At 30.4% G+C, this 55,480-nt stretch overlaps 5 protein-coding genes and 1 long non-coding RNA gene across 9 annotated transcripts; 2 read left to right on the forward strand and 4 right to left on the reverse strand.

Annotated features, from left to right (window-relative positions):
* The first annotated feature begins 3,829 nt into the window (after nt 1–3,829).
* Nucleotides 3,830–16,769, forward strand: LOC126845642 (protein ELYS-like). Of its 2 annotated transcripts, XM_050584425.1 has the most exons (26): nt 3,830–3,990; nt 4,130–4,356; nt 4,431–4,574; nt 4,649–4,796; nt 4,868–5,002; nt 5,096–5,246; nt 5,324–5,516; nt 5,616–5,730; nt 6,139–6,435; nt 6,496–6,689; nt 6,860–7,040; nt 7,477–7,608; nt 7,714–7,879; nt 7,949–8,185; nt 8,602–8,719; nt 8,809–8,981; nt 9,068–9,177; nt 9,256–9,400; nt 9,474–9,646; nt 9,735–9,843; nt 9,911–10,148; nt 10,709–10,830; nt 11,017–13,745; nt 14,037–16,114; nt 16,198–16,310; nt 16,416–16,769. In XM_050584425.1, the coding sequence occupies exons 2-26, from the start codon at nt 4,141–4,143 to the stop codon at nt 16,489–16,491; spliced, it is 8,493 nt and encodes a 2,830-aa protein (XP_050440382.1). In that variant the 5' UTR covers nt 3,830–3,990; nt 4,130–4,140; the 3' UTR covers nt 16,492–16,769. The 2 variants fall into 2 exon arrangements, with proteins under 2 accessions (XP_050440382.1, XP_050440381.1); XM_050584424.1 differs by having other exon boundaries at nt 11,017–16,114.
* A 715-nt stretch (nt 16,770–17,484) lies between these two features.
* Nucleotides 17,485–20,736, reverse strand: LOC126845716 (uncharacterized). Its single transcript, XM_050584560.1, has 5 exons — nt 20,452–20,736; nt 20,247–20,370; nt 19,973–20,165; nt 18,813–18,918; nt 17,485–18,387 (listed from the first exon to the last, which is right to left on the reverse strand). The coding sequence occupies exons 1-5, from the start codon at nt 20,505–20,507 to the stop codon at nt 18,246–18,248; spliced, it is 621 nt and encodes a 206-aa protein (XP_050440517.1). The 5' UTR covers nt 20,508–20,736; the 3' UTR covers nt 17,485–18,245.
* Nucleotides 20,737–23,052: 2,316 nt separating this feature from the next.
* Nucleotides 23,053–25,192, reverse strand: LOC126845857 (uncharacterized). The gene is made up of 3 exons (XR_007686834.1): nt 25,040–25,192; nt 24,540–24,690; nt 23,053–23,093 (listed from the first exon to the last, which is right to left on the reverse strand). It is a non-coding gene; the product is annotated as an uncharacterized LOC126845857 (long non-coding RNA).
* An 11,575-nt stretch (nt 25,193–36,767) lies between these two features.
* LOC126845653 (copine-8-like) lies at nt 36,768–39,765 on the reverse strand. The gene is made up of 8 exons (XM_050584445.1): nt 39,540–39,765; nt 39,097–39,382; nt 38,809–39,021; nt 38,532–38,741; nt 38,332–38,464; nt 37,642–37,872; nt 37,393–37,571; nt 36,768–37,304 (listed from the first exon to the last, which is right to left on the reverse strand). The coding sequence occupies exons 1-8, from the start codon at nt 39,602–39,604 to the stop codon at nt 36,984–36,986; spliced, it is 1,638 nt and encodes a 545-aa protein (XP_050440402.1). The 5' UTR covers nt 39,605–39,765; the 3' UTR covers nt 36,768–36,983.
* A 2,243-nt stretch (nt 39,766–42,008) lies between these two features.
* On the reverse strand, nt 42,009–45,336 carry LOC126845585 (26S proteasome regulatory subunit 7). Its single transcript, XM_050584310.1, has 8 exons — nt 45,097–45,336; nt 44,157–44,194; nt 43,756–43,929; nt 43,376–43,515; nt 43,133–43,301; nt 42,896–43,060; nt 42,399–42,786; nt 42,009–42,324 (listed from the first exon to the last, which is right to left on the reverse strand). Exons 1-8 carry the CDS (start codon nt 45,173–45,175, stop codon nt 42,167–42,169), a joined length of 1,311 nt encoding a protein of 436 aa, XP_050440267.1. The 5' UTR covers nt 45,176–45,336; the 3' UTR covers nt 42,009–42,166.
* Nucleotides 45,337–45,619: 283 nt separating this feature from the next.
* LOC126845771 (band 4.1-like protein 5) lies at nt 45,620–55,134 on the forward strand. 3 transcript variants are annotated; one of them, XM_050584654.1, is made up of 16 exons: nt 45,620–45,916; nt 46,112–46,308; nt 46,925–47,029; nt 47,374–47,416; nt 47,492–47,668; nt 47,746–47,954; nt 48,036–48,124; nt 48,215–48,454; nt 49,110–49,229; nt 49,880–50,022; nt 50,144–50,263; nt 50,338–50,460; nt 51,704–51,803; nt 51,880–51,937; nt 52,092–52,571; nt 53,315–55,133. In XM_050584654.1, the coding sequence occupies exons 2-16, from the start codon at nt 46,156–46,158 to the stop codon at nt 53,435–53,437; spliced, it is 2,283 nt and encodes a 760-aa protein (XP_050440611.1). In that variant the 5' UTR covers nt 45,620–45,916; nt 46,112–46,155; the 3' UTR covers nt 53,438–55,133. The 3 variants fall into 3 exon arrangements, with proteins under 3 accessions (XP_050440611.1, XP_050440613.1, XP_050440612.1); XM_050584656.1 differs by having other exon boundaries at nt 45,622–45,916; nt 53,318–55,132; XM_050584655.1 differs by lacking the exon at nt 45,620–45,916 and adding an exon at nt 45,923–46,033 and having other exon boundaries at nt 53,315–55,134.
* Nucleotides 55,135–55,480: the final 346 nt, after the last annotated feature.

Consider the following 55,480-nt stretch of genomic DNA (forward strand, 5'->3'; position numbering starts at 1 on the left):
TGACAAATTATCTGAAGCGGTAATAGTTACGAGTTTACCTAGTAAAAATATGAATTCAATAATATTAATATTCGTGTGTATTTTAAAATAAAATGTTTATGATTTCAGCACCTCAAAACAATTTATCTTAAGGCTAAATGGTATGATACATTCAAAGGGGGTGATGGCATAGCTACTCAGACTACAATACGAAAATACATGATAGATCGTTATCGGGGAAAGTTAACAAAAGAACAGGTCAATGAAATGACAAGCAATTTGCTAGGTACGTTGAATAATAACAATTCAGTAGCTATTGTAAAATATACTTGTGCAAATTACAATTATTGTACCATTGGTAATGTTTTTTTTTACAACATATCTATAGATCATAATTATTAGTTAAGGCTCGTATTATGTAAAAAATTGTACAAAACAATAATTTTGTCATAATACCCCGATGGTGGATTAATGTAAATTGGAATTATTAACTTTATGACTGTCCCCCTAAAAATTGTTTAAACGTGATTTCAAATTAATTAAAAACTGAATAAGAGGAAAAATAAAAGTAATGTTATGAGTTAGTTTTTTTGAATAATTCACTCCATGATCAAATATTGTACATAAAAACGAATAATACTTGCAACAGTCAAATTATATTAACTAAACCATATAAGATTGGTAAACTTTAATGTGAACGCTTTTCTGATGGTTTATAGGTATAGATATGCGAGAACATGCATTTATATCGCTTATGCAAACGCCCAATCCAACCACCTATGCAAAACTTGAAGAAGATAAAAAAACTATCTAAAAAATAAAATATGCTACATTCTCGTCTAAGAAATTATTTTTAAAATATTGTAAAAAATTTAAATAAAATTATTTATGCAGAAAATGAATACAGTAATATAAACAGTATAATCTTAATACTCATTTTTGAAATATGTGCGGTTATATTTTTTTTAGTTGTGTAAATATATAATTTTAGGACGAATGAGAAGATGGCGGCCTCCATCCGAAAATCCTTGTTTACACTCATCTCTGATTAGTTACACGTTTTTTTATTATTTTTAGACGCCAATCTAAAGACAGATTTAGCCTTTATCTATAACGTAAAAAAAAAAAAATACCGTTTTAACCAGTACGGATCAGATCAGAACAGTAGTTGAATCAAGTTAGCAATAATTGTAAAATCTGAATGTGATTTCGAACGCTTGGATGCGAATCCACAAATAACAAGAATCGAACCCAACGACCGTTCCAAACGATATCTAGGCCTGAGCTTCGATACACCGCTCTCTTGGTGGATTACGGCTATTTTCTACACCTAGCGAGCACGCCCCCTCGAGGCCAACCGCAAACGACGATAGGCCGCCGCCGCGACACCCTGAGGCAGTCGGGGACGACAAACCCATCAACGCCACCGACCGGGGCGACCGCCGGGGTTACTAACGGTCGGGGCTCCCCGGCCGCCCGAGGTACCGGATACTAATTCTCCGGTCGGAATCTCGGCCTAAGCGTACCCTTTTTAAAGGCCTCTCCCGGGGACAAGCCCGAAGGGGCCGTCGACCATCAGCTGGACCGACTCGGTCATCGACCATGCACCGCTCTGCCGAACATCGTCCCGACTTAAGCCGGGCCGATCCACTGAGACGCCTGACGTCCCAGCCCTGGGGCTGCACTCTTAATTCCAACCCCACCCGCCTGAGGACGGTTACACTCAGACGAGACCCCCCGACTGAATACGGCAGCTAAACAGTCGAGCAGGATTTTGACCTAGCGACTCTTAGCCTGAGGACCAGGAACGGTTGCGACCCACCAGAGACCTAAAGGTCTAAGGTGACTCAGAGAGCCGGCACCCAGTGCCTCAGTACCCATCTTTCGCTACGAGGAGGCGGCCACTTCGGGTTTCCAAAAGATACACTTGTTAGACAATACTTACCTCATTAGGAATAACACATTAGGTATAAAGTACCAATAAACGCCATATCAATGATCTGCTCCAAATTGAATATGATTGCTAGTAAACTTGAAATTTAAAATTGAATTAATACCCAATAAGTCAATTTTAATTAAAAAAAAAAAAATTATTAGTTAATGCTAACATTTCAAGTCATGTTTGATTTTATAAAAAAAATATATATATATGTATATTTCTATATGTTACTCGCGACTAATAAAAAGATTTTAATATACGTTAATAGCTTTATTCGTACATTTTTTAACAAAATATACAAGAACAATTTCTTTTTTTTTTTTTTCAATAAAAGAGAATTCTAAAACATCCATTCTACATATTGTCTTGACTTCAGAGTAAAATCGCTATACCTAGGGGTACGATCTAAAAGAAACTAACGTTTACTTTTATTTTGTTCTTTGACAGCACAAAGGGTTTTTATGAACTCAAGTTCTTAACATAAAACGTTATCAGTTCCTCGAGTAATTCAAGTGCTTCGTCTTAGAAGTGTTCAATAAGAAATTATTTTCATTTATTACTTGGGTGGAACAAAATAATTGACGATTGTGTCTTGTGGTAAACATCCAACACAGAGACTGTGTGGGATATTAAAAGGCTTTTAATAAATAAAAAAAAGATTTGTAAGATTAATATTTGATTTCTTGTCAAAAACAATATTACAATTGTATAAACATCCGTGGAAATGTTAATTTAATTAAAACGTTTTTTTCGAATGAAATAGTTTTTTAATAAATTAGTTATGTGTTGGGTGATTTGTATATTACCGTCCACCGAAGCCTTGTTTCAATACAAATTATTACTATGACGATTGACAAAATTATAATAATTATTCTCAACCCCTTCAAATATCCATTAATTCCCGTTCCGTCCCCATCATTATATGCATCATAGACGCTGGCCTTGTCATTTAATTAAGAATTGTATTAATTTATTATGTGTAAATCATGTATGTTGAAGTATTTAGTTTAATCGTATTGAACTATATTTAATTGTTGAACCGTAATGGTTTATTTAATAAAAAAAAAATAGCTAAAATAGCGTTTTTTGTGAAAATCCGGATTTTTAAATTCCCAATTACTGCGTGTACATTTTGTTTTCACACTGCACTCTATGAAATACATTTAGGTAGTGGTTATGTCAAAGTTATTGTAATTTTTCAATATTTACCTAAGTAGGTAGATACTTTTTTTTAAGCCAATATTAAAAAATACAGACTAAATAGTTGTATTCGATGGCTAAAATTGATAGGTTCAGTTGTAAATTGCTGGTGTCATAAAGAAAAATAATATTTTTAGAAATAACAAAACTTCAGAATTTCGTGATATTCTATTACACATGGATACCTGTATATGCATCAAGTATTTTAATTAAAACTATGGTAAAAAATTATTCAACATTAACGGTTTGAGGATAGTTTATTGCAGGGTCGGATTGGGCCACTATGCTCTAGGTATTTGGATGAACAGACAGGTACAAAATGTTTAACTTGGTGTTATTGTTCTGTTGGTGTTACATACAAAACGTTTTGTGTACACCTACCTACGAGTAGCTGGTATAGCTCTGATACTTCACCGATAATTGACAAATAATAATTACTGTAATTGTATTAAATATTATTATAATTTGGCAATATATTATAACCTTCAAAACATCTCCATATCAATCTTCGTATGCCATTTTGCGGTTATCACAAGCAACTGTTGCCGGTACGCATACCTTATCATAGATAACGCGATACAGTGCACACACTGCAGCTGCAGAAATTCAACTCCACCTGTTATCGCATGTAAATCACAACTGTCGTCAATCTGATCATTTTTGAGGTTATGTTTTCATGTTGGAATTTTACCGTTTTCTGATAATGTCGAAAATGAACAAATAAATAACGACGGTCGTTTCACGTTAAATAAACACTACGGTTTTTTTTTCGGCGAGTTATTAAAGCGTAAATTTATTGATCTTCTGCGTAACACTTGAAATTTGGATATCGGTTTATGTTTTCCGTTGGAATATGTCATACAATTTTTAAGGTAAGTCTATTGATTTTTATTATTTTGAATTATAGATTCTCGCGGTCATAATGCGAGTGTGCACTATTAGTAATAGTAAAACGGATTGTACATTGCGAAGGTTTTGATATCAAAATGAAATATTTTATTTACTTTTCAGCCGAATCCGCCATGTCTTCATTGAATCAAGTTATGCAAGTAATCGATTCGCACCAGTTGCCTACCCAGTTGTACGAAACAGATTGTGAAAGACTGGGCGGTTTAATTGCCGATGGGCTCTATGCATGGTTTGCTTCTGAGACAAACATTGTTTTATATTCGAAACAACTTGGATCGATCGTATCGTCCAGGCTATTTGGAGATAACCTTAAAGATAAATCATTAACGGTAGGTACCTAGGTTTTTCTCTGTACTACAATGCAAAGCAATCGAGATGATTTGATAAATCCTTTATTTTCTAGATTACTTATGTAAAAGAATTAAGTTATGGCAAAGGGAAATTACATTTCCTATTGGTGGGATGTTCGTTTAAAACTTCAGGACTCCTCTATGTGTGTCAGTTACCAACGTTGACTACAGTTCGCTGTATCGAGCTACCGAACCCGGTATGCTATATACTTTATTTTAGTTATTATTTTTTTTTTTATATATAAGCTTGTTTATTATTTTACTTGCGCAGGTGTCGTATATAACAACTATTAAAAATGAATTAATTGACGACAACCAACTTTGTGATGAGTTTAAAATCATGTCTACTGTACTTCTGGTTGGTATGGCTACAGGAGAAGTTTATGCGATCGATCTACGACACAGTCATATAGAACATCGTAAGACGTTTTGTACTGGGAAATATTCCGTCATAAACGTTAATAAAATAACTAATTTTTTTTTATTTTAGAATTAAAAAATAACGAAATTGTTGTTAACGAATCAAGACCTAGTAAATTGTTTAAAATTGGAAAGAATGAAGATTGTCAAGAAGTCAAAGAGATGAGTGACGATAGCGATTGCCATTTAGCGATGTTCATTAACGGTATGTTTGAAATTGAACTCAAATGTTCTGAAACAAGTTTGTGCCTATCGTCATTGATTATTTTGATTATAAACGTGTGCATTTTTTTTATAGAAAATTTCTATGCCTATTGCAAAAAACAGTACAGTGGAAAACTGCATATAAGCGTTTCCAGCATATTATACATTGAAGAAATCAATACTGTTGCGATCGGTTATTCCACTGGTCATTTCCAGCTGCGCGATTGTAAAAGTATGCGTACCATGTACGTATAACAAACTTTTTTATTGTGTACTCATCTAAAGTATTAGTAGGTACTAACTAACTGTTTGAATTTATCAGATATCTTTTGAAAGAGCCAAAGTGCATTGTGCCTGTAACTCACATCGGCTTTCTCGAACCGTCTGACGACCCAAACAACTTGTGCTACCTTTGGGTAATTCAGTCGGATAATCTTAGACTTCCGCACGCCACAATGATTGCCTTAACCTATGAACAACGTATTGTAATGCCCAACGGAAGCTTAGCATATCGCGTAAGTTAAACAATGAAATAAACAAAACGGTGTATGTTTTTTTTTTATTATTAATTATATTATTAGTTATAACACATATTTGGACATGTATATTTTTAGGTTTATCAAGGTAACGGTGTAAAATTGGAAATGTCATTAAAAAGAGAAACGGGATTTGGCCGGTGTATATCCGCTTTATCTGTATGTAATGTAAATATGGCCAAAAACGAAACAGGTAATTAAAAAAATATTCTTTCATAACAAATTCATTTAAAAATTTGTATTTGAAGAAAACAATAGCTTGTTGTTAAACTTTTTAAAAAAAAATTTTAATTATTTCGGTTATTCTGAAAGTACTTAAAAAATGATTTTTAAGTTGTATTTTTGTATTCTTTTTTTTTCCCCACATTGCCTCCTATTGCAGTTCTCCAAATTTCTTTTATTTTATGATTAGACCTAAACGATTTTCTAAAGATCTACCTTATATTTTATCACCAAAAAATTTGTTTGAATTTGTTTTACACAATAATTGATAATACATTTCTAATAACTATTCAAGTATGTTTACAGTAGAAATTGTCGTATAATTTGAGTTTGATATAGTTATTTAAAATTATAAGATATATTCGTTTTTATTTTTTAGATATGGACGAAGACTGTGAAATAAGACTTTTTGCAATGTTGATGGAAATTCGACAAAGTTCCGATGCTCATCCAGAATCGTTTATGTTTTTATTCGATATCAATCAGTGGTATAAAGCACAAATGCCGTCATCCATCAGTCATTTTAAAGTTTCTAACTCGTATGCAAGATTTGTACCATTGCCGCATAACGTCAACTACGTGGATTTTAATATTTCTCATAAAACATTACGACCATTCGGTAGCAATTTTAGGAACAACGTTGAAGAGTTATACTATCCGTCTTCAATTTACTTTGGTAATTACCAGCTTTAATAACAAAAAATAATAATAATTTTTTATAATCGTTTTTGTGCAGAGTGTGATTGCTTAATGGATACTGAGCTCGTTCGATTAAAACATGCTGGAGTGCAACAAGAAATTTTGGACCAATTGGTTGAAAAAAACTGGAAAATGTTGATCAATCCAAATTTAGTGTTTAATCAATGTTTGCAAGCAAACCTCAGACCTTTTTTTTGGGATAAATCTGATGACTATATTAATTACAGTTTGGTAAGAATCTTGAAAAGTTTAGAAGAACGCCCTATTTTTTTTATTATATTGTATTTGTTATTTATGATTTTCCAAAATGTTATTACTAAATAATACCAACCATTTTCGGGATTGGATTGTTTCTGATAAAGTATTCAAAATAAACTTTTTTTTTTTTTTGCAAACATTAGCCGGATCAAAGAAGTTTTGTAGTGTCCATATTAGTGGAAAATAAAATGATGTCTGTGTTGAGCGCTTGTGCCGAGGAATGGAAAAATGGAACTTACGTGTCAAGTGAAGCTACTATCTTACATTTAGTGCAATGTCTTTGGAAACATGTTATGGTTGTTAAACAGTTTGCTGATAAATTATGTAAGTAGTCTGTTGATTAAAATAAAATAATAAAATGTACTTAATATATTAAATACATGTACCATCTTGCATAATAATGTGCACAATTTATACTTTATTTAAATAACAAAAAATGATTTTCCAACAATTAGACAGTAATTTTAAATATATTTTTATTTATTAAGAAATTAATATTATCAGTATAAATTTATTTCATTTAATTATAAAATAATTTTAATAAGTATTTAAATAATTTTTTATTTATTTAAATTCGCTTAAATTACAATTTATTTCGGTGTTTGTTCAAAAAAAAATAACATTTTTTGTTAAATATGTGAGTGGTTGTGTAAAATCTAAAATTACTATTTTTTATGTTATCATCCATCTAAATTTGAATCGCGAGTTATGGTTTTTTGAAATTAACTGATTGTTTTTAATGTTATTCCATTTTTTTTAGGTGTTCCACTGTTTGACTATTCTGGAACTCACTTGGATAAAAAAAATAAACGTATACTTAACCACTGTTTGTCCCAAATGCAATGTGTTAAACATTTTTTGGAAGATCTACATAATAAATATGGCGTTCACGGTAAATATTGAAAGACATAACTGAATTAGTTAATTTGTTACTAGCTCTCTATTTCTTTTTGTCTTTGCCCACGATAATATTTTAACCCGAAATTTTGTGTTGTAGTCGACTATTCACACCGCGTCTATACTTTAAACCTAGTCACTCAGTACTTCAAAGCGGTGACGTGTTTCCTCAATTACGGTCTTCTTCCGGAATCCCTTGACAAAATTCCAGACCAACAGACTGTACAATGTGATTTTACATCATTAATAGAATACGCAAATAAAAGGTGAGAAAGTGAAAATTTGTGTACGTATATCATTTAACCAAATTGTTAATTAATTGTAAAATTTCAAAGGCGAATGGAACTTGGAAATTCTCAGTTGTATTTAATAGACGCCGTAGTAAACCACGAACACAAAGGATTCAAGCTGATTGAACAGTGGCAACACGAGGGCGGTGAAGCGACAAAGGGAATGTATCCGCCAGCCAATGTTCAATGTTTACTGAGAATTTATTTAAATGCCGCTCTCACAGACCAAGTGAAAAATTATATCACTGTTTATTTTTTAATCGACGTTTGTTCCACCCAAGAGTAAGCACAACGATTCTATTGAACGTTTCTCTTTTTAATTCGCAATCGTTATATTTAATTGATAAAAAAATTATCTATATTATTTTAGGTCCTTTTAAACAAAAAAACTTTATGGAAAAATGTAAATTCCCAATTATTTTGACATTTTAAAACATAAAATCCAAACTGTAGAAAGTATATTTTTTAAAAAATCACTTTGCAAAATTACAGTTTGTTTCTCTTTGTGAGAAAGAACGACAAACAAATTAACGTTAATCGTTTATGTTCGTAAAATAAAAAACTAAACTTGTTTTTCTCAACATTTCTCCAAACACTGACTAAGTAGTATAATATAGGGGAAAATACTTCTTTTTAAATAAGCAGTACAGTTGTCAAAGCTTATTATTTATTGATAGTTTTCATTTTTTTACTTTTAGTCTTAATGTGACCATCGCAAATCGTATGTGTAATTATGCAATTGAATTTGATGTCGAAAACAAAATATTGAACACGCTTTGTCGCGCCAGCTGGCTTTTAGATCACGACATGTTCGAGGTAAATTCATACTATTGTAATATTACAGAATTTTTTCCTAAAAAAAAAAAATTACACTTCTAAATTTTTTGTTGTTTTATCTATTACAGGAAGCGATGGAAATATTATCAGGCGATAAAGATTGGGCAATAACTAAAGATGAGTCATGGGATTGGTTTCATTGGACCGTTATGAAATTGCTAGTTTTCAAAAAAGAATATTTTTGGGCTAGATTCTATATGAAGCTCATCAATATCAGCATAACCAATATCGACGACCATAAGTAAATAACATAATTTATATATATTAAATGAGTATTGTATTCATTATATTTGATCACTGTATTGATTATTATTACAAAATAATTAGGTTTTATATAAATCTTCAAATTATGAACAACCAGTGTTTCGAAGCATTACATTACATTAGGACACGATCGGTTGAAGAAAAACCAATTTTATTTAGATACTTTTTCGACAGTCAGTAAAATTACATTATTAATATCGAATAAACTAATTATTATTTATTTTAATGTAATCCACTCGATTTTTTTTTAGGATGTAAGGAAATTAACAAATTAAGATGCTTATTAGAACATCCGTGGGATTCGGACGAAGAAGACTTATTTTATACTTACTTGAAAACTTTAAAAGATCCTGAAACGTTGTCAATAAAAATATTCTTTTTATTACAAAGAGGAAGGTAATTTCTAAAACTAAATTAGGATTTTTGGTGAGCCCTTCAATACCAATTTGTTGTATAAATTGTGTTTCAGGTATTCGGAAGCTATTGAATTGAATAAGTCTTTAGAAACGGTTAATAAATGCAAATATGACGATGACTTGACAATTACTAGTTTATTGGTCCGGGGATTCTATAATAGTGTACCGAAAATCACGAGTAGATGTCTCGATGGGTTTACTGCACAAAATGTGTACAAAAAGACTGGTTAGTGTATTTAAAATTAATTGGTTTTGGTTTAATTTTAATGTCTACCGAAGTGATCAAAGTATTAATTTAGATTATAATATTCTAGATATAGTTTTAAAACGTGTCAACTGCGACACTAAATCGTTTAATATTATGGATAAAATTAAAGAAAATACTATCAAACTAAATTCTCCTCGCACTTTATCCAAACCCAAGTAAGAATTAACGGTTTTGTTTTTTTTTTTTACCTGTTACAAAATAAATAATTTATTTAAATTTTAGAATTACGGGCAGCTTACAGTCTGCGAAAATTGCACGTAAGAGATCGCCAATTGCCGATAGCACCGAGATAATCAACGAAAAACGTAGAAAAATTGAAGATTGCTTGTTGAGTCCACCAAATGTTAAAACTACTGATGTACGTGCAATCGGTAAACAAGTTTTGGAAATACTGAATACTCCGCTAGTCAGTAAAACGGTAGCGTCGCCTCCTGTGTTGGGCTATTCGTCGATCCTCAAGGTATTTGATTTTATTTAGTTAAATTGACGATAAGATATAAATCACTAATAGCTGTTATCATACTTTGGCCATCCTGAAAGGTTTAAAAATTAAGTGTACCTAGATTAACGAAACTGAAATTATACTTAAATTTGTTTTGTCAAACGAACAAGAATGACCATAAGCTCTTTATAATATTATTTAAAGTGTCTACAATAACTTAACTTAATAAGAGTGAAAAGTAAATTTAAAAGGTTAATTTAATTGTCATTAAAAAATTGTACGACTGTCTTTAATTAAGTATTTATTTGATACAAATGAACGACAGTTGTCAGGCTGTTCTTTGTTTAAGAATTTTAATATGTAATTGAACCAAATTAAAAAAAAAAGTGATAAGAAAATATTTATAATTAATTTAAATTTTAAATCATGGGGAAAAAAAATTTGAGTTTTATTACATTTTTCAAGAATTTGTTTGGTTGACAATTTTGATTCCACTTAGGCCAATCAGTTTTTGTCGTCGTACATAAGTTAACTTTTTTTTACAAGTATGATAAACATAAGTTTTAATTTTTTTCCAGACTGGAGGATCTTCAAAAAAACACAAACGTGTTTTGTCTATTGTAGGAAGTGAAACGCCTATATCAAAAATGACTTTGAGATTTAGTCTTCCCAACGAAAATGACTCCGGCAAGGAACAACGGTATGTATTTTATTTTAAACATTTTATTTTTATGTATAGTTTGTTCTAGCGTTTTATATAGAATCGTCCATGTAGTATGATGTTCGATTTATATTAACTCCAACTCTAGAACCTTCTATGGAAAAATTGATTTAAAAACAATTACACTATATTAAAATAACATAATTCTTAACTCATTTATTACAGGCGTTCTACTGTAGAATGTGTGGACCTAATGAAAGACGATAATCCAGAAAATGAGAGTTTCTATAGTGCCGCCAGCAGTAACGAGACTAGTCGTAATGTTATCGATGAGCAGCAAATGGAAACTAACAATATTACGCAAACGAACGACGGTTATGCGTATGAAGTTGACCAAACCATTCCATCATTAGAAGAAGCTAATGATGTCGATCATGAACAAATGGATGTTACTGAAAATTACTCCATTCACGCGGAGCAACAATCTAATGTTGATTATACATTGAATACAACAGAAATTCCGATTCTGTCAAAACCCAATGTAATCGAATTAGTAGACCTTTCTGAGGAGGAAGAAGAACAACAACTTGATGAAGCTTACAATGATGAGGCCTTAGGAAAGTCTTATAATCAAAATGTGCTATTCGATTCTGAGTTAAACAAACCATATGTAAAATCAGACGTGCATTCTACTGGTGTTGATACGCCTTTAATGGAGATATCTATTGGTCAAGCGTACAGCTTATCGAATCGGCGTGAAGAATTAAGCCTGTGCGCGGAATCAAATCAGTTTGCAACCGAACTTGTTCAGTCGGATAACTTTGATGACAATGTCTACAAACTTGTAACGGTTCCACCTAATAATGACGTAGCGCAAGAGCAAAAAAGTTTGAATGTGTCGTCGTTTGAACAAAAGCCGTACCATACAGAACCGGAAAGTAAAAACACATACAACGACGATGACGTGGTTTATTTGGACACGGAAGATGAAGATGACGTTGATGTTAACTCATCTACTTCATCCAGTGAACAATCATTGGACGAAACTAGTGTCACTGATGATGAAAGCGAGTTAGAAAAGACCAGATATGGTAGATTTAAATCTCAGGGCAGTACAATTAACAAACCGTTTGACGAGAAAGAAAAATATGAAGATTCTGACATCGAAGAAGTAGATATTTACTCTAGAGGAGAAGAAGAAAACGAGATAGAAATTGAAGCAGAAGAAGAAATCGAGATAGAAATTGAAGCTGAAGAGGAAGAAGAAGAAGAAGACGATGACATAGTAGCGATCGAAAGGAATCAATCCAATGAAAAACCGTATAGCTTAGAATCTGACGAAGAGAGATTTAATTATCCCCCTGAAGTTGAAGAGGAGGAGGAGGAGGAGGAAAGTGTTGAGTCTGTAGACACGAGATCAGATTCTTTTGAAAAGAACACGGACGAATCGAACAATACACACGTTTCACAAGGAAATCTAGATAGTACCTCTAAAAATCAAGAAGATAAATCCAACGACTCTAGCATAATCGAATGTGAAAGCATACATAGTGAATCAAACCCTATCAGTGTTGCTAATGATGAATCAAATTTTGAACACCACAATGACGACAACAACGACTATGAATATCAACAAGATAATTTAGTCGAGCAATGCGACGTCGCAAATCCATCAGAAAACGAAATTGATCTTAGTACGGTTGAAGTCGATAATAATGATCTGATTAACATACAAAGTGAAATAGATCTTTCCCAACCTGCCGATATTGACGTTAATGAGCCAAATACATTTTTATTCGGTCAACAAGACACGTCCGACAACAAACCTGTGCTTCTTTTCGGTCAGGTATATTCGTTGCAAAATGAGACACCCGCAGTAAGTACTAGTGAAAGTGAAACAAAAGCCTATACGTTGCTTCAAAACAGCAATACAGAAATAAACCCGAATATGGAATGCGAAGAAACAGAAGTTGTCGAAGATATGAAAGATATTCTTGAACTTGAATCTTTACCAGACAGCAATCCAGACGACCATATGGAAACGCACAGTCTACGTTCGAGATCAACTAGCTTGCAGCCAGAAAGTTTAGATCCTATAATTGAGAATGTACCCACATTGGAATATCCTAGTTTACAACCTCAATCTGAATGTACACGCGGTATAGAATCGAGTGAAACGTTTGTCGTTGATAAACAGAATATTGTTTATGGCAATATTAATCAACCATATGTGTTGCTCGACAAGTGCGACAGTCTGAACGTTGCTGTTCAAATGCAAAATGATAACAACAAAACCTTAACCATAGACGTCGATACTTATAGTCTAATTTCTTCAGTTGACGATCGTAGTACTATAAAATCATGTTCATCGTCGGCATCCATTGAGGTTATAGCTGTGAAAAAAACCAGGCGAAGCGTACGTGCTGCGAGTGAAGATAAAACGATGAGAAACACTGTTGTTACGCCTCGATCAAAACGTGCTAAATCTGTAACAGTTTTCTCGATGGCAAATCGTTCAAAAATTGAAACTATTGCCGAAAGCGGTTCAAAGACACCTTCCCAGAGTCTTGTATGTGAAAATATAATTACCGAAGAAATCGCTGCAACTGACAATATTGTCCAACACTCGTTGGTTAAGACTCCGACCAAAACATCAGATCCACAACCTTCTGATGAAGTAACACCTTTGAAGAAAACTAGACGGAGTATACGTGCCGCCAGTGAAGACAAGACGATGAAAATTACAACGACACCCCGTTCGAAACGCGCTAAGTCTGTTACCGTTTTCCCGCCGGCAAATCAATCAATTTTGGAATCTCATCCTGAAATTAGTTCACCGACCACTTTTGTTTTGGAAGGTGTACCTTCGCAAAGTGCTGAAGAAACTGAAATTGTTGTTCCAGTTACGACTGCGACCAAAACATCAGATCCACAACCGTCCGATGAAGTAACGCCTTTGAAGAAAACTAGACGGAGTATACGTGCTGCCAGTGAAGACAAGACGATGAAAATTACAACGACACCTCGTTCGAAACGCGCTAAATCTGTTACCGTTTTCCCACCTGCAAATCGTTCAATTTTGGAATCTCAACCTGAAATCAGCTCACCGACCACTTTTGTTTCAGAAGGTGCACCTTCTCAAAGTGCCTTGCATCAAAATGTAATTGCTGAAGAAACTGAAACTGTTGCTCCAGTTACGACTCCGACCAAAACATCAGATCCACAACCGTCCGATGAAGTAACACCTTTGAAAAAAACTAGACGAAGTATACGTGGTGGGAGTGAAGACAAGGCAATGAAAATTGCAACGACACCGCGTTCGAAACGCGCTAAATCCATAGCTGTTGTTTGTCCACCTGCAATCGAGCCTATTCCTGAAACGAGTTCACAAACCGATGAAAACAAACCACTTACTCATGTTGATGTATGTCAAAATATAATAACAGAAGAAGCTGAAATAGGTGTGACAGAAAATATTGCACAAAAGTCATTGATCGACACTCTGATCAAAACATCATCGGGTACAGAACCATCTGATGACACAACGCTGCCTTTGAGAAAACCTCGACGAAGTGTCCGTGCTGCAAGTGAAGACAAGACAACAAGAATCACTATTACACCTCGCTCGAAGCGTGCCAGATCAGTGACGTTTCATGAATCTACAACTAAACCTGATGACAAAACCCATTCACAAACCATCGTCGGTTTAAAAGGTGCCCCTGCTTCAAGTGTTACAAGTGATGATGACGTTACACAACAACCTACATTGGTTAAGACGTCGACCAAAAAAACAGATGTACAACCATCTAGCGATGGAATAGTGGCAAAAAATACCAGACGTAGCATACGTGTTACGAGCGAAGATAAACCGACCAATAGTTCAATCGTGCATCGCCTTGAACATACAGAATCCACGACAGAGAGCCCGCCACCACCAGTAAAGCCTTCAGTTGTTGAACATGAGGTTACCAAAAAACCGAGTGCTCTGAAAAAAGGTACGCCGTCCAAAAGTACCAAAGGCAAATCTGATAGTCTGGTTCAACATGATACGTTGGACAAAGAAATTGAAAAAAGATCAGGAGGCGATACAAGTCTGATGGGTCATCAGCCGTGCACGTCAAAAATGGACTACGCAGCTGTTGGCGATGAAAGCAACACACAAGCAGAAAGCGATTTTGTAATAAAGACCAGATCTAAAGGTAAACCCGATCGGAAAACAATTCAGTTAGAAGACAATAATTCGTTTAATCCCTTCCGGTCGTCCGGAATGGTCGAAGACAGTAGCCGACAAAAGAGAGTTTCATTGTCGAAGAACAAATCGAAAAGTCATGAGAACCTCGCGCAGCCAAAACGCAGAAGTGTACGTTCCAAGTCGTTAACGCCCGTAGAAGAACCGAAACCCGGCAGGAAAACTGTGTTCGGCTTAGAGCAAATACCCGAAGAAGAATCGTGCAATTCTGAGAAGAACGCCGTTGCCAAACCGGAGCGCGGTGTAGGGCCCAAGAAGTCTAAATTTAATTTCGGTCCTACAAAATTGAAAAAACATTCAGAACTTGTCGATTCCAACGTTGTCGAATCTACCCACCAAGAAATTCAAGATGAAACAACGCCGCCAAAAAGATCGAAATCGATGCAGCCCGCCGGCCCCGCTCTGACGTTTTCGGCGGTGAAAAATAAAATGAAAAGAAGTTCTAGTAGTGTAAACTTGAAAGTGTCGGACGATAAGAGTCCCAGTAAAAACGATGACTTTTTACCGGCGTTGAAAAAAGCGCTGGTGTCCCCGAAAAAAACAACTAAAAAACGATCAATGCCCGAGTCGGCTAATCTGAAGAAGAAGCGTAAGTTAACAGCCGATTCGCATCCCAAGATCCCGGACCCCGTATCCGAGTCCAGCCCAGATCGGAGCGATGCATCATCGTTACTGTTGGGAAAACTGTCACCGATCACCGGAGATGCCGCCCCTCGACACATGATGTTGTATACACCTGCAAAAAAGTCCAGAAAGCTCGAAGCCGAACTGGAGTCTGAAAGCGATGAATTGCCGTTGAGTTCCGATGAATCTACAAGCTCCAAGCAAATCATGACTCGATCGATGAGCAGAAATGTCAGTTTTGCAGAATCCGATATAAATGAATCGATGGTGAAAAACAAAAGAAGCCCGTCTGTGAGTGATTCTGTTTCTACTATGTCGCCAATCAGAGCGGGCGGTAAGCAAACGAGAAAGTCTACGAGCAGTAAAAAAGTTACGACCGAAGTAAGAATATCTTCCGATACTGACGCAAGTACTTCTGCAAAATCTGTACCCAAAAGCACAAAATCCAAGGTCAGTTAAATTTATTAATTTTGTTTTTAAATTGTTCATCATCGTTGTTTATTTTAACGTATGGCAATTTTTTTTTAAAAAAGGTATCGACCACTCGATATTCACCCGAACCAGAAGTTCCGACCAACGAAAGACGCATGACTCGTTTACAACAGTCGGTTATAGAAAGAGCATCTCAATCCATGTCCGTTATCGAGTAAGAAACTGATTGACAAGCTTTTAATGATAAAATCAATTTACGCAAACTTTGGTAACAATCAGAATATTGTTTTACATCAGCATGTTTATAATGTTTTTACAGACACGAACACACTACCGTTAACCAGCCGACCACTATCGGGCAAAAAGTAAAGAAACAAAGCAAAAAGAAGTCTTAATAAATTAATTTATACATTTTTGTTTTTAATGTTTAACTATTCATTCGTATGGAAATTATATAAAATTAAATGATATTGATAATATATATAAAATAATAATATTTAACTGCCTGTGGCGAACAGCAGGGCTAAAGGGGCCGAAAGGCCTTTTCGGGGCCTCTTGGGCCCATCAGATCAATTATTATTTTAACCGAGGAGGACTGGTTTTTATGTAATTAGCGGGCTAAATTTTGTAAACCTTTTTATTTTCCTTGTTCACTGTATAAAACATATGTTAATATTTTTTTAGTATTTATTATTCATTTAATAAATCGTAAAACATTAGAATGTCGCATTGTTAAAGTAAAATTAGATAAATAATATATTGTAATAAGACTTATGACTAATCAAAGTGGACCTCCTTGTGATCCAATCCGGATTTTTCTTTTTGTTCGCAGCTATCCGACAAAGGTGAACAGATTTTGACGTTTAGGCTCTTGTTTGACTCACCTTGGCGTGTAGAAGTGCATTGGAGAGTTTCAGAACTTAAAGTAAAAAAAAAAAATAATTCTAGGAAACATAAAAATAAAATAAATATAATTTAGAACACATAGACCTGTTTATGGTGATTTGCTTTTCGTACAAACGTATCGAACCAAAATAAATATCTACCGTTTGTAATTCATGATCAGTCAATGTGTTCGTATATTAAGCCATTGTATAGGTACCATTAGCATCTATGATGTAGAAGACCTTGATTCAGATATACCTGTGCATTCTAGGTCTAAGGTGAAAATAATATTATTTATTAATTTTCAATCTAAATTTTAAGGCTCATATTAATTTTTTTTTTTTTACTTGCCATCAGTCGTGTAGTTTATTTAAAAAAAATTGAGTCACATCAAAACAGTGCTTTAATTATTTTTGTAAAAAGGATTCAAAACATTTCATAAAAATAGTTACTTTATTTATTTACATAATTATTCGAATAACATTTTCACAGTTTATTTACATAAAAAAAAAAAAATAGGTTATCACACTATTCTTTTATTGGACATTTGGCATGTCCAAAGTTGGATGACCAACTTGAGAAATATTTACCCGAAACACCGATTTTGTTTGGTAGGTTATTTGCAATTGGTTATATAAATGCAGAAAAAAAATGTATACATTCAACTAAAATTATTTTCACTTTGGATGAGAACAGAATGGTAGTTTTAATAAATTATTTGTTATTAATATAATTCAACTGCTTGTTTAAATTTTTTCTAGAAGTTTTACAAGCTACACACAGACAACAATAATTATAATTTAAATAATAGTACTCGATGAATTCATTCTAACATGAACGAAAGATTCTTCTTTATATATATATATTATCAAGAACAACGAATCGGTAATGTACTTGGTCATCAATAATAAGTGTCGACATTATTTAAATTTATTACAAATTATTATGGGTAAACTTATTTATTAAGATAAACAAAAAGGAAAAAAAAACAATAAAGTTGACGAGTATCGAGAGTTTTCATAAATACTTTTTAAATGTCATTCTTAATATCTAATGTCTAATATTTATATACGGATGAAATTATAATACAAAATAATGTTTTCCTTAACTTAACGAGTCATTACAATTTTCAAAAATAAAGTTTACAAATACATAATTTTCACGTGAATAACAAACAACATGCAGTTTTGTATTACAAGTATGAGATTTACTCAAAACTAAACAACAAAAAAAAAATAGTATCTTCAAAATAAAGTCAATATTGTTACAACATATTATTCTGTTTCTTATTTATTACTCTACTCAGTTCTTCGTCCCTTTTTTGTTTAGTGTGCGACATAAATTGATCTAGTTGTTTGTCTAAATCTTCTTTGGAAACCGGATGTTCTTTTCTTGGAAATGCATCTCTGTGGACATTTTAAACAATGACACTATTAATTTAATTACATACGACAACAATTATACTTGCATAAAAAACACATCCTATTTAAACGTTAAAATATAGAAGTTGACTGCTTTATTTAAAATTTAGATTCAAAAAAACTATACACAATGTAAATATTATATGTATGATAAGTATACATATTTTTTGATTTATTTACTGTTCATCAAATCTAAGAATTAGAAAAGTCTGACAATTTTATATGTTTCCACGTTAAAATTATTTAAAAACTCAATTCGGCCAATACTACGACAATAATCTGAAGACAAATAACGTTAAAAAACAACAGATATTTAAACGAATGACAATATTTTTTTTTAATTAATTTTTTTACATTAACATAATATAAAATGTTTTAATTATTAATAAGTCAGTATCACACAATCATACCTTTGTTTCGATGTCCGGTTTTTATTTTTTGGTTTGTTAATTTCGGTCGGATTCGAATCACTTTTTAAAGCTTTTACAGATCCTCTTGACTTTGCTTTGGTACCTCCTATAATAAACAAATTCACAATATTTCTTAAAATTTCAAGTGTTTACACGCTTAAATAGGGTTTTTTCTAGCAACAACTTTTATGAAAAAAAATTATATATACATTTTAAACTTTCAAAGTAACTATCCAAAACTGATTAGTGATTACAGACCAGTTGACATTTTCAACAATTTATTCTTAATTTTTAAAAGTTCATAAAATACACCTATGTGTTACCATTTAAAAAACCTAAGCTCATCATAAACATTTAACACGTAATGGGATGTTATATTTTTGAAAAATTAATCAAAACTAGGTCAACTGTTAACTATGAAAGTATAAAAAAGAATAATATTATTAAAAGTCCAATATCTTTTGAGATGTGTGCCTTGCACATGTTGCAAATAAAAAATTAAAAAATTAATAGTAAGTTTACACAATCAGTTATACTTGGCCTGAACGGAATGAACAACCTAATTATAAGGGTAAACTAAAACCAAAAAGTAAAAAAACTGTGTTGTCAAAAATGTTTATTTAGGCAACACTTAAAAACAAATTGAGCAAACAAACTGCATGAAAAAGTTGGCATAACTTAACTAACCATATTTGTATATATATCTTCAAAACAGAAACAAGTGTGATACAACACTAATTTAAATAAAATTTGTACAAATCTGTAGAAAAATTACCTAAATAAAATATTTTAAGAAACAAACTCTTTTAAACAACACTTCACTTCAGACATTGACAGTAACTTGCAAGTTATTATCTACAATAATATTTCATATTAATCCCGTACGAGTTACATCCATATCAATAGTTTGTTGTAGTTGACGCATTTGAGTAAACTCAATTGCACTCACTCCATTTACATTACGATTATTATGATTGTAGAAAATATATAGTCTATAGAGCAACATTTTTTTAAACAAATATATAAACAAATTATTGCTAACGACGTCACTAAGCTTCTAACAATTGATACATTGCAGATTTCTATTACCTACCTAAACCCACGTTCACGGCACTCTAGGGGAAAACACTAATTAAATTATTTCAATATGTTTAATTTACTTCTTCTTCTAGACCTTCTAGAAGACCTTTCTTCGACTAAGGGAACTCTGTTCAATGCCAGTCGTTCGTGAACGGGTATGTTCACTCTTTCGACCGGCCTCATTATGTCGCGCATGATTCCACTGAACATACAATCGTCGGCTCTCGCAAGGATCGGCGGCGGCACACGCAGACATTCTCTACTCGGGTATTCCTGTGGGAACAAAAATGTCGGTTGTTTTATTTTATTTAAAACGTAAGTAAACGTCAAACAACCGAAAACGCGTCATCATACCTGGTTCATGAACAGTGTGGACGGCAATTCGGGCCTGCGTTCCATGTTCAACGATAGCCGATGTCTTTTTCTGATAAGATCTTCTTCGCCGACACTTTTTGCTTTTTGCTGTATTTGTGTGAATCTAAAAGAAAAAAAAACATTGTACATACATTGTGTTGGCCGTTCGGTTTGCAGTGCAGACGGCAAAACGTTTCCAATGTACCTGTCGTGAAGGCTCATGCTTGTGTTTTTCACTAACAAATTGCTCTTCCTGGACATTGTGCGAAAGTACAAAAGTGGTCTTGGTCGTTTGAGCGGAACGTATTTGATCTTCGACAGCGGTATCCAATTAATAATAACCGTGCAGAAAATCTATCAAACGACAAAACACTGTCGACAAAAAAACCGTCAACGGCAAAATCAAAATTTAACAAATAACAAGTCACTAGTTACTACACAAAAGCAGCTGCAGCTATCGAGAGGTTTTCGAGAGTAGCAACTAAGCAACACTAAGATGACTATTATTGTTTTTTTTTTTAACAATGATAACACCACATAGATTTGTTTTTCCATGATTTTCTAGAGATAAAAAAAACATTGATATCGACACGGAATAACCGGAAGGGAAACTACAGATATATATTCGCATAGACCTATAAAGATATGTATATTTGTATAGGTCAGTGTAGTAGGCTGAGGCTCAGCCTACTATACCGACCAATTTTGAATACGCTGGCAACTTGTCCGATGCGGGATACCGCCATTTTTTTGTAACATCCAATAACAAGGAGTTGTACAGGGGCTTCCGTTTTTAGCCGTAACTTAAAGATCTTTAAGTTGAAAATTTCTCAGTAGTTAAAACTCATATGTAACCATAAAATATTAAACGAAGAAAAAATTCGGCACTACAGTTTTTATTTAATTGCCGGAAAACAGTGCTTTTTGCAGATTTCGTATATTTTAACATATACACCTTACATCTTAAAAAAATGTATCAAATCATTACGAGATTTTTATGTACATCTATTCAGAATGATACTATTTAGGTTTTATATATAATTTATTGTATACGCGGAGAGTATATAATTTTTTATGATTAAGGGTTTTAATTATTATTTTATTATATATAACCATAAGTTGCTAAAGATTTTTCTAGTGAATACTATTGTTACGGACCCACCCTTATGTTCATATTTAGCAATATTTAACAATGAGAAGTTATATAATATAATATATAGATATATGTAGTATATGTTAGTCCTGATAAGTTGTACAATGTAATATATATATATATATATATATGTATCTATTAGCCCTGAAAAGGGTGGGTCCGTAACACTATTGATTAATGCACGAAAATTCTAATCTAATATTACGGTCTAATATATTGTTTATCATTTTCGGGCTTAGAAATAGAATTATGTGCTATTGAGTTGTATAAAAATTAATTTTCGATAATTCCAAAGTAAGTTTAATTACATTTTTACTGGTTACCTCAAAACTAATTGTTGTATTGAATTATTTGAGTTAAAACTTACCTTTGAAAAACGGTTAGAATTTTGTTTCCCCTGTCTTACAATATGACCTCATATTTTAAAGTATTTATACAAATATATTGATTTCCCTTTTTGTTAAATATAGAGGCTGTTTAGGATAGTAAGTACGGATAGATTAAAAGATTTGTTTTAACTATATCTCGTCTTGTTTTTGTCATTTGAAACTGTTGTTTATAAACATGTATATTTTCATATATGTATATTATGCAAAAAAAATTTTGCATTCATTTACAATTTTTTTTATTTTTTTCATATCTTCTTAAAAAAAAGTTGTTATTTTAGAAGACGAGTTTTTATGAAGTAATAAAATAAGTACTAACGAAATGTAAGAGCAAAATTATTTATTAATCAATCAAGACTACATTTTTGTATGTGACATACTACATAGTACATACATGTATTACCTAATTTAATAACAGTTAATAATATAATCAAAAATTTAAATTATTAACAATGACCTCAATGATTTTAGATACTTTCCAATGAGAAAACTCGAAATCTGAAAGTACAAAGTATTATACATTTCTTAATTAAACGAATCAGGCCAATTAAACAACAAATATATTGAGAAAAATTATGTTTTCCACTTGCAAAAGATTATTATTATTTCAAATATTCGTAATTGAAGAATAATAATGTAAAATAACATAATACATTTAATTTTTTTATAAAAAATTATATTATACATAGTTGTGCAATGAATAATAGACTTTATTAATAAAATGTCTTTTCAATAGTTTTTGAACATTTTTCTCAACATATTTATTAAATATTTTCTATTGTGTATTACTTAACATATCCGCTTTGAGTTGGGCAGTTACATCAACGGGTGTAGCAATACCCTTTGCCAATTTTACATATTGCATGATATTGGCAAATGTCACAAAGTTTACGGTACCATTAGCTTGAAGTTGGTTGAATATACCTCTTGCCACTTCCTATTGTTATCAAAATAAGAATGGACATTAATTTGTGTATTAAAATTTACAGTTAAAACATTTTAATGGATACGTTAAAACATAAGATTAATTTTCTAAAACAATAATTCACATTTTGCGTATATCAGCAAAAACCTCAGAATATTCATAATCATAAATATTATGTACTTGTTATACTTACAAGAATAAATTAAACCAATTTTACATAGAATAATTGAAAGCTTGAGTACATTCAAATATCCCCACAAAAAAAACAACTAACCAACCTTAAAAGTGTAATATAGTAATTTTAGTTTTTTTTACCGTTACATTATTTTTACGTATAATATATCGGGCGGCGGTTTCAACTTCATCTCTCGTAAATAAACTGTCTGACAGAAAAAAATATTAAACACATTTTTTAAAAATCACATTAAGCAAATTTAACAACAAAGGAATTGAGAGTAATATTGTGTTAAAATTGCAAATGAATACAAATAAATCAAAAATTTTATCTAGTTGGCACATGGGGGGGGAGGTAAAATAAAAAAAAGTTTAGTTTTTCACAGTTGAAATTTGAAAAAGCTTTAAAAAAACTTCTAGTTCTCTAGGCTAAAATCACTTTCAAATAAACGCTTTGATGCTAATTTTTAAACACCGAACCTCACTTTAATTCTTTCTTACTAATAAGTAATATATGTAAGCATAATTTATTGTTTTTTCCTACACAGTATAAGATTTACTTTTAATTTCAATGTTGGAGACTCAATTTTTTTTTAGAACACTACAAGAAATATATAATATACAATTTAAGGATCTATGTAAAGGTTTTTTTAGATGCGTTTTGTTTTATACATAGTCAATCTAGTAAAACAGAAGTATAAAGAGTTAGTGTGAGATTGTTGTAATGGAAGTATATAATACATAAATATTATTTTTATTGAGTATAAGCGATTAGAATTTAAATTATGGAGTACAAACGGCTGAAATCACTGACCATTCAAACTAATTTTAACAAGAAATTGATTATGGGTTATTTGGGCCACGTTGTTTTTGCAAAAACATTATGTTTTTATAGGTATAGTGAGGACGGAAAGGTTACAGGGATTATTTCAACTGAAATTGATAAAATCATTTATGAATAAATGCTACGATGCGAACCGGTAGTTAACATTTTCAAACCAGTAAAGTCCAAGACAAGCACAGTGTAAACCAGCATAGTAAAAAAGAATTAAAGTGAGGTGTAGTGTTTAAAAAATAGCATCAAAGAGTTTATTTGAAAGTGATTAAATCCGAGAGGACTAGTACAGTAGGGTCGAGGTATAATGGAATCTACAGGAATTATTATCAATAAAAGTCATAAAATCACTTTTAATTTGTAAACACTGCACCTCGCTTTAATTCTTATTTACTATGCCGGTTTATACTGTGCTTGGTTTGAACTTTACTGGTTAGAAAATACTACTGATTCGCATCGAAGATTTATTCGTTTATTCGTATATTTCGAATAAACACTTCGATGCGAATATTCGAAAGTGATTTTATCAATTTCAATTGAAATAATTTCTACAAACCTATGACTTTCCCATACTCACTATGCCCCGATCCCACTATGTTGGTTTTTTTAAAATCTGATCGTGCATCTCATATTTTGCTAAATTTGTTGTGTGCATTATTAAAAATAAGTGACATCTTTTTTCAATTATTTAATTAGTTCATAATTTATGACTACAATTTACAGTTTTACAAATGATAGACTTGATTATTAAAATATCTTTTCAATAGATTTGTACATTTTACTCGTCACATTTGTTGAATATTATCCTATTATTTATTACTTTCTACTAGCGTTAAAAAATCATCAAGGCTGGGAAGATCTCCAGTATTTGCGTTCGTTTCATGTTTTACTTGGTAAAATATACTTGATAACTTTTCGTAGTTCAGTTCATTCGGCTGGAAATGTTGATAAACTATTCTTAAAATCGTTTCCTATTGTTATAAGAATAAAAATTAATCATTTAATTATATATTACAATTTGCAAGTTAAATTGATCCTTCTTTAAAAAAATAAATATGCCTAACTACCAGACATATTATATGGCTTGCAAATTTGTTCAGCATAATAACATAAATTTCATATTAGTTAACGTTTTTTTGTTATTGTTATCAAAATATGGTTATAAGTGAAAATATTACTTAATAAACTCTTCGGTGCGAAAATGGAGGTTGTTTAAACATTAAAGTATTTTTCTAAACTATATATAACATTTTGTACACTGTTAAGCAACAATCTTAGGTATTTTATTATTAATAATTAATAAGTACTCGTTATGCTTACAAGTTGATTTTGACTAGGACCAGAACCTTGACATTTCGAAAAATACAATGCCACGCAAAAAAACAGTATAATGGTTTTTGAAAACATTTTAAATATTCGAACAATAAACTTGGATTTAGAGTATTTAACTATTGAACCGTGCAATTTGCTTTAAGCAACAGATACTTAAGAACGTTGTTATTTGGGTTGTATGGCATTTATAGTAAACGCAATCCCTAACTGTAATTTTTTTATGTACTTACCACATTTTAAAACTGTTTAGTTATGTGCAAAATATATGCATATATTTTCAACGATTATGGATAGTGCCACATCTAAAGAACATATTTAGAATAATCTAGAATGAGACAATAGTCAATAACAAAAACAAACAATTTTCTTAAAAATCTGTTGCTAACCTTTTGTTTAAGAAAAACTGTGAAAAATAAACCTAATACCTAAAAAGTGGGGTCACATATTTTTCCTTTTGGATCGATTTACTCGAGTATCATCTCTATATATCCGAAATAGTTTGCGATTATTGGTACTTTGGGGGACCGTAAGAAGAAAAATCGACTTCTTCGCCCCCATAAGCTAACATCGTCGAAAACAAATTTGCCGATTTTTAGATTTCGAACTTTAACTCACTAGATCTTAGTGAAAAACGGTCGGATCGAAGCGCAATTTTTATAGCACATTTATAAGGCATGTGTCTATCCCCAAATAGCCACATTTTTTTCAGCACAATAACATAAATTGCATAGTAGTTAAAGTTTTTTTTTTATTAATCATAAATAATAAGTACTTGTTGTGCTGCATTAGGGCCAACACATACACATTGCAAAAAAGACATTGTCACGAAAAAAAACAGTATCATGGTTTTTGAAAACATTTTAAATATTCGAACAATAAACTTGGATTTAGAATATTTAGTTATTTATTTTAAAAGTAAAAACTGTTTTTAAAGTATTCGATAATAGTTTCTATGACGTTTTTATAATGTTATGGGAGTATAGTATTACTGCTTGATGACTGTGATTCAAACAGGGGATTTCCGAACAACCGCAGTACTTACTATAAAGGAATACACTTGAGAAATGAAAACAGTACCATGTTTGTAACTGTTGATCCGTGCGATTTTTTTTAAACAACAGATACTTAAGAACGTTTTTATTTGCGTTGTATGGCATTCATAATACACTCGCTCCCTTAATGTTCTTTTTTTACGTACTTACCTCATTTTAAAACTGTTTACTTATGTGCAAAATATATGCATATATTGTAAACGTTTACGGTAGTACTCCATCTTAAGAACATTTCTAGAATGATCTAGAATTGGACAAAAACACAAATGACCAATTTTCTTAGAAATCTATTGTTAACCTTTTTTTTTTTACGAAAAACTATGGAAAATAAAACTAAAACCTAAAAAGAGGGCTCACATATATTTTTTCTTTAGACCGATTTACTTGAGTATCATCTCTATACATCCGAAATGGTTTGCGATTGGTACTTTGGCGAGTTAGAAGTAGAAAAATCAACTCCTTCACCCACAAAAACCAACAAAAATCGAGAATTTGCCAGTTTTTAGACTTTGACCTTAAACCCATTAGAACTTAGCGGAAAACGGTCGGATCGAAACGCAATTTTTATAGAACATTTATTAGGCATGTCTCTATCGCAAAATAGCCTCAAAATTGTAAAAAAAAAAGGAAAACTACAAAATTATAATTTTTCTTAAGACATATTACAGGATGGCCCACAATGATTTGGCAAATGAAATAACTATAAATAATGAAATAATAAATTTTGTTCTAGGGAATATTTCAGAGATTTATTTTGTTTTTAATAATTTGTAATTATTTGCGCTATAAAAACCGTGGTGCTTGTAGTGCAAATGAGTATAAATTATTTTTAAAAAATATTCACTAGAACAAGTGAAAAAGTAAAAAGTAGTTACATTGTGGGCCACCCTATGCAAGAGATACAAATGTTAAATGGATTACCCTGTACCTATATTATATATGAAAAGTATACATATACATATACTTATGCAATTTACATTAAAATATTATAAACCACAGAACATTATATAATCATGCAATGGAGATCAGGCAGTCAAGACACAAGTAAAAACGTTGAGTAATATTCTATTTAAGAGGCATGGCGTGATGCAGTGGACACCTAAGCTGCTTGAAGCATTACAGCATTACATGTACAGGAGTACAAAATTGACCAAAAATTATGTCCGTTAAGTGTTGATCACTAGAGGCACATTCTCAATAGAATGTGTTTCTAAGTAATCGCTTCGATGCAAATCAGTGGGTACTAAGTTTAAACGAGTACAGTCGCCAAACCAAGCAAAGTATAAACCAGCACAGAAGGAACGCGTTAAAGTGAGGTTCGGTGTCCGCACAAGTGACAAGTTCACTTTAAAATAAACATTTCAACGCTAACCTGTGTACGATATAAATCATACAAATATCAATAAAAGCATTGCAATGAGCACGAAGCCCTTAAAAATATATTTTAGCTTCAATGTGGTTTTACAATGATGTGGCCTTTTTTTTGCCTGTATACACTATAATTTTTTTAATACTGGACCAATTCCTTCGTGTAGCCACTTTATAAATCATAAATTTCATACAGTTGGTTCTTTGAGGGGGGAGGGGGGTAAAAGTGGAAAAAACTCACACTTAAAATTTAAATAAAAATAAAAAAAATAGCCAGCTGTAAATGTTTTTAAAAAGGAAAACTAATAGTTATTATTAGTAATTATTACTAGTAATTATTACTAGTAATTATTTTAGGAAAAATGTGTCTTATCCTTAATGAACTATCTGTATATGTCATAAAACATTTATTTGAAATATCTATACCATTGATTTGTATACCACCGCCGTACACAGAAAAAGGGTATAGTTGGTTTAAACTCTGACTTAAACAATGTTTAATATAGGGTTACATATATTTCTAGGTGGAATAAATAAATAATTAGTTGGCCCAATTAAATGTTAGCTGGAACAAATTTTTATTTAGTTCTTTCAAAAAGAAATGTATTATGCCCTTATAGTTACCGTAGTTGGACCAACTTCGTATTTTTGAGAGTAACTTATACACCTTAATTTATAGGTCAAATAATATAATTAACATTATGACTTGGGTATATTTTTTGAATATTTGTCAAATAAATATTCAAATGAATATAATATACATTACTTAACAAATGTTATTCAAACTATATAAAACCGGTGTTAATAAAGTATGACGCAAATGGCAATGTTATTGGAAAATAACAGAACGTTCGTATTTCTAAAAAAACACGTAAGGCTGATAAACTATATCGTTAGCAATAAACAATTTTGGTTAGCATTTTTTTCGAAAAATATCAAGAATATTTGAAATATTGGACAATTACTTCATGCAACGCTAACCTAAATTGTTAATTGTTAACGAAATGTTTACATGAAATTAGAATTATTTTAGAAAAAGAAGTGTCTTATTCTTTTTGAGTCATCTGAATTCAACATAAAACACATATTTGATATATCTTTACTATTGATTTGTATACTACCCTCTTACCCTCTCACATTTTAATTAGTCAGCCCAGCTAGAAATGTATTGTGCCCTCATATTAACCATAATTTTAGTTGGACCAATATTGTTTTTTGTAGAAAGTAACTTATTCACCTTAATTTATAGGTTAAATTATATATCTAACATTTCGACTATTTCTGTTCGAAAAATATTGAATATTTGATATTTTTAACAATATTTGCATGCATAGCTAACCACAATTGTTTACTGCTAACGAAATAATTTATTCGGCCCAAGTGTTTTTTTTAGAAACGTGTTATTATGTACTGATATTTTGCAAATAATATTGCCATTTGCGTCATACTTTAAAAAATCAGTGTCTATAAAGTTAGAATAACATTTGTTAAATGTTATATTATATCATGTATATTATATTCAACTGAATATTTTTTTGACATATAAGTTTAAAATATTTAGTAACTGTAATTGTTTTTAAAAAGGAAAATTAAAATTTAGAATTATTTTAGAGAAAAGTGTCCTATCCTTAATGTATTATTTGTATTCAGGATTTAAACATATATTTTTTATATCTTTATCATTGATTTGTATACTACCTTCTTACAGAAAAAAATATATAGTTAATCCTATTTTAACTATATTAATGTAGAGACAAGATTAATTTTTAGATTGCCCAATTCAATGTTTTGTTAGAACAACTTGTTAATTCGTTTTTTGAACTAGAAATGTATTGGGCCTCTATGATATGCGTACTTTAAGTGGGATCAAATTTTTAATTAGTCAGCCCAGCTAGAAATGTATTGTGCCCTCATATTAACCATAATTTTAGTTGGACCAATATTGTTTTTTGTAGAAAGTAACTTATTCACCTTAATTTATAGGTTAAATTATATATCTAACATTTCGACTTATTTTTTTCAAAAAATATCAGAAATATTTAAAATATTCCACAATTATTTCATGCAACGATAACCAAAATTGTTTATTGCTAATGAAATGTTATTTCAGCTTTCCATATTTTTTAAAATAATGATATCATGTACTGTTATCCTGCATACAATACTATACTCCATTTGCGTCATATTTTAAAAAGTTTGCTTCTACAAATTTGAATAACGTTTGTTAAATAATTTATATTATATTGATTTGTGTACTACCCTCTTACACAGAAAAAATACATAGTTGGTCCAATTTTAACTATATTAATGTAGAGACACGATTATTTTATAGTTGGCTAACTTATTCATCTTAATTTATGGGTTAAATTATATATCTAACATTTCGACTTTTTCTGTTCGAAAAATATTGAATATTTAATATTTTTAACAATATTTTCATGCATAGCTAACCAAAATTGTTTACGGCTAACGAAATAATTTATTCGGCCCAAGTGTTTTTTTTAGAAACGTGTTATTATGTACTGATATTTTGCAAATAATATTGCCATTTGCGTCATACTTTAAAAAATCAGTGTCTATAAAGTTAGAATAACATTTGTTAAATAATGTATATTACATACATTTGAATATTTTTTTGGCACATGAGTTGGCTATTTTAGTAATTGTAAATGTTTTTAAAAAGGAAAACTAAAAATTAAAATTATTTTAGAAAAAAAGTGTCTTATCCTTAATGTATTATGTGTATTCAACATCAAACATATATTTGATATTTCTATACCATTCATTTGTATACCGTCCTTCTAGAGAAAAACAAATATAGTTGGTCCGACTTAAACTATGTTTAATATAGGGTCACGCTTAATTTATAGTTAGCCCAATTAGAACAATTTGTTATTTAGTTATTTGAACTCATAATAACCAAAGTTTTAGTTGGACCAACTTTGTATTTTTAAGAGGGTAGCCTAATCACCTTAACTTTTAGTTTAAATTATACTTCTAACATATTGGACTTATTGTGTTCGAAAAATATGGAATATTTGAAATATTTAACAATAATTTCATGCATAGCTAACCAAAATTGTTTACTGCTAACGATATAGTTTATCAGCCTTATGTGTTTTTTTAGAAATACGAACGTTCTGTTATTTTCCAATAACATTGCCATTTGCGTCATACTTTATTAACACCGGTTTTATATAGTTTAAATAATATTTGTTGTATAATGTATATTATATTCATTTGAATATTTTTTGACACATATTTTTATAAAATAATTAATTATAAATGTTTTTAAAAAGGAAAACTAGAAAGCCAGTACAATGCGGTCGGGGCTTAGTAGAGACGGTGCAAAGTGGGCAATAATAACCCTTTTATCCATTAAAACTCACTCGTTTTCTGTGCACTAAGATTATAGTTAGCAACTATATGTCACCGTGATATAGTAATGGTATAAATAATTAATAATTAAAATTGAGCTCAACTAATGCGATAAGATTCTTCAACAAAATTTTAAAAGTAAATCTCAGATTTTAATATTACCTTTTTGACCGTAAAATACAGCAACATTTTGCTATGTGGGATTACATCGATAATAGTTTTCCTAATTTTGACTGACAAAGTACTTTCCTATGTCATCCATTTTCATGGATATTATGATCATGGAAATCAGCCTAGTTATTTCAAAGTTCAGTGGTCGAATTTGTGAGGCGGGGGGTTGACTGAGTGTCCAAAATGGGGGTTCAGAAACTGTAGTGTAACCCAACAAGTTTTTAAAAGTGATGGTTTTTTAATGGAAAAAAAATGCTGGGTACGCTCTTTGAAAACGTCCAACTACTTTTATTCCGGAAACGTCATCAAAATTGTCCACACAGGGTGTCGAAGCGACGTAAACGTGGTCGATACCGAAATAACAACCATGGGCAAATATTTCATCCAAGTATACAATCAAAACGTAGTTACCCAGCCTATGCACTTCAGCATTGTCTATACCTTGTAAATATTGACTGTATACCAAATACTGGCTTATGATCAAATGAGCGGTATCAGTTGATCAATTGACAATAAACTTCTGCTATGCTCGGTGCTAATTTATTATCATTCATAGCACAAGACGTGAAGTGTGAACCAAGTCCATCACAAATGATTTCCAGTAATTGGCTCTTTAATTGTTTTTCGCAATATCTACTCTTGTGGTACAATACATGTTGTGTTTTTCGCAGGTGTCTGTGTCATTCCTCGGACGTCTGATGAGTCGCGCTTACACACAAACATATATTATATTTTGCAGGAATGTGTATTTAAAGTCCTATATTATCAATAATATAGAAAAATAGTGATGTTTAACAAATGTAGGCACACATTGAAAATGGGCGGTTGTGAGTGTTAAGGAACCATCCTAACCAAGAACGAATTTATTTGATTTAGTTTTCAAACCAACAAAATTTAAAAGCTTCAATTTAAAATTATCGATTCACTCATGCAGAGCAACCTTGAAATTAACTACGGTCAAAGTGTGATAACCCTCTTTTTTTGGGGGGGGGGGGTGTCCTTAATAAAAAAAAAAAGTTCACCTACACAGTTATGAAAACTTGAGTAAGGAATTGCCCCATTCTAGATCTATCTGAAAGTATTGAATTCCATTGATTCGTACTTTCTTTTTTAGGTTTTTAGTTTTCTTCAAATACACTGATAAAGGTCGTAGTGTCAAATCAGTTCACCAACAGTGTTTGCAAATTTCATAAGCCATACAACACAAAATGCTTTTAGAAAATGTTCCATGAAATACTTAAGTTAAAACATATCAATGTTGGATCGGGTATTAATACTTGAAGTAATAAAATAAATATCAACGAAATATAAGAGCAAAATGATTTATTAGTCAATCAAAACTACATTTGTAGGTGACATACTCCATACATGCATTCACATAATAACAATTAATAATATTATAAATATTAGAAATGCTCAATGATGTAGTCAATGATAGCAGCTTTGTCATAATTAGGAACCATGATTCCTGAAAGTACAAAGTATTATACATTTTTTAATCGGGCCAATTCAACAGAAAAATATTTTGAGAAAAATTATGTTTTCAACTAGCAAAAGATTATTATTTCAAATCATTGAAGAATTATAATGTAAAATTGCATTACACATTATAAGTAAAATTTATAAATTTTATTTTTTTTTTTTTAAACTGATAATGTAATTGATAATGTTTAATAGTCTTTTTAATAGTTTTTGAAAATATTTTGCAACATATTTATTGAATATTTTTCTATTGTATATATTACTTATCAAGTCCGCTTTCATTTGAGCAAATTTATTAGTGGATGTATCCATACCCTTTGCAAATCTTACACCATGCATGAGTAAGCATAAACAAAAAAAGTTTATATAATCTTTATATCCATTATTTTCGAATAAATCTAATACCAATCCCTATTGTTATTAGAATAAAAATAGACATTAAAATTTACAAATAAAAATTGTTTTAGCAAAATAATGTGAACGTTAAAAACATTTTTCAGATTCATTTTTTAAAACAATAATTCACATTTTGCAAAGATAGGAAAACCTTAGAATATTTATAATCATAAATATAAATATGATGTACTTGTTGTACTTACAAGAATAAATTAAACCAATGTTACATAAAATAATTGAAAGTTTGAATACATAGCCGCAAAAAACCACCTAACCAACCTTTAAACTATATTATAGTAATTTTAGTTTTTTAGTTACCTTCATCTCATTGTCACCTACAATACCTCGGGCGATGTCTACAACTTCGTCTTTCGAAAATGTAAGGCCTAAAAGAACAACATTTTAAATATATTTTTTAAAAGTCCCATTTGGATTAGAAGGTAATAAATAATAGGATAATATTCAACAAATGTGTTTAACGCACGTTTTTTAATGGTGCACACAAAAAATTTAGCAAAATATGAGATGCATGATCAGATTTGTGCTTGATTTGGACTGTACTGGTTTGAAAATACTAACTACTAATTTGCATCGAAGCGTTTATTCGAAAGTGATTTTATCACTTTCAGTTGTAATAATTACAGTAAACCTATGACCTCTCCGACCACCGAGCCACTGTACTGGCTTTTTTTAAATCTGATCATGCATCTCATATTTTGCTAAATTTTTTGTGTGCACCATTATAAAATGTTTGATAAACACATTTGTTCAATATTATCCTATTGTTTATTACGTTCTAATGCCTCTTCTAAATCAGCACGGCCCTCGAGGATTCCATCTGCGCCTGTTTCCTGATTTACTTCTCCAAATATTCCTAATAACTCTTCGTAGGTTATTCCATTTGGATTGTAACGGTCTTTGACTATTCTTGTTATTTTTTCCTATTGTTATAAGAATAAAAATGACTCATTTAATTGTATGTTACAAATAGCAAGTTAAACTGATCCATCTTTAATGAAATAAAAATGCCTAACTACCACGCTTATTAGTCGTTAAAGTCTTTTTTTGTTATAAAAAATTGGTTATAAGTGAAAATATTACTTTAAAAACGTTTCAATGCGTAAACGTAGAAAGTTTGATTATAAATACATTTTCTAATCAATACATTAAATTTGTACATTTTTAAGTAACAATCTCAGCACTTTTTATTAATCATAAATAATAAGTACTCGTTATCCTTACAATTTGGTCTTGATTAGGGCCAGCACCTTGACATTGCCAATAGTACAATGCCACGCAAAAGAACAGTATCATGGTTTTATAAAACATTTAAAATATTCAAACAATAAACTTAGATTCGGAATAGTTAATTTTTAGTAGTAAAAATTGTTTTGAAAATATGACCTATGACGATTTTATATAATGTTATGGGAATATTGTATTATGGCTTGAAGCTTATGAATGAAATAGTGTTTTAGCGAATTGCCTCAGTACTGACTATAAAGGAATATACTTGAGAAATGAAAACAGTACCATGTTTGTAACTGTTGATCCGTGCGATTTTTTTTAAACAACAGATACTTAAGAACGTTTTTATTTGCGTTGTATGGCATTCATAATACACTCGCTCCCTTAATGTTCTTTTTTTACGTACTTACCTCATTTTAAAACTGTTTACTCATGTACAAAATATATGCATATATTGTCAACGTTTATCGATAGTGCCCCATCTAAAGAACATAATATCTAGAATGATCTAGAATGGGACAATAACATAAACAAACATTTTCCTTAAAAATCTGTTGTTAACCTTTTTTTGAAGAAAAACTGTGGAAAATAAACCTAATATCTAAAAATAGAGGTCACATATTTCTTTCCTTTGGACCGATTTACTTGAGTATCCGACATATCCGAATGGTTCTTCACCAAAAAAACCAACAAAAATCGAGAATTTGCCGTATTTTAGACTTTGACCTTTAACCCACTAGAACTTAGCGGAAAACAGTCGGATCGAAACGCAATTTTTATAGAACATTTATTAGGCATGCCTCTATCGCAAAATAGCCTCAAAATTGTAAAAAAAAAAAAGGAAAACTACAAAATTATAATTTTTCTTAAGACATATACAGGGTGGCCCACAATGATTTGACAAATGAAATAACTATAAATAATGAAATAATAAATTTTGTTCTAGTGAATATTTCTGAGATTTTTTTTTTTTAATCATTTGTAATCATTTGCGTTATAAAAACCGTGGTGCTTGTAACGCAAATGAGTATAAATTATTTTTTTAAAAAACCTCACACAAGTGACAAAACCACTTTAAAATAAACATTTCAATGCTAACCCGTGTACGGTATAAATCATACAAATATCTATAAAAGCATTGCAATGAGCACGAGTCACTTAAAATCATATTTTAGCTTCGATTTGGAGCAAAGATGTTGTTGGTTTTACAATGATGTGGGCTTTTTTTTTTGTCTGTATACACTATAATTTTTTTAATACTGGACCAATTCCTTCGTGTAGCAACTGTATAAATCATAAATTTCATACAGTTGGTTCTTTGAGGGGGGGGGGGGTAAAAGTTGAAAAAACTCACACTTAAAATTAAAAAAAAATAGCCAGTACAGTGGGGTCGGAGCTTAGTGGGGACAGATCATGGTGGTGTCGGAGAATAGTGGAGACGGGGAGATCACAGGTTAACAGTAATTTTTAAATCTGAAAGTGATAAAATCTGTACTTGGTATGGACTGTACGGCCTGAAAATTTTTTATTTCAAATTTTAACTGTGAAAAACTAAACTTTTTTATCTTTTACCTCCCCCCCCCCTCAGTACCAGCTAGGTAAAATTTGTGACTTACAGAGTTGCTATAATAATTAAAAATAAAAATATTGTCACAATATTACTCTCGATTCCCTTGTTGTTAAATTTGCCGAGAGGACTAGTACAGTAGGGTCGAGGTATAATGGAATCTACAGGAATTATTATTAATATAAGTCATAAAATCACTTTAAATTTGTAAACACTGCACCTTACTTTAATTCTTATTTACTATGCCGGTTTATGCTGTGCTTGGTTTGGACTTTACTCGTTTGAAAATACTAACTACTAATTCGCATCGAAGCGTTTATTCGAAAGTGATTTTATCACTTTCATGTTTAAAAATTCCTGTAAACATGTGACCTCCCCGGCCCTAATATGCCCCGACCGCATTATATTGGCTTTTTAGTTTTCCTTTTTAAAAAACATTTATAATTAATTATTTTGGAAAAATATGTGTTAAAAAAATATTCAAATGAATATAATATACATTTTATATAACAAATATTATTCAAACTATATAGAAACAGTGTTGTTAACGTACGACACAAATGGCAATGTTATTCGGAAAATAACAGAACGTTCATGTTTCTAATTTTTCAGGCCAATGAGATGTGAAGAGTGTTCGACCTTTGAAATGATCTATAACAAAAATAAAACAATTTGTCTTATTACTAGAGAAGCTATTTTTATAGTAATAGTTCTGTACATTTTTTTTGTATTTTCAGGTTACTTAATAGAAAAATAACACCTTATATAAAAACCTAAAAAACCTTAAATAATTGATAAAATCAATTGTAAAAGTAATTATTACAAATATTTTGAAATAAACAAATATTTATTTCATTTATAATAATTCATAATAATTATTGTAAGAACAATGATTAATCGTAACACCGCTTTAAACATAAATTAATATATTTATCAAGAACGAAAACGTATAAATAAAACATATTTATTAGAGCATAATAAAAGCAAAGAAAAGTATTTATTTAGTATAAATATTGGATATTAAACGTAAAAAAAAATATAAAACAATTTGTTATTTGTATAACATAAATATATATATATATATCTATATATAATATAAAAATAGCATGTAATAAATAATTTGAAGTAACACTATCTACTTGTAGAACAAAGTAAAATTTTAAAAAATTTTTAAAATTATTAATCAAGTACTTCAACCTTGTATCCATATTTCATTGAATTTGTTGTTATAAATAAATAATTATTAATTAGCTTAAATTTTGGCAAAATATTAGATTTTTAGATTTTCTATGTCCAGTGTTTTTGATTCTCGCTTTTTCGGTATTATACCACTGACTTTCATGTACTCCATAAACTGTTTAGGCACTTCGGCCAACACGTCCTTAGCTAAAAGTAGGTTGGCCGTATTTGGATCGTTACTTAGGTACTGGTTAAATGGTACAAACTGGACTATATCTCTGGCGGCCCTAACACCGTTGGCCGTTTTCAATCCGCTCTTATCCGAATCCAATTCTTCCATTGCGTCAAACTCTGCGTTGCCGATACCCACAATGATAATTGAGATCGGCAATAACGATGCCTTGACTATGGCCTGGAAATTATAAAAAAAAAGGTAATTTACACACTTCAAATCCAGCACACTTTTTACTGTAACACAATAATGTAGCCAATAAAATTACTTCAACTGTTTGCTCCATATCGGTTATGGCGCCATCGGTGAGTATGAGCAAAATAAAATATCCATCCCCGGCTTGGTTGTTTTGGGCTATCCCAGCCACATGATTAACAATTGGTGCAAAATTTGTCGGCCCGTATAACTGCACTTGTTTAATACAGTTGCGATACGCATCCAATACGCCTGTTAACGGCAGGCACGTGTATGACTTGTGTTAAAACCAATTGACAAACAATAATGATTTTGTTATTACCTCTCACTCCGAAACAATGTGGGTTATCGACGCTCATATTCACGAAAAATTCGTGAGACACTTGTCCGTGTGGCGGAATTTTAGCGCCAAATCCCAAGACCGGAAACTGTTTGTCGCTGTCGTAGTCTTCGATTATCGAAACTACACTCCATATGGCTTGTTCGTATAAGTTCATGGACGCCGCGTTAACGTAATGTAAAGAAGACGGGTCCGACGGGTTTCCGTTGGATCCTGATTAAATATGAAAAATATTTAATGGTTACCAGTCAATACATCCGGTTATAGAATATACAGTTTAATCAACTAAAATTAATAGCAGCCGTAGAGCCGGATTAAAGGAGGGACTAAAAAGGTTAACCTAACCGCTCCAACCCCCCTTTAAGAAAAAGGGCCCCCTTACAAATTTGGTAATTTTGGATTGACCATTGTTGGAGAAAAAAATTTCAAGTTAATACTTTCTCTGTTTTAATAGACAAATTGACACAATACATATATAAATGCTTGTAATCTGTTTTGTTATTAATTTTAATTTTTGGTAAACATTAAAACTGACACCTATGTACTTACAAAAAGTTTGTAATATATTATAATATTATTATAACGAATACATTTTTTTTACATACAACATTTAGACTTCCTTTCAAATCATTTCAATACACCTTTTATAAAATAATATTTTACATAAATTACCAGTGAAATCGATAGCCACTGTACAAAAAATTTCAGTTCCGCCTTGAATATAGTCCAAAAATGAATACAATGCGTTTATTTTTATGTTTACGACAGATATTTCCCCGGAATCTTTGTAATCCTTTTTCTTTTGCTGTAAAAGACAAACAATGTTTGCTATTTAAGTCAAATTTAAATATTTCTCGAGAATGTCAATATACCTTTTTTTTTTCGTTGATACATTTAAAAGTAGCGTTGGGCTCTAAAAGACCTTTGAGAGTTGTGTAAAATTCTCCAATGAGACTGTGATCGCCGCTAGAGTTCCAGTCGAAACAAATTACTTTCAAATTGCGGTCATAATCTCCATTACACAATAATCGAACTGGCATACTGAAACTCTTCCAATGAGGTGAAAGCGTATCTTTTATAACCTAAAACATGGTTTTTGTTTTTAGAAAATTAATTAATAAGAATTACTTTTTGGGAATATCAACACACGTCAGTTTTGTAGACCAACGTGTAATTTCCAGTATCTGTGAGCTTGTAAAATTCTAAAAACGGGTCTGATTTTCCAAAAAAATCTTTTTTGTCCAATTTTTGGCCTTTTAATTCTAATATAACCTCGTTGTTATCATTGGTTAACTCTTCTGCAGTTACAATTAAGTAGCTACCTTTTAAAGCGCCTTCGCGATTTGTCAACTGCAACTTATTCTGAAATAATAAATGCGTTTAATGAGTACAATCGTTTAATCATGCATGACTCAATTATATCAGAGATTTTCTTACACGTTTATTGGCAACAAGTTGTCCAAGAGTAATAGTGATTGTGCCGAGAAAATCGTGTGCAGACAAGTCTTTGTCTTTCGAGTCTGAATCATAAATTTCAAACAATATCGGCTGTTGCTCTTCGAACCTGTAGCCGATCAAGACTTTGGAAACAAAATTTGGATCCTGATTATTTTTCACCGTTTCTGTACGATGATATTCCACCCATTTACGTTGGCCAAATGGTTGTACATACGTGACACACATCGGATCAGATTTGGATAACGTGTCAGTACCAGATAAACCTCTGAAAATAATTTAACTGTTTTTTTAAGGGTCAAAATAATAAATTGGAGATTTATAGGCCACATTTTTAAAAATGTGTTGAAAAAAAAACCAACAAGACAAAGCGGCTAAAATTTATAATAATTTATTTAATATAATAATTGTTTTTAGAAAATTACCGGCACGCTAATGAAAGTTCTATGTCAACCGAAGGACTGACTGCAGTTCCGGGTGTAAATGCCATATTTTTTTTTTATTACTAAAAAATACTAAGTAAGATAAAGTCAAAAATTCGTTTTAACAAATAACAAAAACAACACTTAGAACGAATAAACGTCAAACAATAATTTATTTATTATTTTCATTTATAAAAATAATTAATTATAATATCAAATACTATCATTTATATTATTATTTATTTGATAATATTGACTTGACTCTCAAGCGCGATGCAGAGAAGATAAGGTGACGTCACTCAACTTCTTATCGGTAAGCATCTTAATGACAATTTAATATTTATGCTTCAGGCATTTTGGGTAGTTCAGCTTAACAGTAAAGGCAAGGCCCCACCAAAATTATCTGGTAAATTTAAAAAATAGTAAAATATTTAACAGTTTAGACCGTTTTGATAATTTTATTTTGTTTTTTTCCCACGCTGCATATTTGACATCACATAAAATAAAATATAGTTATTAATTTTGTTAGCTAGGGGATGTTTTTGAAAACTTATTTTTTTTTTTTATTAAATGCTCATTGGAAATATTCTTTAGACCTTCAATAACTATAAACTCAAATTCAATAAAACTTATCTGGTGCCTAAAATTCGTTATAGGAGAGGGAGGAGTGCTGGTCGAGGGAGATTTTTTTCTTGTACCTACTTATATATTAGGGTTGTATTATAATGATTGTCATAGGTCGATCAAAAACGTCATTTGTGGGCTAGGAATTGGGATAAATAAAACTAAGCTATCTAAGTGACAAAAAAATTGTACTACCAAAGTAATTTCCAGCACCACTGTTTTGGTCGAAGTGGCATCACCTTATTTTCTCTAGATCTTGCACTCAAGTCACTGTTATCAACTGTCAAATTACCTACATTCATTGATAACAGAAAATGTGATAAAAATCATACGAGTAAAATTAGTTATTCAAAATAAGTGAATTACCGACAAAAGACCTTAAAAACAAAATGCACCATAACGTACGATATTATTATTACTATTATTTATTCTTATCAGTGTTTGGAAAATTCTTTTTAAAAAATAACGCATTCCCAATTTCTCAACTCACCGTTCCTTTATTTTCATAATGAAAGCATTCCATGTGCAATGAAAAAAGAGTCATGTATAATATTTACTGTTGCGCTAAATGGGTATTAAAATAATTTGATTTATTGTAAAATATACAAACGGAGTAGCTGTAGGTGAACCTTATACCATTATTTTGTAATATAAACGAAGCCACTCAAATTGTGGCTCGACCATGACTTAAAATTTTGTTTTTAAAAGTTTTAAAATCGTAGAATTGGTGTATAAATAAAATACCTGATATGTAATTGAATTGATATATCTAATACCTGGGTATAATATTAATAATAATAAACAAATTCCTGGCTCGAAAAATACCATAATCAATACTGGCTAAACTATTCATTTTTGTCACTGGCTCAGGGCCATAATTCTCATTAGGCAAGAAAGGCATATATTATGGACCACAAATTAAAGGAGCTATACTAAATCCACTTAGCACACAAGACAACTAAGAAACCCTATTTTTAGGTAAATTTAGTCGTTTGCGCACATTTTGTAGACACAACACTAACATATTGGTTAATATAAATAATTGACTGTATGCAAACAGCTATACAGAGAAAAAAAGGTCCAACCGAAATAAAAATATGAGACGATAAGGATTGTTGCAATAAAGTTATTATTAATGTAATCCGAGTTGCACACCGTTCCACCTTAGACGTATCTCAAGATTTCTTCATATTAGATTAAATTAATTTATTGAGTTGCACGTTATTGTATGATCGAATATTTTACAAACTAGGTTAAGTTAAAATACTAAAAACGTTTATTTAAATAGTCTTTCACAATGTAACAGAGATATAATTTTTATCGTCAACTTAGTGTTATCGATTTGGCTACATCAATAACTAATCCGGCGCATTGTGTAGGCAATTCAATAGCTCACGAGAAAGACGGTTATATGCGGTCTGTTTTTAAGGAGTTTTGTATAGGCAATGTTAAAGAAAAAACTAAAAGTTCATAATTTTTTTTTTTTTTGCATTTAAGTGTATAATTTCAATCTAAAATTCTCAACCTAATCCAAGCGTAGTCGTTTCCCTGGACTCCGTGACCAAGCCGAATAGGTACGACAATACAAACTGTACTGTGGAACGGCAAGTATCCAAGCAAACACAATTGGGTTTAGGGTTGATCGTGTTTTTGCAACTATACAGTTAAGATTTTTTATTTTTTTAAAATAATTTAGGTGATAAGGAAATGATAATAATGTTGAAGCGGTATCACATTTTGGTTACACAAAAAAAAAACTTGTCAACAATTAGTAATTTGAATCGAAATTTAGTTTTTCTTTTAATATAAAACATAGTATTGATTAATTAGACGAAAAAAAAAATACATAAATGTATTTAAATTCTACACACTGTTGTATCATCTATGTATACCGACTATAAATACAGAAAATCATATTTGTTATTGGATATGAATAAAATTATAACAAAATAATATGTACTTATAAAATAAATATATATATATATGTATAATAATTTATCGTCGACCTAGTTGTACGTCATGTAACGTGGAGTAGACGAAAACTTGGCGTATGATTTGATGACCTTGTTGACAGCTTCCAAGAAGTCTTTTTCGGTCGCCACTTTTCTACGTGCTCTAATGGCGAACATCCCAGCTTCGGTGCATACTGATCTGATTTCAGCGCCTGTAAAAAGTATCGCGTGACAGCATATCAAAAGCATAAAAAAACAAAACAAGTAGGTTAATTTATCGTCGTACCTGTACTGTTCGGACAAAGTCTGGCCAACAGTTCAAAACGAATATCACGTTCAACACTCATTGCCCTGGCGTGTATGTTGAAAATATGAGTACGCCCTTCCAAGTCGGGCAGTCCAAACTCGACTTTTCGGTCTAAACGTCCGGGTCTCATCAAGGCTGGGTCCAACGTGTCGGGTCTGTTTGTAGCCATTAACACTTTGATATTTCCTCTAGGATCGAATCCGTCCAACTGATTGATAAGCTCCAACATGGTACGCTGGACTTCGTTATCGCCACCAGCGCCATCATCGAAACGAGCGCCGCCGATAGCGTCGATTTCGTCAAAAAATATTAAACAAGCTTTTTTGCTACGAGCCATTTCAAAAAGCTCACGCACCATTCGCGCGCCCTATATAACAAATAATATAGAATATTTTTAATTTGGGCGGTCGTTTGAAATTAGATAGATTGTTAATGAGAAAATAGGTAATGATAATTTTAATTGTTCAGTTATTAACCTCTCCAACGTATTTCTGTACGAGTTCTGAACCGATAACACGAATAAAACACGCATCCGTACGATTGGCAACTGCTCTTGCACACAAAGTCTTGCCTGTACCCGGCGGTCCAAACAACAATACTCCTTTGGGTGGCTCGATACCCAAATTTACGAATTTCTCAGGCTATAAAAATATTTAAACAATTACATATTAGACAAAGTGGAAAAAAAATTAAACCACTCAATAATGACTTACGTGTAACAGCGGCGTTTCAACAACTTCACGGAGTTTGTCTATTTGCTCTTTGCACCCTCCAACATCGGAATAAGTGACATCAGGTTTTTCTTCGACTTGCATCATAGTAACAGTTGGATCGATTTTAGGCGGTAGAGGAATATGAATTTGATATTTATTACGATCCACGCTAAAAATTATACACCCAAAATGAATGAATTACATGTAAATATGTAACAAAAAAAAAAAAAACTACAAATATACCCGACACGCATTCCTTCTTCAATATCAGTTGGTGCTACGGAATCAGCGAGATCAACAACAAATTTCGCAAACTGCTTTACATTGATTATATATTTTGGATCGTCTGAATCAGCATTTATAATTTTGGTACACCTCGCCACCTAGTAACATCAAATGTATAGTACAACAGATAAAACGAACATATAATACTATGGCGATGTTTCAATTAAATTAAAAATACATTTTAGATTTAAAACTTTTTTTTAAATTGTCGTGTAAATCTCATTTCAACCAAACCGCAAATTATTTTTCGGTTCAATTTACTTGGACTCATAAAGTCTTTTAATAACACCAGTCAATAATGCCTGCCAAAAACTATATTTTCTACACTTATTAATTACCTGTAATGGTTGTTCATTTTGTAGAGTTTGTTTATCAGCAGTTAGATCCCAAAATGCAGGCGGCGCTAATCCAGTATCCGATTCTTTAATTCCGGTCAATTCATTTATTCGCTTAATTATGCTTTGAATATCGTCTTCAACAGCTTTTACATTTATTGTCCATTGACCTTGACCCTTTGATAGAATAACAAATTAGATATTTATTTTAATTTTTAAGAAGATGTGTACATGTAATATATATTGATGGTTAAAAAGTTTTTATTGTAAGCGACGCAATCTGATAGGGCAAATAACGTTTCTCTGTGGCATTGATTCAAAGATGGAATTTATCATTTATATTATAATATATAAAATATCTTTTTAACCATCTATACAAAGAAAAACATTTAAAATAAACATACGTATGTTTTCAGCAATGCAATATCCTCTTCGTCCAAAGCTAGAAAAAAATGTATTTTATTAGTTATACAACTTTATTGAATTATACTCAGTTAAACATTAAAAGAACAGTTGTCAACTTTTTCTAAGATTTATTGCAAGATACAGAAAGTTACTTTAAAACTATATTAAAGAAAAACAAGCGAGGTATTATTTATTCGTTTAAAAATTTTTATTTAAAACAAACATGATGAATAAAAATATATTTCAATGATGCTGGTCCTCATAAAAAATTGGCTTACTAATCCACAACTTTATAATTTTATACTCTCTTTTAAATAATAGATATTATACTCAAAGAAAGTGTAATTTTCCCCTATTTTGGGGGGTTTATTTTAATATCAAAAAAGTTTGACAACAGATTTTTGAGAAAATTGAATATGTTATAGCCCCATTTTAGATCTACCTTCGGTCTAATTTTCAGATCTTAAACTCTATAATTTCAACTAAACAATCATAATAGAGAAAAAAATTCTACCCCTTTTAGAATAAAAAGTTTATGATATTTGTTTGGTTTGCGAACGTTTATCGGTAGAACTGTACAAAGAATATTTCATATAAATTTGAGTACTTTAAAAAAAGATGAAGAGCGCCAAATTGAAAAATATGTAAATTAGTTAGGTGTTTTCTCATTTATTAATATTCTGAACCACCAAAGTACAAATCGGCTACAATTGCAGAGTCGATAGAGTAGCTACTCGAGTAAAAAGAGGAAAAGAGTTATTGTGTTGTTCACATCACTGTAAAACTAAGCTTACGCATCGAAGCTAAACGTTGACGTTATCGATCAATTAATCAATATCCCCAAGTTGGCTATTTAATTAGAATTTTCGCAAAACAATCCAATGAACTTAATTTATATTGAAATCAAACAAACGAGAAACAAGAAAAAAAAACTCTTACACTTGATTTCTTTTTCTTCTTTTTTTTCCGGTTCGTCTTTCTTCACCTTTCGCATTTCATCGCCTAAGTAATCAGGCATCTTGAACGACAAACGACTAGTAGAGGTACTTTCTAAAGTAAAAATTTAAAACGAACTCGAGACAAGAGCTGTTGTAAGTTTGAAAATGACAAACGAAAATAATCAAACGTCTATTGGCGAATATTACAGAATTGCTGATTTTAAAAATGTATAGGTATAATAATAATACTCAATAATGATAAAGCTGTTTTCTAGTACACACATATCAAATTTTTTCAGATACCGACCAAAAACATTTTGAGGTTAACTTTGTTGATGATTTGTGAGTTTGCCACCAGCGCCATCTTTGATGTTGATGGATAACTAAAAAAAAAAACTACAAGATTATGTGGTGTTTATTATTATTTCTTATGAATTATTTCTTTTTTTTTTTTTTGATAATATAAATTATTATTATTGTTGTTCGGGTCCTTCGACATGAAATAGGTGGATTATAATAAATATATATATATATATATATATATTACTGTAGTGTAGGTATATTTTGTATAATATTGTTGTTCAAATTTTTCAAACACTCCACTTTAGTATGTAAGATAATATTATATTTTATGGCTTTATGAAACGTATCCATTGATAATCGAATCCTAATCATTTTAACGCGATGTTGTTACATTAAATCGGATACCTTTTTTATTTTGCAATCACATAACGGGATATTCTATATACCTACCTAAGCGAGGCTTGTTTGGGTGTACACAATCTTATCCATAACGTTGTGCCGTGCATAAATTTCCTCTGGTAAGTATCTACTCTTAAGATTCACTTTTTTCGACGTGCAATACGTTTTAATTATTATTAACGCACGTTTTGTGTTAAAAACGATTATTTCAAAACCGTGTACAAAATCTAACATAGGTTTGCCTACTTATATTTACTTGTAATCATTATGCCTATGTTTTTATTGAAATTATTATTATTTTTTGTTATTTCAAGAAAATTATCATGTTCCTTCATTCGTGACACAATACCCTTTTGGAATGCTTCGGTTTTTGAGTAGAAAGCGGGGTCGTAATGATCCTAAAGCAAGAAACATCAAATCCGGAGCCGAACGGTTAAATCCTCCGAACAAGCATTGTATGCAATGCCGTGTCGTGCTTTTAGACGGAACAGATTTGTGTATAGAGTTATCGGTATGTATAAGTACTTGAAATGCGAAAATGTTTGAGTCTGAAATTGTTTAGATTATAATTAGCGTAGTTATTTGGTATATATTTTTTACAATTTGGAGCTGTAGATTGACTTGATATCTTAATTTATCATACAATTATAACTTACAATGTTCTTAATCAAGAAAATGTTCTACACTTGCAATGTCTTTCGACTACACTAATTTTAATTTTAAAAAAATTAGAAATAAAATTGAAACGTATGTCTTAAGTTAAAATTCTAAAACAAATCCTAATATTATGACTTAATAATTTTTGATAAAATTATTAAAAAAAAAAAACCCTAATGATTATAGAAATTAAATTTTAAAAAGTTTTTATTTTTCTGCTATATGTAAAAATATGGGTAAGGGGACATTGTTAAACATTTTATTATAATCTTTAGACTTAAATGTATAATGGCTATTTACATTAAAATTTTTAAATATTGTTTCGTACAAATTTTATGAGTAAGTTAAAAAAATGTTAAATTTAAGATATTATTATACTGAAGAGATTTTTTTTGTTATATTTTGAGTATCTTTTATTCTTATCAATAAAATATAAATATTTACAAATAAAGGTTTTTTTTTGTTTTTAGAAAAAAGCGGTCGGCAGTGATTTATACGAGCAGGTGTTTTATTCTTTGGACTTAATTGAAAAAGACTATTTTGGACTACAATTTACTGATGCTAACCATGTTCAGGTATTTAAAAAAATATGTGGTCTTATAAATCTCATTTGAATCATGTTTTCGGAAAACAATACCTATTAAAAATCTGAAATATTTGTTCTTAAAATGTTTTAGAAGGTATTTTTAGTACAGATCAAAAATATTCTTTACAATGTTATCTCTTTAAATTGTTTCCTATATGTTGTTGCTGTTTAGATCTCCTTTGAAATAATTCCTTATTGAGTATAGTATTATTATTATTGTATTTTTGGACTTGTTATGGGTCTTTTAATAAATTGAACTGTAATAAATGACTGTACAATTTTTGTATGACACTGTTTTTTTTTATAAATTTAATAACTACGTATTTTGTTTAGCATTGGCTTGACCCAACAAAAGCAATTAAAAAACAAGTACGAAGTGAGTATAGAAAAAAAAACCAATATATTCCGATTTTTAAAGACATTTAATACATATTATGTTTAAATATTTTAGTTGGACCGCCTTATACATTCCGACTACGTGTAAAATTTTATTCCTCCGAACCAAATACGTTGCGAGAAGAATTAACACGCTATCAGTTTTTTCTTCAACTTAAATTGGACATATTTGAAGGTCGTTTAGAATGCCCACAAAATACATGCATTGAATTAGCTGCATTGGCTTTACAATGTAAATATTATTAATCAATTTGTTATTTTTTGAATTTATGTGTGTATACGTTTTTAATTTCCTTATTATTTTTTTAGCTGAGCTTGGTGATTATGATGAGACTTGTCATACACCGGCGGTCATATCGGAGTTTAGGTTTGTGCCCAACCAAACTGAAGACATGGAGATACAAATAGTAGAAGAATTTAAAAAGTGTAAAGGTTTAACGCCAGCCCAAGCAGAGACTAGTTATTTAAGCAAGGTCAAGTGGTTAGAAATGTATGGAGTGGACAACCACATTGTTCTGGTATGTAGTATTATTATTACATAATATTATTATCCATATATCTTTACAGCTCTTAAAATATATAATTGTTCTTTTTAACAGGGTAAAGATGGGTGTGAATATGCCCTTGGCTTAACACCTACAGGTATTTTGGTATTTGAAGGGATACAGAAAATTGGTTTATTTTTTTGGTAAGGACGCCTTAGTATAAAATAATAATGAACCATAATTATTATTTTTTTTTTAATAGTTAAAACTGTAATAACACATTTGTCGTTTAGGCCGAAAATAGGCAAGTTGGACTTTAAAAAGAAAAAATTGACTTTGGTTGTTGTGGAAGACGATGACCAAGGACGTGAACAAGAACATACATTTGTATTTCGTTTGCATAATGAAAAAGCATGCAAACATCTATGGAAATGTGCTGTTGAACATCATGCTTTCTTTAGGCTCAGAGCTCCTGTTAAAGGACCTTCGGCAAGACAAAATTTCTTCAGAATGGGATCACGGTTTAGATACAGGTAAACGTTAACTAGATCCAAAATGCAGTAATAACTGTCGTAGCAGAATAACATGAGATCAGTTAATTTCTTCATTGACGACAGGTTGAGTAATACAGAAATTGTCAGTCTTCTGAAGTAAATTTGTTTCGTATAATAATGATTTTTTTTTTTTAGATTTATATTAACTTTTGTAAATTTGATAAACCTAATATTTGAAATGAGATAATACGTAATATTATTTTAAATTAAGTATAGTAATCGTAGTTAAATTTGATAGTCAAAATAGAGGAAACATAGTCAAAATCATAGTTAAGCAAAATAAAATCAAAAAACAAAACTGTTCCATAAGAATTTTGGCTAAAAGCTAAATAGTTTTTAGGGTGAATCAGTCGGTAGTAATAGTTGAGTTAATATAATTTGTGTTTGGCGCTTAATTATTTTAAGAACCGCAAGTTTTTTAATTATAAAAAAAATATACCTCAGATGAGAAGCAATATAAAATATTTTTCAATTTGTTATTTTATTTGCAATTATGATTCTTGTTTTTAATATTAATACTATAACTATTATTATTATAAAGTTATTAAATATAATGTTATGCAATATTCAATGGATCTAAGCCAAAATAGGTACTGAAAACATAATCGCTAATAAATTGATTTTAATAATATAGCGGTAAAACGGAGTTTCAAACAACACAGTTGAATAGAGCAAGACGGACTGTTCAGTTTGAAAGGCGACCAAGTCAGAGATATGCAAGACGGCAGTCTCATGTTTTAAGAGAGCGTCAAAAGTAAGTACTTGTACTAGATGTGCACACAAGGCAGCCGGCCCTAGTCTCAAGCCGATTTTTGCAAGGGTCTGGAATGTTTACACTTTTGTCATAAAATAGTTACATTTTCTTTTACAAATTATATACTATTAATAAAAGTAAAGTCCAAGGCCTGATTTAAATTTAACAAAAAAAATTCTCATAGTACTGTGTTTAATAACTAAAATCCCGAGTTAGTAGAACACATTAAATTTTATAACTGAACTACAAACGTTTTAATAATGATTTACATTGAGGTAACTATTCACTTAGGCGTTTCCTCTTATAAAAAAAAATATATATAGACGATCTGTAGAATAAGTTTAGATTAAGGTTCAAAAGAAATACTGGCCTTGAGAATTTCTGCTTTTACGTTATTAGGTTATGCTTAGTTTCAGAAAATAGGGTAAAAACAATTATGAAGATAATAATATATGTTGATAAGTGTTTATCAAACCACTTAACTTACATGTACTATAATCCAATTTTTAATGAACTGCTTAAATTAACAACAATAAAAAACAACCATAGTAAACATTGATAATTCGCTCACCTGAATTAACTCTGAAAATCATAAGCGATAATTGTAGAAATTTCATTTGTGTTAACATTATAAATAATTTACTATTTAGAGACAAACCAGAAAGGTCTAAGACATCCGAAGAAAAAAACAAAGTAGAAAAAGTTAATATAATGGATAAACCTCCAACTCCTATTTTGGATCCTAAAGAATTACAACTTGAACCAACATCTTCAATAGCTTCCAACGCATCAGGTAAATTATGTCAACTACCGACTTGTTTAATCACTTATATAAACTTTTGCTCAATATCTCCTCTGTTGCATTACATGCAGAAAACTAATATTTTTATGTGTTTATTATTTTGCAATTATAGACGTTGCTGATGATCGCCTAGACTCGTTGTTGAAGTGCTTAAACAAAGACACGCCTATGATAAACGACAACAAAAATGAATCAAACTCTGCAATGTCCAGTTTAAACAGTAAACATGAAGGTAAAATGAATAATTATTGCTTTAACTTGTTATAAACCAAAAATGTGTTATTTAAAAAAATATTTTTGTTTCAGACTATGATAAGGAAGAAGATAAAAAGTGTACGACTTCTCCTTTACCAAATAATAAAAATACATCTTACAGCACGACTCCCAGGCCAATACCTAAAGAACATTTAAAATGTAACATCTTAAAAGGTATCTTAAAAATTATTGGATTATTACAGCTTAAGCAGCTTATTTAAAGGCTGTTGCTTTTTCTTGTAAATAAGTAATTACTTCATCAGTCTAGAAAAAAAATAGTTTTTCTTAAGTTTTTAACATGTTTTGTCTTAGGAGTCCATTGCTGCATGTTAAGTTTAATGTTGTTAAAACTAAAAAATTGTTTAAAGCATTCATAAAAGTCGTCTTTAGTCCGTCAACGGAGATGAAAACGGCAGCTCCTTTTTACCAGATAATTTTTCGCCCGACAATGTCACATTACCATTATGATAGATCATTAAATTGTCTATAAATTAAGTTTTCACACATTTTCCAAAAATGCATTTTTATTCGAGAAAAAAAATAAAACATAACTTTTTTCATTTATTTGGAAAAACAGGTTTTTAAAGTTATTAGGTTATTAAAATGTTTGATAAACGATTGAAAAACGGGTAGAACGTGTTTAATATATTTTTTATAAAATTTAATTTCCTACAAAATAGGTTATAAGAAAATATTTCCTACAATCATCCATTTTTTACTTATAGATGGTATAAAATAAGTCATCTTCTTTCATATAAAAATGTAATTACAAAAAAAAGTCAACTTTTTTATCTTTGATTAATTAATTTCTTATAACCTGTTTTGTAGGCAATTTAATTTTATAAAAAATATATTCAACAAGTTATACCTGTTTTTCAATAGTTTATCAAGTATAATTAAATAACCAAATTCTACCTAAATTATTTTTTCACAGCTATGAACAAAAAGGCGGAGTAGCCCTTTGAAATTTTTTAAGTTCATAAATAAAAACCAACCTAAATTATCTACTGATATATATCTTAAAGCGTTTTACACAATCATAGTGGCATAATTTAAAGGTTTTTTTATTTAGCTTATATTTATTGGTCTAAAATGACAAAAAATCAGATGAAAAGTCTTCAAAGCGATTTTTAAAATATTTTTTAATAATTTTTTTTTTTTTTTTTAATTTAGGTATAAGTGAATAATTTTTAAATCTAGTTAACAAAAAAAAAACTAAATTAAAATTTAATCACTCAATTTTAAGTATTAATTTTTTTTTTTTTTTTTTTTATTGTACATCTTATTACACGATTGAAGTATTATGCTGTCATCCGGCAATCCACAATAATTTGGGCAGCTCGCTTAATTTTTTTTAAATAAAGTTGATTATGTATGTATATTAATTTACTTTATAACACTACTATATTTGTTTTAGCCAAAGTCGAAGAAGAAATGAAGAAAAATCCTTTGACTCTGTTTGATCCCCTATCCACTGGCAAGGTTACCAATTTACAAGATAATAATTTGCAAAATGGGTAAAATATAACAGCTATAAAGTGGTCTTTGGCATTCACAATATAATTTGTTGTATAAAAATGTTTTTTTTTTTAGAGAGTCCCCTTTGAAATTAACTACGTTTGGTAAAGAACAAGCAACTTTTGTATCCGTTGTGAGTATAAACGACTTTTACGATATTACTATTTGTGGTGTATTGCAGCGCTATTAGTGATTTGCTGTGTGTATTGTACATGATTGGTTTTGTTTTTGTACTTATTTTTTGTTTTCCTTTGTTTTCGGCTTATTGCTTGGTATTGTTTATTAAGGGTGGAGACAAATTGACTTTGTCCTTAAATGGCGGCATCGCGGCACCAGAAGAAATTAAACTGTCGACCGAAGAACACTCTGTAACTGAATCGGCGGCTGCGGTATCTAAAGATGACCGTAAAAGATGTGCCACCCCGGTGACAGTTACGCACTTCTCATTTGGAGAGTGCGGTAAATTAGAGCAGAGGGTTATATTATCTCCCGACAGGAGTCCCACCGAAAGCACATCGAGTTTTTTATCTTTGCCATTTGACACTACTTCCCCAACTAGCCCGAGAAATCCGTTTACTGCCAATCCATTTACAGGAGACGCCCAAACTCCAACCACTAACCCGTTTTTGTCCTCGTCAAATCCATTTTCCGATAATAATATTAAAAAAGACTCGGTCAATGGTGTCGTGGTCGCCGTCCTTGATGCAAATTCAGGCACCACAAACGGTGTAACAAATAATGAAACAAAAATACCTCCAAAAACCCAGGTATGTTCTGTTTTTTATTTTTTTATTATTATATTTAAAAAAACAATGTGTAACATTTCATTATAAAACGGACGTAGGGATTTTATTGTCAAAAAACTGGTTCTCCTTTGCTTTTTTTTCCACATGGTATTTCGTACTTGGTTTAATATTATAATTTAATTTAATTTTGTAATAATCAAACATTTTTTGGTGATATTGTATGCTCTTGAATTAAAAATTGAGTTACATCTTTTTTTTCTCTTCCATTTACAGACTTATGATTGTGAATTTGTATAAACTTTATAGTTACTTAACTACAGGTAGTATATGGGGTAAAAATGAATAACCTGTACAGCATAGGTGTAGGAAAGTAAGCCACCCGCAAAATACCATAATATATATATATATAATTAAAATACTGTATATTATCTGTGACGTCGTGAAGCTTTGTAAATAAAGTGTCGTATTTGTTATCGTAGCATGAAAGATTTATTGGAAATAAGTTAAAATTTGTAGGCGATTTGTTAAATAGATTAGTTAAGTAATTGTTTGAAGATATTTATCGTTTTATAGATGGTAGTGTGAATATATAAAATATAACTGATATATATAAACTGCCAATTGATCAATTTAAAATTAAGTAAACAAATTTAGAATAGACATATTTTTTTACTGACCCTAATATCGATAATTATTAAATTTTTCATTAATGTTGTGACTATAGATATTATTATTATTGACTAACATATGTAACTTTTGCTCAGCAGGAGTCGTCCAAGGTAAAACCGTTAAGTCAAATTTCACCTTGGTTAGTGAGTAGCGCAGCCGAAACGACTTCAGGTCCGAAAATAATTACAAGGAAATCCGTTATCACGACACAGCTTTAAAATCAATACTACAAACAACTGTGTGGTATTTTGTATGATGAATGTTATTTATTTTTTAAACAAGTCCATACAAATTTAAAAAAAAAAACGGCATACAACGTATAATTTTTAGCAAATTGTTAAAAAGTAACAATATGATTGACATATTTTGATCTCTTCCATTTTTCTACTATGAAACCAACAAAACAATTTTTATTTAACGCTAAATCTTTACGTTTTATGAATACTATGATTAATGATTTGGTAAATAATTCGCTTGGGATCAAACTTGGTATCTAAATATTTTATTGTATTTGTAATTGTAAAGGCTGCTTTTTTAGTTAAGTTTTTTAAAAAAAAAAATTTACTTAATTCAAAATAAACATTCCTCGCGGTATCGTGAGGGTTACTAAATACAAAGAGTTTATGCACCGCTGTTTTCTGTGATTTTTCGATCATTTTTAAATAAAAATTTATAATAAAAAAAAAAAATAGAGCTGTATTTTATAGTACAGAATATATTATATTGTATTATTATTATTTTAAATATATTTTTTGCCTATGTACTTATAACATTTACATAGAAATTATCGGTTTAGATTTTTAACGACCAAGTACAACACATTTATATTTTTTAATATTCTTTTAACCACTACCAGTATTAGCGTTAGTGTTAATATATTTTGTAATTGACAAAACATTATGTGATTTCCTCCGTCCATTTGAAATTATATACAAATTTTACGTTAATTATTTTCTATCGACCAATGTTTAAAACAATATTATTCCTACTTATTAAATGGTATTCAGTTTTAATGTACTTTTAGAAGTTTGCTCTCTTCATTTATACATTTTTATTTATTTTTTATTACATAATATATATGTATACGTAGTGCCGCAACTAGAAAATTGGTCCACCACTATGATTCTCAACGGATGTCGATTTTTTTTTTTTTAATGTCTACAAACAATTCTTGTAATATTTTTCAAATATTAGTTGCGGTTTTGAAACCGTTTGGAAAATGTTTACGATGGGACTATAATTATTATTAATATTGAACAAGTTATACTCTTAGTCGATTCTTTATTTAACCAATGCATACTTTATTTTGTTATTTTTACTACATAACCAGCCATACATATATTTTTTATTATTTTTATTACTATTATATTATATTATGTATCGCATCATCATCATCATCAACAACATTTCTGTGAACACTTTATTTTATGAACGGAGAGAACGTATTATTATTATTATTATTTGTATTTTTGTGTACGATGCAATTTGAACACGTGAAAAGTATTGTTTTTCTCACTTTACATTTGCTTTTATTTGCCTCTTTATTTGTGATAGTCAACAAAGCAGTATCTTATATTGCTGGTACTTATTTATTTTTTTATGTAATTAGCTAGCCCATTATCAAATGTTATTTTAAATTGGCAACTATTATTATATTATTTTGTGTTTGACATATATATTATTATAATCAACGAATTTATACGTACTCGTATTGTATTTATTTGTATTATTATTATTATTATTATTCGTTTATATTATAAATAGTTATATAAAAACATGTCAATACTACAATTGTTTAGGAATTTTATCAGTATCACTTGTATACGTTTTATAAGCTCAGTGTGCCATAGTCTGTAGGTATATATATATATAGATATTAAATATAATTAAGTTTATTTCGGAGTTTATTCTCTTATAATATGTCAGTATATTATCTTTTTTTTTTTAATAAGACAAAATATATATTATGTTACGTTTTCAACAGTGTCAATTGTAGTAATTGCTTGAAATAAAAATTAACATTTTGTAAACATTCATTTTCTGTAGACGATTGATAATAATTCATCGATTTCCGGTGACTGAGTTTTACGAAACATTTTATTTATGTTGTATGATTTTTTTTAAAAAAAATATAAATTTCATTTAGTAAATTCAGAAAGTTATTTGTTGATCTGCTCACGATAGATTTCCGCACTGCATAATAGGTAAATGGTAAATTAAAAATTCATTTTTTTTATCAAACACGACATGGATTATTAAAA

The sequence above is a fragment of the Adelges cooleyi genome, unplaced genomic scaffold, assembly GCF_023614345.1.
Source record: "Adelges cooleyi isolate 19-005CV unplaced genomic scaffold, UGA_ACOO_1.1 ACOO_flye_CR_arks_rails_tigmint_CR_PRNA_8, whole genome shotgun sequence".
Taxonomy (NCBI): Eukaryota; Metazoa; Arthropoda; class Insecta; order Hemiptera; family Adelgidae; genus Adelges; species Adelges cooleyi.

Bases quoted from the DNA above. Each gene is read 5' to 3' on its own strand.
- LOC126845642 (XM_050584424.1), top strand. From the start codon at position 4,141: ATGTCTTCATTGAATCAAGTTATGCAAGTAATCGATTCGCACCAGTTG. The intron at 5,247-5,323 runs GTACGTATAACA...TGAATTTATCAG, and splicing joins TGTAAAAGTATGCGTACCAT to ATATCTTTTGAAAGAGCCAA. The intron at 8,982-9,067 runs GTAAATAACATA...CAAAATAATTAG, and splicing joins ACCAATATCGACGACCATAA to GTTTTATATAAATCTTCAAA.
- LOC126845716 (XM_050584560.1), bottom strand. From the start codon at position 20,507: ATGTCCAGGAAGAGCAATTTGTTAGTGAAAAACACAAGCATGAGCCTT. The intron at 20,166-20,246 runs GTATGATGACGC...TTGTTCCCACAG, and splicing joins CCACACTGTTCATGAACCAG to GAATACCCGAGTAGAGAATG. The intron at 18,919-19,972 runs GTAAATTAAACA...TGTTTATTATAG, and splicing joins TAGAAGGTCTAGAAGAAGAA to GAGGTACCAAAGCAAAGTCA.
- LOC126845653 (XM_050584445.1), bottom strand. From the start codon at position 39,604: ATGGCATTTACACCCGGAACTGCAGTCAGTCCTTCGGTTGACATAGAA. The intron at 37,873-38,331 runs GTAATTTATGTA...ATATTTAATCAG, and splicing joins AGTGGCTATCGATTTCACTG to GATCCAACGGAAACCCGTCG. The intron at 37,572-37,641 runs GTAATAACAAAA...TGCCGTTAACAG, and splicing joins ACATTGTTTCGGAGTGAGAG to GCGTATTGGATGCGTATCGC.
- LOC126845585 (XM_050584310.1), bottom strand. From the start codon at position 45,175: ATGCCTGATTACTTAGGCGATGAAATGCGAAAGGTGAAGAAAGACGAA. The intron at 42,787-42,895 runs GTTAATAACTGA...TTTGTTATATAG, and splicing joins TACAGAAATACGTTGGAGAG to GGCGCGCGAATGGTGCGTGA. The intron at 42,325-42,398 runs GTACGACGATAA...TACTTTTTACAG, and splicing joins ACTTTGTCCGAACAGTACAG to GCGCTGAAATCAGATCAGTA.
- LOC126845771 (XM_050584654.1), top strand. From the start codon at position 46,156: ATGCTTCGGTTTTTGAGTAGAAAGCGGGGTCGTAATGATCCTAAAGCA. The intron at 46,309-46,924 runs GTATGTATAAGT...TTTTGTTTTTAG, and splicing joins ATTTGTGTATAGAGTTATCG to AAAAAAGCGGTCGGCAGTGA. The intron at 49,230-49,879 runs GTAAGTACTTGT...TTTACTATTTAG, and splicing joins GTTTTAAGAGAGCGTCAAAA to AGACAAACCAGAAAGGTCTA.